The 72,089-nt window shown below is 37.6% G+C and overlaps 1 protein-coding gene and 1 non-coding gene across 2 annotated transcripts; one reads left to right on the top strand and one right to left on the bottom strand.

Moving 5' to 3' along the window:
- Positions 1-33,487: 33,487 nt before the first annotated feature.
- LOC131166753 (uncharacterized) lies at positions 33,488-41,221 on the bottom strand. The gene is made up of 4 exons (XM_058125324.1): positions 40,816-41,221; positions 34,744-34,976; positions 34,022-34,194; positions 33,488-33,659 (listed from the first exon to the last, which is right to left on the bottom strand). Exons 1-4 carry the CDS (start codon positions 41,219-41,221, stop codon positions 33,488-33,490), a joined length of 984 nt encoding a protein of 327 aa, XP_057981307.1.
- A 19,440-nt stretch (positions 41,222-60,661) lies between these two features.
- LOC131167222 (small nucleolar RNA R71) lies at positions 60,662-60,767 on the top strand. The gene has a single exon (XR_009140076.1). It is a non-coding gene; the product is annotated as a small nucleolar RNA R71 (small nucleolar RNA).
- The last annotated feature ends 11,322 nt before the right edge of the window (positions 60,768-72,089 follow it).

Here is a 72,089-nt window from a genome sequence, read left to right as displayed (position 1 = left end):
ATAGGACATACTTGACCTAGGATTTTTTAAATCTCCAATTCACCCCCTCTTGGGATTACACCAAAAATCACATTTGGTATCAGAACCTTATTGCATTAGACTTAACCGTTTTTGTAAAAGATCTCAATGGCTTATGTTGGTGTAACCCTTTTGGTGAGGGACAATTGTACACACATCCTCCTATTTTTTGTGGCGTTAACTACACCTTCTGGAAACAAAGGATGCACATTTTTCTTCAAAATCTTGATTGGAAGGTGTGGAGGGTTGTCTCCAAAGGAGATTATATCCCTATGAAAATTGTAGGAGAAAAAAAAGTCCCTAAGACTAAAGATGAATTTACTGATGATGATACGAAAGGAGTTCAAGTAAATGTTACTGCCATGAATGCCTTATATTGTGCATTAGATGTAAATGAATTCAATAAAGTCGTGACATGTCAAATAGCTAAGGAAATATGGGAAAAACTAGAGGTTACATATGAGGGTGCTAGAGATGTGAAAGTAGTAGGATAAACCTACTTACTAGTGAATATGAGGCATTTAGAATGACCTCTATGAATCCATACAGACCATGTACACTAGGTTCAAGAAAGTCCTTAGGGGTCTTCCTCCAATGTGGGAACCCAAAGTTACTGTCATAGTTAAAGGCAGGACCTTAAAGGTAATGACATTGGATGATCTTATCAGATCGCTCATCATGTATGAAATGACAATAAATGAGAGGATGAGCGAGTAGATCAAAGCAAAGAAAGTAACAGCTTTAAAAGCATCTACTATTAGCTCCAGTGAAGATAGTGACCTAGAGTCAGAAGAGGACATAGCCATGCTGACCAAGAAGTTTAGCAAATTCTTCAAGAAGAATGAAAGGTCATCTAGAAAGTTTCGGAGCTCGAAATCAGAAAAGGGAGAGTCAAGCAGGAGAAAAAAAAATCAAATCCTCCCAAATGTTACAATTGTAATGAAGTCGACCATATCAAACCAGAATGCCCACTATTGAATAAAGATTTGAAAAAGAAGAAGAAGACGATGAAAGCCACTTCTTGGGATAGACACAATACCAGTGGTTCAGACACAGACTCCAGCAACAATGAAGTCGCGAATCTATGCCTGATGGCATACAGTGACCATAAGGTATATTCGTCATGCTCTTTATCGTCTTATTATTCTAATGATGATTCTGATATTGATAGCATGCCTAGATATAAAGAATTGCAGATTGAGTATATTCGTGTTCATAAACTGCTCGATAAAATGACTTAGAAAAATGATGATTTAAAGATCAAATATAATGATTTTTCAAAAGTTTTTGAAAAAGAAAAGGATGCTCATTCTTCCTTATTGAAAGAAAAAGAATTGAAGATTGCTACTCTTGAAAGAAAATTGCAGGATAACTCCAAAATTATTTATAAATTCAAAAAGGGCCAAAATAATTTTGAAAAACTCTTTGGGGCCCAAAGAAACTCTCTTGATAAAGAAGGCCTTGGTTTTAATGGAAAAGATAATAGGAGGCAAAAATATCTTTATATGGAATATTTCGTAAAAGAATCAAAATCATTTATTCCATCTAAAGACTCCTATAGGCACACTTCATGTTTTAAATGCAAGAAGATAGGCCATAAAAAATTTGACTATCCTTTTAAGAATAAGGATGTTAAGATTAAGAAGGTCTGGAAAATCACAGGAGCTTCAGGTACTAACCCCTATGGACCCAAGAGAATTTGGGTTTCAAAAGTAGTCACTTGAATATTTTTGCAGGTGTGTTTAAGGTCGTCCTCCTCTAAGGATAAATGATACATGGACAACGGCTACTCAAGGCACATGACGGGCGATAAGGCCAAGTTCGTGTCCATCACATCAAAGCATGGAGGATTCATGACCTTTGGGGACAATACAAAAGGCAAAATTATCGAGGTAGGTAAGGTTGGCAAAAAACCTTCTTTTGTCATAGATAATGCTTTACTTGTAGATGGTTTAAAGCATATCTGTTGAGTATAAGTCAGTTGTGTGATAAAGGTTATAGGGTATCCTTTGAACATGATAAATTCTTAGTAAAGAATATATCTGAGAACGAAATCCTCTTTTCTACTGAACGAAATTAAAATGTCTATACTACTAGTTTTGATAACTTAGCCTCTCAACATGTGAAATGTAGTTTTTCTATAAATGAGGCTAGTTGGCTTTGGAATAGGAGATTAGGACATGCCAGCATGGATTTATTGTCTAAGCTAGCTAAAAGTGAATTAGTTAAAGGTTTACCTAAGACTCAATTTGTGAAAGATAAAATATGTGATGCATGTCAACTAGGTAAACAAACTAAATCCAGTTTTAAAAAGAAGAAAGTCATATCCACTACTAGGCCACTTCAAATGTTGCACCTAGAATTATCTAGTCCTAATCAAGTTCAGTGTCTAGAAGGAAAATCATATGCCTTTGTAATTGTTGATGATTATTCTAGATTTACATGAGTTTTATTGCTTGCACATAAAGATGGAGCATGTGAAAAATTTTATAAACTATGTAGAAAAATTCAAAATGAAAAAGGCTATACGATCACACACATCCGAAGTGATAGGGGTAGAGAATTTAAAAAAAAAGGATATGGAAAAATTCTGTGACTTGCATGGTATAGGTCACAATTTTTCTGCACCTAGGATCCCATAGTAAAATGGAGTAGTTGAGAGAAAGAATAGGTCTTTATAGGAAATGGATAGAACAATGCTTAATGAACATAACTTACCTAAATATTTCTATGCTGAAGCAGTGAGCACTGCTTGCTATGTAATGAACAGAGTTTTAATTAGGCCCACTCTCAACAAAACTCCCTACGAATTGTTGAATTCCTAATTCTGTCTTTGGCTGTAAATGTTTTGTGCTTAGGGATAAAGATAACCTAGGAAAGTTCGACGCCAAATCTGATGAGGGTATCTTTCTAGGTTATGCCATAGATAGTAAAGTCTACATGGTGTTCAATAAGAAAACTTTGAATGTTATAGAGTCCATCCATGTAGTATTTGATGAGTCAAATCCCTTCTCTAAAAAAATTGATGATGATGATCTTGAAATAAGAAAGGGATTAGAAAAATTATCCATTGAAAATAATGAAGATAAGAGCATAGATATTAAAGAATCTGACGGGAATGGTGTATTCTCAAGAGGGGGGGGGGGGTGAATTGGGTATTAAAAAATCTTCCTAGGTTAAGTGTGTTTAATTTTAAAACCAACCAGTATTACACAACCTAGGGTCTTTCTATGCAAACACCAATACCACAAATATTTAAAGCATGTATGTAAAACAATCAAGACAATAAATAATTAAACATACATGTGCAAAAAATAAAGTGCAAAAATTAAATAGATAAGTGAGAGAAAGAGCAGGAACAATATTTGTTATTGAGGTTCGGCCAATCCTTCCTACATCCCCGCCTCAAGCCAACTAGCTTGAGGATTCCACTACCCTGCTCACTTAAATGGCTGGAGCAAAAGCCTTTACAACTCCTTATAGGGCGGAGTCTCCCTAGCTCACTTATCGAGTGGATTCAAATTGTTTCTCCTTATAGGGGGGAGTCTCCCTAGCTCACTTAACCGGGAAGAGCCAAACCGGTTCTCTTTATAAGGCAGAGTCTCCTTAGCTTACTTAACTAAGCGAAGCCAAACCAATTCAAGGATATGAAAATTAATTTTTCGTACAAACAGAGAACTTCTTCAATAAGTAAAGATGTACAAATTCAAATCCTATAAGCACTCTCAAATGATGTGAAATCAAGCTCAATAGAGTATGGGAAATTTTCTTAATAAAAATTTTTCAAATTTTGAATATGATATATATGAAAAATCCTTCAAAGATTTAACCCCAAAAAATATTTCTCCAAAATTAGTTTTCAAAAGAGATGTAGGAGAACCTAGGGTTTTGCTCTCAAAGAGATTTTCGCAAAGATAAATATTTATGATCTTTGAAGAAAAATGAGTGCACAATAAAAGCCTCTTCAAAAATCTAAAAACAACAAAGGCTTTCTCCAACAATGATTTTCAAACTGAAAGAATGGGAGAAGCTAAAGTTTTACTCTTAACAATATATTCAATTAAATGAGTATATGAGAGTAAAGACTTCTTTGATTTTTGGAAGTATGTGCAAATGTGCTTCAAAATTTTAAGCCCAATAAAAAATTTCTCCTAAGAATATTTTCAATATAGGAGTAGGAGAAACTAGAGTATGTGCTCTTCAAAAATATTTTTGCAAAATGAAAGAGTAGAAGAGCTTTGATCTTTTAAAATAAATGTCCAATATAAATATTCCTCTCAACAACCCTCAAATGCAATATATTTGCAAGTGAAGGGAGTGAGTATCAAATAAATTTTTCAAATGAATAACGGAAATAGAGTATAATAAAGCACAAAATATTTTAAGAGGATTTGCAAAATAAAAAAAATGTTAAGAAATGAGTTATGAATGGGCTATTTATAGACTCTCTCATAATATGACTATTAAGGGACACATTGGGCATTTTAAAAATGTTTAATTAAAAATTAATGACCATTTTGCACTGAAAATTTGTCAAACCCAAGAGGTTTGGTCAACTGGGGAGAGCTCCGGTCAGCTGGCATTAGGTGATTTTCCAAAACCACGAGAAATGGTCTGCCGGCCGGGCTTTGAGGTCTAGTCAACTGAGCATTTTTAAGGGTAAATGGTCGGTTGGCTGGGCTTATCAGATTTGCCAAAAGACTTGGTCCGATCGACTGGGGATTTCAAGAGTAAAGATGATCGATTGGCTGGGGCTACTTAATACAAGTTAAAAGATGGTCTGGTCGATTGGGCAATTTAATCCTACAAGGGGTTGTTCGGCTGGGCTTTAGAAACTTGGTCGAAAGGCACTGGCCGGTCGACTAGGGCTTGCTAGGCTTACAAGGGTCGATTGACTGGGCATTAACAAAAATTGAGCTTTTTGCCCTGATTTTTTTTTTCAAAACTTTGTATAAGTTTTCCCTTTTATGCAAAAGATGTTTCGATGAAAGGTTAAGTCCCCTAAGGTTTGTCTATGGTCATGACTGAGCTTAGCATCATATCATATAAGACATGCATTATTACAATCCAAAACAAAATGCAATTACAATTCAAATAATATATGTCTTCTTCTTTTTTTGCTCTTCTGATTCTTCATGGAATATGCCAAATTGTATGTTCTTTAAGTCCCTTAGGCTTCCATTTTTCTTTACCCTTGTGTGCCTGCCGATTTATAAACTTGCTCAAGCACTAAAAACACACATGAAATACAAGTGCTTTGTCAGCATCAAAATAGGGATCGAACTAAAAAAGTCAACAGAATCATCTGCAGAGGATAATCAAGTAGAGAGTGAGGTACATGAACTACCAAGAGAGTTAAAATTTGTGAAGAGTCACCCCAAAGATCAAATCATAGGTAAACCATATCAAGGTGTAGCTACCCGATCATCCCTTAGAAACTTGTGTAGCCACTTTGCATTCTTGTCTCAGGTGGAGCCTAAGAATGTCAATGAGGCCATTGAGGATGAATCATGGGTAATGTCCATGCAGGAAGAGCTTAATCAATTTGAGAGGAAGAAAGTCTCAACCTTGGTTCCTAGACCAAATGATCATATTATTTTTGGAACTAAATGGGTACATAGGAACATGAAAGATGCAAATGGGATAGTAATTAGAAACAAAGTTAGACTAGTAGCCTAAGGATATAATCATGAGGAAGGTATAGATTTTGAAGAAACCTATGCTCCTGTAGCTAGGATGGAATCCATTCGAATGTTATTAGCATGTGCTACCTTTAAGAACTTCAAATTATATCAAATGGATGTTAAAAGCGCATTTCTAAATAGCTACATCAATAAGGAGGTATATGTGGAATAACCTCTAGGATTCGAAAACCACAAATTCCCTAATCATGTGTATAGACTGTCTAAAGCCTTGTATGGATTGAAGCAAGCTCCTAGAGCTTGGTATGAAAGACTAAGTGGTTTTCTAGCTAGAAAATGGGTTTACTAGAGGGAAGATAGACACAATACTTTTCATAAAGTCTAAAAATGATAACATGCTCCTAGTGCAAATATATGTAGATGACATCATATTTGGAGCAACAAACGAAGAATTGTGTAATGAGTTTGCCAAATGCATGCAAAATGAATTTGAGATGAGCATGATGGGTGGACTTACATTCTTCCTAGGACTTCATATTAAACAGGATAAGCATAAGACTTTTGTATGCCAATCAAAATATGTTAGAGACTTGCTCAATAAATTTAATATAGAAGGCTCCAAAATTTTGGGAACACCTAAGAGCACTTCCACCAAATTAGATAAAGATGAGTAAGGCATATCGATAGATGTTAAGCTCTACCGAGGCATGATTGGTAGCGTATTATACCTGACTGTGAGCAGGCCTGATATTATGTTTAGTGTGTGTGTGTGTGTGTACTAGATTACAGACTGCACCTAAAGAATCTCATTTATTAGCAGTCAAGAGGATACTTAGATACCTTATTAGGACTATTGAATTAGGATTATGGTATCTTAAGCATTCCTCATTTGAGATTGTCAGCTATTCTGATGCAAACTTTGTAGGTAGCAAAGTAGATCAGAAGAGCATGAGCGGAACATGCCATTATCTAGGACAATCTTTGGTTTCTTGGTTTTCCCAAAAACATAACTCAATTGCACTATCCATTACCGAGGCTGAATACATATTGGCCAGGAGTTGTTGTGTTCAAATGCTTTATATGAAACAACAACTCATGGACTATGGATTGCACTATGACATAGTTTCCATAAGATGTGATAATACTAGTGCAATAAATATCTCAAAGAACCCTAGATCACACTCACAAACTAAGCACATAAAAATTAGACATCATTTTATTCGTGACCATGTACAAAGGGGGACGTAAACTAGAGTTTGTGTGCACTGATGAACAATGGGCCGATATATTCACGAAACCTCTCCAGGATGATAGATTTATATAGATTTGACGTGAATTAGGCTTACTGCACACTAGGGAAGTTGCCTAGATATACTTGAGTGATCATTTTACAAATTAGGGCAATCACTAAATAATGAATGAAGTGCATAACTAAGGGGGAACATTTAGGCTTAGAAATTACTACAACTCTAAAATTGCATTTCTATCCGTTCTTACTGCTTAATTCTATTTAAAAAAATTGATTATTGTTTGGTATTTTGAACTCTCATTGACTATATTGATTGGAAATATTGGATTGCATGCTAGTATGGAATGCCATCTGCAAGGTTGCTACAGAATTTGTGTATGCATGCTGATAGATGACTAGGAATCGCACGTTGATTGTCATACTGTTTTGTGTACAATATTGCCACATCTTTCAAAATAGTCATTTGTAAAAGCTTCTCAAAGCTAAGGGATTTATTTTAAATGCTTTTTTTTTTCATTAGCCCTTTTGGCTGATGCCAAAAGGGGGAGAAGTAGGGGAAATTTGGGAATTAAAGTGAGAAAACTTAGGGGAAAATTAACTGAGCAAAATTCTTGATATTGTATTCTCCAGTGTATCTATTTTCTTTACAATTGGTGTCTGAGCTATACTACCAAAACTAAATGTATGATTGATTGTTTATGTCTTCCTTCCACATATGCTTGGATTACAATGTCAATTTTTGAATTTATGCATATTCTTAGGAGGATCCTTTTTAGGTTAAATGGGGAAGATTATTGACTTTATAAGTCTGATCCCGTTTTGATAATGACAAATAACATAGTATCTTACTTGTGCTTTGAGTGATTGAACAAGATTATAATCTAGCACACACGAATGGTAAGGAGTCAATGGAGGCCATAAGGAACTCAAATCTCACACCACATAATGGCTATATGAAGAGCAAAAAGAATGAAGACTTAAATTCTCAATTGTAATAGTATTTAGTTTTTTTATATGTATATCTTGCATGATAGGATTGAATGCTTAATACTGGACCACAGATTGACCCTAAGAAACAACAAATTTCATGGAAAACCCTCTACTCAAAATTCCAAACTGATACACATAGGGTTGAAAAGGTTTAAGGTCAAAAATAGGGCTAAAACAATGTTTTTAACTAAGCCCAGTCGACCGACCTCTTCATATTTTATAAGGCCCAATCGATCGACCATGCCCTTCAGCCAAAAATCATTTTTTAATTAAGCCAAGTCGACCGACCACTTAACATTTTATAAGCCCTAGTCGACCGGCATACTCTTTTGGCCTAATTCATAAAGCCCCAGCCGACCAACCCATATTATAATTGAAAAGGCCAGTCGGCTAGCCTCTTGATCTGGTAGACTGGATCTTGAGCCCAGCTGACTGAACTATCGAAGGGTTTAAAACCGCCTAAGGCTAGTCAACCGGTGCTGTGCCCAGTCGACTGGACCCCTCAAGGCTTTTGAAAAAGCACATAAAGCCAATCGATCGGCGCTATTCCCAGTCGACTGGATCTCTCGAGTTGGCCAATTTTTAAGCGCAAAACAGTCATTAATTTTTAAGTAAACAAATTTAATAATGACCATTGTGTCCCTTAACGGTTATTTTTTGAAGAAGTCTATATATAGCCCTCAATTAACACTTTTGATTAGCTTGAAAATTCTCTCAAAATATTTTGTGCTTTATTTCTCATACTCTCATGTATACTAGCAAGCATCACTCTCTTTCACACATTCTTTTGTAAAATCATCCTTGAAAGAGAGCTTTGATTCACTCTCTTCATTTGCAAATTTATTGCACTTGAAGATTTTTGAAGTTTCGTTCTTGTGGGCATTTATCATCACATCTAAAAGCATTGACTCTCACTCATTCATTTATTTTGAAAATCATTTTTGAGAGTAAGCTTTGAGTTTCTCCCATATTATTTTTTTGATTAATATATTTGAGAAACTCCTTATAGCTTGTGAATCTTTGTGCATATCCATTGCAAGATTCAAAAGCTCACTTGTCTTTATTGCAAAAATATTTTTAAGCAAAAACCCTACCTTCCTTTGAACTAAATTTTTTGAATATCACTTTTGGGAAATCTTTTGGGGGTTTAAGATCTTTGAAAAATATACATTCCATATTTCATTTTTGAAATCAAAGATCATATACTTACATATTCTCTCATATTATTTCATATATATATATATATATATATATTCTTGAGAGAAAAAAATAAAAAACGTACAAACTCATTTGAGCATAAATCCTATCATATAAGAGTGCATTGATTTTATATTGTACACACTAGCTTATTTGAGAAGCACCTTGTTGTACACAAACATTTACTTCATATCATTTGTATCCCTAAGGTTCGGGTAGTGAACCGTGTTCCAAGTGTGGGGTATCACCTGAAGAGGAGGGCACCATCCTGTAAGGTGTGTAATGGTTGGGCTCCACCCGATTAAGGGAGCTAAGAGGACTCCCCCCCTCTAAAGAGAAGTTGTAAACAGCATTGCTCTGCCTGGTTAAGTGAGCAAGTATAGTGAATCCTCAAACGGGTTGGCTTGAGGTGAGGACATAGGCACGATTTGTCGAACCTTGTAAAAACCCTATGTCATTCTTTCCTTATACTCTTTACATTCTTGTATTTGCATGTTTATATTTACTTGTTGAGATTATTGCATTTGTGTTTAAATGTTGATTTGTGATTGTTTGAGAAATACTGAATCCGTCATACTTGCTTAAATTTAATTGAACATTCATATATCTGCTGGACTTGTGATTAATTAGAAAGACCCTAGGTTGTGTAATATTGGCTGTGATTTTAAAATAGGACATACTTGACCTAGGATTTTTAAAATCTCCAATTCATCCCCTCCCCCCCTTGGGATTACACCAAAAATCACAGAAATTATCATAAAACTATATATATCATATAACCTAAAACTCATCATGGAGCATTAATGCTTAATCAAATTCATAAGCTCATGCCCTAGCTAGAAATCTTTTAGTTAAATTTAATCTAAGAGAGCCAAATGAAAATAATTGAACATATAGGATCTTTGGCTAAGGGGTTAAGTGAAAAAGAGGTGAGACACAGGCTTAAAATTCAAAATTTTTGGAGCCCAGTCAACCGAATCGTATTGCCCAGTCGACTGAACCCCTTTAGGCCAGCTCAATTTAGAGCCCCAGTCGACCCATACATCTGCATTATTCAAACCGAAATTCTTTGTTTGCCCAGGTAAGCACACCTTGTTGCTCCCCAGCTGACCGGACCATAAACCGGAGCTTTTTGTATGCGCCCCAGTCGACCAGACCTATGTTCCTAGTCGACCAAGCTTTGTAAAATGGTCTGATAAACCCAAAATTTCAAAGCCACAGTTAATTTGTTGAATATTCATAGCCTTGGCTTAATAATTGAAGCATAAGAAGATGAAAATTAAGAGCATAAGATCATAATGATTAGGCTGCATAATTGAGGGGGAGTGACATTGTAAAATTCATCCAATAAATACTTTATTGTATTATGCTTATTTCAGAAATATCTTATTGTTTGTGTTTATATTGGATGATTTTTGTGAGCTGAATGCTACTACCCATAAATTGCTATATGATTAAATTCATCTGATGGATAGTTTATATTGAGTTAAAATGGATTGCATGCTAATTTGAATTGACCGCTTACTGTCCATTCTTCGCTTAAATGTTAATTTCATTTTATGGACAATATAATTTGTTTTTATATTAATTGGCTATACTAAACTGCATGCTTGAATTGAATGTCATTTGCATTGTTGATGCGGATCTTGTGAAATGCATGTTGGTAGTTAACTAGGACTTTACATGTTGATTTTGAATGATCACATATAGACTCACATGCTAGCTTAGCTTGGTTGGATTTTAGAAATATCTTAAATAGCATGCTAATTAATGGAATAGGTTGGTGCATGTTGAATCCTAAATGCAATATGCTAAATTGAAAAACGTGCACAATCATTAGATTTCTCTGAATGTTCCTAGAATGCTCTAAATTAGGAAAATTCTCTTATCCTAAGAAATTCTAGTTCATGGACACCATTTGGTCCAATCTTTGGATTCTGAACTTCACTCAGGACTCAAATGGTTAATCGTCATATTCTAAAATTTCACATCACATGTTACGATGATGGTCCATAAACTAGGACAAATGCATGACATTAAGGAAATTTTTATTTGTCACACACTCATTGAGTCCTTTGAGTTGTGTTATCTTCTTGAACCCCAACTGCACAGTTATTGCATAATATTTGTGTATAGCCTTGATTGGCTATTAAATGTGTCACAACATTCCCAGATGCGAACTTGGGACAATTAAAAGTGAAATGAAGTGTGTGTGGATTTTGAAAATGTGATTTTCGTGGAAAACAATGTGTGATGGAGTCGCCACTAATCTTTTAAAGTTGGTTAGAACACTTGATTACTACCCAATTAAGGGTAGAATCGGTCTGTGTCACCAGAGTCGGATCCGAAAGTTCGATTACGTGAGGGGAAGCTATTAGCACCTCCTACACACCCGTTCTTACGAACAGTACCTAATTAATCAAAAATCATCTCAAAATAAATTCAATAAGCCTCAGAAAATTACTCTCTTTCAAAAATCAAAGAAAATGAACGAAATAAATACAGTATAAGTATTCCCTCAGAACCAGGGCATACCGTACTCCAAAGAGCTCATGCCTCCCTTTTAAATCATCAGGATCAAAAATCGAGAAAATAGAATACAAATTACACTCTCGAGGTTTTTGAAATTTGTATGGTTTTTGTAAGTATGAAAATAATATTCTGAGAGGTTTTTGATTTACTTGAGGATGGAGAATTTTTAAATATGAGTTTCCTCACTCAAAGATATTTTTTTAATACTTTTTTGTGATTTTTTTTGAATTTTTATGAAAAAATTTTATATTTATCCCCAAATTTTGAGATAACAAAAAGAGAATTAAAGAAAGAAGATCAAGCCAAGAGCATTTTTTTTTTTGAATTATGATTTTTTAGATTTTTTTGACGTTTTATGATATTTTCAAATAAAAAAACAATTTCCTAATGTTTTTGGAATTTTTATGATTTTTAGGATTTTTCTAGCACAAAAATATTTTTATTATTTTTCTTAATTTTTCTTAATTTTTTTTTGTAACTTCTGTGATTTTTATGGGAATTTTATTATTTTTTTGAATTTATATGAATTATTTAAATGCGTAAATAATAATAAAGTAAATAAAGCACCTAAACCGATTTCATACTAGTTCAGGGGACCCTAACTCTTTGGAAGCGAACCGGTTCAGAGGGGGGTCAACTGGTTTTTAGGTCCTAGTCAAGACTCATCTATGCCATTTGTCACACGATGAGTGGGGGACGCTTGCAGCTGAGGATTGACTATGTGGCATGATCCTTATCATTCCTTGAAGGCGAGAATCCAACGGTTGGCAACGAGCCATGCCAAGCATTAATGGCAAGGGGAATAGTGCTACCACGTGGCGACGGGCGAGCAGGTGCAATGATTGACCTCTGATGCAGATGATCTCCACCATTGATGAGGATCAGAGATCCAACGGTGTGGGGTGAAGCAAACACAGGCCACTGTCATGGCTTGATTTCGTATGTCCACCGAAGTCAAGATCCAACGGTTCGCAGTGAGTGATCTCTAACATTAAAAGCATGGGGGACAATCTAGCCACGTGTCGCAAAGCGTGCAGGAAGGGCGCGGGATTCGAAGAGTCACTGTCTCCAGGGCAATCTGGGCTGGTCTTGGAGAAATAGATCAACCGGTGGGGACTAAGGGGTGCAAGGATCCGTGACGTGTCCTTAATCTTGTGCATTGGCCAAAAGCACACATCACACGATTCCCAGGAGGCCACATAGTCTCTTGATCTAATGATTGGAGAAAGGCCACGTGTCATGATCCCGTGGCTTCTGAGCAAAACATATAAAAACTAAATTTTTTTTCTCTTCTCTCATTTTTTCACTTCCACTCGCAGCCCCCTTTCTTTCCTCTCTCCGCCTCTCCTTCTTCTCCTTCTCTGTTCCTTAAGTCCTCCAAAAACCCTAGGGTTTCTGAGACTCTCCTTCTCTGTAATAGAAACCCCCTAAAACGCTAATCTCCTATGGCCTATTTGTCTGCTCTCCTTCTCTTTCTCTCCTTTCTTCTTCTTCTTCTATGTTTTTCTTCTTCTCTCTATCTCCTCAATTCTACCCTTTTCAGAACCTCCTCAGAAACCTTTTCTGAGGCCCCTTCCCGCTCTCTCTTTTGTTCACCTTGCTTGTCTTCAAGCAAGTCCCCAAACTGAAACCCAAATCTTTATCCCTCTCAGATTTCTTTTTCAAGCAAACTTTTTGGAAAATCCTTAGCTTCTCAACCCTCTTAATGTCCTCCATTCTTTGTTCTTCGCAAAGCGAAGCTGAAGGCTTTAACCACCTGATTCTCTGGTTTTTGAAGGATATAACATTTCAAAGATGAAGATCTGCTTGGCCTTTAAAGACAAATAGATAAGTATCCCTTTCTGCCTCTTTTTTATTGTTTTATTTTTTTTTTTCATTTGTATGACTTGCATATGCAAGATTACTAGTCTATGATGATCTGAATGATGGTCGTGTGTTGGTGTTGGGAACACTGTTGTGCTTGTATGTTGAGTTGCAGGTTTAGGGTTAGGTTTCAGGATTAGGGGTGAAGACGAGTCAACTCATCTTTAGCCCAGTGGATTACACCCGGGTTGACTCGCATGAGTCAACCTATGGGGTCGAGTGAACTTCGTTAAGCCTGAGTCAGGCTTGGTTGTCATGTGCAGAGGGTTTTGTGCACATGTTGGGCTTAAGTGGGAGTGTCTTGATGAGCCTAGGTTTGATGGGCTTGGTTAAAAAAAATTTAGATTGGGATTCTAGAATTAAAAAGGCTTGGCTAAGTTTGTAAAAATGGACTTGGGGTACATTTTTGAACAAGGGCTTGGGTGTTGGGCTTGGTTTAAAAACCTGAGTAAGGCGAGGGTTTTAAAAACAAGGCCTGTGTTATTTTTTGAAAACAGGTCGGCCTAGTTGGGTTTTAAAACAAGACTTGGATTATGATTTGAAAACGGGTCAGCCCAGCTTTATTTTAAAATAAGGCTTGGTTATTTTTGAAACGGGACTTGGGCTAGTTTAATCTTAAAACAGGCCCGGGTACGTCCTTTTTAAAATGGGCTTTGATGAGTTTTAAAACAAGGAGCTAGCTCGGTTAGATTTTAAAAGTGGGCTGGTTCGTGGGTAACTCGGATACAGTAGCCCGAACCCAAGCTTGGGCTCGGGTTTGAGAAGGTAAACGGGTCAGGGGTTCAGGTCTAAGAGGTCAGGGAGTGATTTGATCCTGAACCCGAGTTTGGGTTCGGATTGGTTGTTCAGGTCTGGGCTTTGGTTCAACACCTAAGATAATGAGGAGCACCTGCATTCATCCATACACACATAGTACATAGGAATTGGGAAATTTGTGAAATGGAATTCTGAATTCTTATCCAAATTCTTTACTCCTCCTATCTTCTCCTCCTTTCCCTGAATCTGTCTAATTGCTCCGGTCTAGTTCTTTGCTCCTCTCCTTTCCTCTCATGTTCTCAGGCCCTCTGCCTTTGCAATTTTGGCAGAAACTCTTTTTTCTTAATTGCTCCCTCTCAAAAACTTCCTTCTCTAACTCACTCTTCTCTCAATTTGGGCAGTGTGTGCTGCTTTTTTTTTTTTTTTTTTTTTTGCGGCTACAATGCTAGAATTCCTTATTTATAAGGAGTTGGGGTGACCTTCTTGGCGTCAAAACTTATTCCCCCCAACAAAATTCCCACACTGGCAAGGGAATGATTCCTCCTAACCAATTTCCCTTTTCTGCACATGTGATTTCATTTTTGATTTATTTTATTTTTTGAATTTCTATTAACTAACTATGCAATTCCCCTCTTATGCACTGGTAAAATCGAAGGAAACTCCCATTTTGGCCAGGTGGCAATGCAGGAGTGGAGGGCTAGACATCTTCACTATTGTTTTTTTTGTTTTTATTATTTTTTTCTTGTAATGTATGTACCCCCGGGTTGTTTCCCCCTACAACTATCCTTTGTACAGACTTGCGTAGTCTTATTTTTCATGCATGTATATATGGATGTACCCCCAGGGTTTTTGTACTGCGACTGTTATTTATACCATTCTCATGTATCCTCTTGAAAGTATGTATGCCATTTTACTCTTATGCCCTTTTGTTGTAGCACTCTTGCGTGTACATCCACTGCACTTGCCCCCCCTATATTTCAAGTTTGACTTCAGAGTTGACCTATTTCCTGATTTCACAAAAATTGACCTCCTGAACACAATACCTAATTTCAAAATAAAGACCTAATCACAATTTAAAACTTACAACTTAATGTTTTGACAAAAAAAAATTAAAAATTAAAGAATTCAACTGCGCCTAATAAAGGAGACAAATTTTAAATTAACTAAAAGTTAATGAACCCTAGTCTAACAGGGACCAATTACTGACTCAATTTTGGAAATGCGGGACTCAGTCCTAATTTTGACATTAACTAAGTTGAAGAAACTCAGTTCAATAGGACTCAAATTTTTATTTTTATTTTTTGTGATTTTAAGACTCGAACCCTAATACTCAACCTAAGGGGAATTGGGTTTTCAACCAATAACAATAAAAAATTCCTAACCACTTGTTTTAAAACCTAAGACTTGGATTAAATGTTTACAGGACTCAATTCTTGAACCAAATTATTGACATTTTAGGGGTTTGACTACCTGAAATGAAAGGGACTTGATTGGGGAATTAGCGTAACGCCCCGATCCCTTAATCCCGGGTCCAGTGCGTTATACCTGATAAAATCCCTGATCAACATATACGCATCGGAAAACATAAATATAATCTCCACAAATATCATAATACCAGAGTTTACTAATTCTAACCACTAATCATAATAAATTAATCATCCACCTGTATTCAAATATATACATGTCTCCAAAACATTATCCACTAATACCAGTATGTTTTACAACCATTCATATCTTATAAAACTTAAACATAAATTATATAAAACATAAAATATACATATCAGAATTAACATAAAAATATACCCTTTTTTTCTTATATCTTCCAAAAATATTATAAAATCTCGAGCTCTCAAAGCTCGATCCTAAGAAATCCTAAAAAAAAAAACGAATTCATATTCGGGTGAGACACATCTCAGTAAGGGAAGAAACCATATATTAAAGCAGTGTGTGGCCAACATGAGTTTATAAATGACATAATATTTAACATTTGAAAATCCTTAACATAATTTTCGAAATCATTCCCTGATCCTAATCAAACACATGCAAATATTTAACCCACGAGATTTCCCGAGGATAGGGGTGATTACTTGCCCATACAAGTAGCACCCCTCTGCTCTGATCCTTAGGCAACCCAAAGGTCACAATTTAAGCATACCAGGGCACTCACCTTACTCAGTAAGCCCTCAAGTGTTAAATTGATCTCGTACTCACACAGTTCATACAAAAGTTTACCGGCAAAGGCCCTAAGGATAGGGAAATCTACCCGCCCATACAAGTAGGTTCCCTCTGCCCTAGTACGTTATGCGGTTACTACCACATCTGTAGCTACTAGTACACTCGCCTTACTTAGCAAACCCTTAGGCAAAAGGTACGCCTCACCCAATCGTAACATGTTCTATGTACATACATACTTTTAATATCATAATACATCATTCTTTCTATCATTATTTAATTATACACATCTCTTCATATTCATGGCTTAACATTGCATTATATTTCACTTTAAGTGACTCTTTCCCATTTTACATTGTTCACATTTTACATTTCATTTCCATTTCATTCATTTCCCTTTTCATTTCATATCTAGCATCTTTCAGCTATTTTATCCAGCATGTTTCAGCTGTTTTACCCAGCATCTTTCAGCTATTTTACATTTACCCAGCCACTTTCAGCTGTGACACATTTACCTAGCCACTTTCAGTTGCGACACATTTACCTAGTCACTTTTAGCTGTGACACATTTACCCAGCCACTTTTAGCTGTGACACATTTACCCAGCCACTTGTAGCTGTTTTACCCAGCATCTTTCAGCTGTTTACCCAATATTTTTCAACTCTTTACATGATTGCATTAACACACACACGCAACATTGTCCATATCATATTTTATTTTTATGATTTTACTTACTTAGCCTGCATCTCATACATTTAACATATATTTGCACAGATTCTCATGCCACACAATTTAACAGTAAAATTCATACACTGCCTGTAAAATAAGCCAACCAATATTTAATGTTTATATATTAAAAATACCTTTCATTTCTTACTTAATTATCCTAAAAATATTTGCCACTTTCATCAGTTCATTTTCGCATATACATATCTAATAAACATTCCTAAATTTTAAAAAAATATAATTTAAACAGTTGGCATTTTACCCATACTGAAACATATACACGTACATATAACACAATTTATTTTTTCATTAAATTCATAAAAAATCTGATTTAATATATATTTTTCCTCTTACCTCATTTCTTGAACAACGCCAACAGGGACTCTGAAAAATACCTGCGGCGCTCACCCGGACCCTGAAATTAAATTCCTATTTTCAATAAATTAGTCATGAATAAAATATTATTTAAATATTTCCTAGGGCCATAATTTCTAAATAAATAATATACCCTTAAATTTAGCCAAATTGCCAAATTTCTCAAATCCCACTCTGCTTTGGAGTAGGGCCTAGAAAACCCCAATTAAAAAATTACCTACGTCAAAATGACGACAACGATGATTAGGACCCTATGGTGGTGCCTAATCGTCGATTCAACAAGAGATTTAATCATAAATTAAGAAATTAGGGAAAATATACCTTTCTCCAGGAATAGGGTCTAAGTCGTTCCCACGACAAATCTGCCCCAGTAGAAATGTCAGTGGTGGAGTTAGGAACCCAACGACACCTTCCGTTTCCCGATCAGTCAAATATTTATCGAGAAATGAGGGGAGAGAGAGAGACAGAGACGGAGAGGCGACGAAGGAATTCTGGGGAAGTTGCAGAGAGAGATTCAGAGAGAGAGAGAGAGAGACGTTCAGCTTTCATCTTCTTCTTCTTTCTTTTTTTTTTTTTTTTAACTTACTCACTTACATAACTTAACATACATACATACATATATATATATATATATATATATATATATATTACTTTTACTTTTACTTTATATATATATAACTTATACTTTAACTTATATATATATATATATATATATATATCTTTATTCCATTTTTTTTTTACTATTTCTGTTTATTTATTTATTTATTTATTTCAATAATTTTTAATTAATTAATTAGTCTTAACAATTTTTTTTTTCGTACTATTTCTTTTTACTTGCTTATTTAATACATTAATTTAATAATGTTTAACCACTTAATTAATTAATAATTTTAATTAATTATTTTTAAAATTTTTTTTTCAGGTTATTACAATTAGGATCCTAATTTTTTTTAAAAAAAGACTATTCAAGCCTCGAGGTCAACTCTTGTTCAACTAGGTTTCCTAGGGGTGGCTTGGTTAAAATTGGGGTGTCTACAATTGCCCCTCTTTGAAGGTTTTGTTACTTCAATGTAAAAGTAAGAGTTCTGCTACGTTACTTGTAGCAACAAAGCTACAAATATAAAAACACCTATTTTAACTAGACCGCACAACTGCATAATGGCTTTTGAATCAGTCAGGTCTGCTTGCTTATCAGGGAGGAACAAGGTGGAATGAAAATGCTACACAAGTTTTTTTTTTTTTTTTTCAAGGAAGTTAGTAGTTAATAGTTAGTGGTTACCAGTAATTATGAGATCACAAGGTATGGAGTGAATTGCTTCAGACGTAAAAATTCGAGCTAACACATCGGAGAGAATGTCATGCATTGGATATGGAAATCCAAGCTAGCACATCGAAGAGAATGTCGTGCATCGGATATGAAAATCCAAGCTAGCGTATCGGAGAGGATGTCGTGCCTTAGATATAGAATCCGAGCTAGCCCATCAGAGGATGTCATGCATTGGATATAGAATCCAAGCTAGCGCATTAGAGGATGTCGTGCATCAAATATAAAATATGAGCTAGCGCATCAGAGGGATGTTGTACATCAGATATAAAATCTGACCTAGGGCATCAAGGGATGTCATGCATCAGATATAAAATCCGAGCTAGCGCAATAGGGGATGTCGTGCATCAGATATAAAATCCAAGCTAGCATATCAGAGGATGTCATGCATCGGATATAAAATCTAAGCTAGTGCATCGGGGAGGATGTTGTGCATCGGATATAAAATCCGAGCTAGTGCATCAGAGGGGATGTCATGCATCGGATATAAAATTTGAGCTAGAGCATCAAATAGGATGTCGTATATCAGATATAAAATCCAAGCTAGCGCATCAAAGGATATCGTGCATTGGATATAGAATCCGAGCTAGTGCATCAGAGGGTATCGTGCATCAGATATAGAATCTGAGCTAGTGCATAAGAGGATGTTGTGTATCGGATATAAAATCTGAGCTAGCGCATCAGAAAGGATGTTGTGTAAAACCCTGTGAGATAGAATGTAAAGCCCCGAACCCTTAATCCCGGGTCCGATGCGTTATACCTGATAAAATCCTGATAATCTATAAATTCTATATAATTCATCCATCACCTACATTTCCATAAATCTACATAACTCCCAAAAATTTTCAATATTTTCACGACCATTCCTTACTCAACATCCTTAAAACATAATGACATAAAACATAAAACATATACTTAATACAATCCCACAGTACATCAAAAATATACCCTTTCTCTTTTACAATCCTCAAAAGTGATATAACAGCTCGAGCTCTCTAAGCTCGATCTCGTGGAGGTCTTGAAAAAGATTAGTTCGTATTCGGGTGAGACACATCTCAGTAAGGGAAGAAATATACATATTAAAACAGTGTGTGGCTAACATGAGGTATATGGATATCATTTTAAATATATTTGCAAATCATTAACATAACACTAAAAACATTATCTGAACATAATCAATCACAAGCAAATATTTAACCCACAAGATTACCCAAGGATAGGGGTGATTACCCACATACAAGTATCACCCCTCTGCTCTTATACATAAGCAACCCAAAGGTCACTACTAAAGCATACCAGAGTACTCACCTTACTCAGTAAGCCCTCAAGTATTAGATTGATCTCGTACACACACAATTCAACAATGGTTTACTAGCAAAGGCCTTAAGGATAGGGAAATCTACCGACCCATACAAGTAGGTTCCCTCTGCCCTAGTACATTATGCAGCTACTGTCACATCTGAAGTTACTAGTGCACTCGCCTTACTCAGCAAGCCCTCAGGCGAATAGTACGCCTTGCCCAATCATAACATGTTCTACATACATAGATATTTTTAATATCATAATACATTATTCTTTCTATCGTTATTCAATCATTCATATCTATTCATGTTCATAGCTTAAACATAACATTACATTTCACTTTAAGTGATTCTTTCCATTCATATCATTCACGTTTCACGTTTCATCCCTTTATCATTTCATTGCCATTATATTACATTTTCCTTTCTTTCCTTCATACTACAGCTTGTCTTTAACCATCATCAATTAGTCTACAGCTCCTTTTAGCTGTCATCAGTTAGTCTACATAGAAATGTGCTAAATCTGCTAACACGGCTCTCTTTCAGTTGTCTTATATTTACATGGTTGCATTTAATATACACAAGCATCATAGTTCATAACATATTTTATTCTTAATGCTTTACTTACCTAGCCTGCGTCTCATACATTTATCATATATCAGCACAGAATTTACATTTACTCATGTCACACAATTTAGCAGTAAAATTCATACATATTCCTGTAAAATTGGTCAACCCACATTTAACATTTATATTGCTGCAAATACATTTCATTTCTTACATAATTCCACAGAAATTACTTTTCACTTTCATTCGTTTACTTTCACATATACATAGCTATATAAGCATACCTAGGCTCAAAAAACATAATTTTACATGGTTGGCATTTTATAATTCACACCAAAACACACATATAATATAACATAATTTATTACCTTTAATTTCATAAAATCTAATTTAATATATAATTTTCCCTTACCTGACTTCCGAACTACGTTGGTAGGATCCCCGAACTGATACCCACAGCTAGGGGTGAGCATAATTCGGGGAAAACCGAATTAACCAAATTAACCAACCGAAATTGGTCGGTTCGGTTTGGTTAAAAAAATCGATTCGGTCGGTTCGGTTATGCCTTCCAACACTTCGGTGAATCGGGTTTCAGTTCGGTTAATAAAAAATATTAATTCAGTTAACCGAGTAACCGATTTAATAATTAATTAAATTTAAAATATAAATTAGTTTCATTAAAGGCGTAGGCGGGAGCGGGATAGGGAAAAAAGGCGGAGCTACTAGCTAGTGGACCAAATCGCTCTGCCTCTGGAGTCTGGGCGTTCTTCTGCGTCAGAACGCCATCACCGCGGCATCGCCCCAGCAACAAGCAGAATTTCATCCCCATGATGAAACAGAATGTTGCCTCCGCGCCGTTGATGACTTGATGTTGCTCCCTGTGGTATTTACCTCTAAGTGACTGCAATACCAACTGGGAAGCAGGCCAGAGCCGTCCAACGTCAGGCGCATCTTGCAAGCCAGTCTAGCGAGGCAATCCCCTCTCCCGCTGAAGATGTCGAGGTTGCTGCGCTCGAAGCCTCAAAGTAGTCTTGGTTTTGGGCCTTTTGGCCCATTAGCCCGCCCTATGCCTCCAAATCTGACATCTCCACCGTCGTGTCGTTGCCGTAGAAGAGCACCAAGCTGATTTTGGCGTTCGTTCTGGCCCCCCTGCCACCTCTTGGTCTACATGGTTAATTTCGGTTAAATTCAGTTAACCGAATTACTCGAAAAGAAATTCAGTCGGGTTCGGTTCGGTGAGGCCCAACAATTCAGTCGGTTTGGTTAATAATATTATTTAACCAAAAATTTCTGTTAATTCGGTTAATTAACCGAAATTGGCCGAACCGACCGTTTGCTCACCCCTACCCACAGCGTTCACTTGGACCCTGAACCGAAAATCCTAATTTAATTAAAATAAAGTCCAACTAACTCAAATCTTAAGAAAAACACTTATTTACTACTTCCTAAGCTCCAAATAACATTATTCATTAAGGAAATCTCAAAATAATTCACTTATCCTAATTTTGGGATGTTTCCCAAACCCCTCAAACCAACGATCAGCTCCTACAACCTTGCAAAGAACGATTCTACGAACCTCGTGGTGGTTCCGAATCGTCAAACTGACTCAAATCTGGCCCGAAATCGAAGAAAGAAGGTTGGGAGATCGTTTCTTAGAGAGAGAAGGAGAAGGTTCCCGAGTTTTCTCGCTAAAATGAAGAAAATTTCTATTTATAGGCAGGGTTTCGTGGACGAGACACATGGGTTCATCGACGAGCCACTATAGATACTTTATCGACGAGAGGATACTTTCGTCGACGAAATTCAGAGTTTCAAATATACTCTCTCGGGATTCCTTCATCGACAAGGAACTAGAGTTCTTCGACGATCTCTAGAAGGACATTCGTCGACGAAGAAAGGACATTCGTCAATTAGGCCTGTTATTTCTTCTAAAAATCCTTCTTTTTTCCCTTATCACCCATTAATCCATTTCATTTATTGTATTTCCTAATTATTTTAATTTGCGGGTCATTACATTCTCCCCTCCTTAAGAAATTTTCTCCTTGAAATTTTACTAACTAATCATCCTTTTACATTACTCAAATTCATTTACTATACCATTATAGGAACTCAATATACATATCATCATATAAATCATGCAATCATTCTCCATTAAATTAAATCTAATAATAATCCAAAACCTCCATATAAGGACCAGTCTCACAATTCAGAAACAAAAACATCTAACGTTTACCGTGGCTTTTCTGAGGCCGTCGACTGCTTCACAAAAATCACAAAAAATTGTCGGCGTAATTTCGCCTCTAAATCGCAAAACGAAAGCCTATACTTCCCTACACCAAACTTATTTCTCAATACCTAACCTATTCATCTCCTATTTTCATCCTAACTCATTCCTATACTCTGGTATAAATCATTTCCTAATCTCTCAAAATCTCAAAATCATTGCTCTGATACCATAATGTAATGCCCCGAACCCTTAATCCCAGGTATGGTGCGTTATACCTGATAAAATTCTAATAATCCATAATCCATAATATAAGCAGCAGAAAATATAAACATCATCTCCATAAAACATAATACTATAATACCAGAGTTTCCTAGTTCTAACCATAAACCATCATTTCCATAAATCTACATAACTCCCAAAACATTTCAGTATTTTCACAAGCATTCCTTACTCAACATCCTTAAAACATAACGACATAAAACATAAAACATATACTTAATACAATCCCACAGTACATAAAAAATATACCCTTTCTCTTTTATAATCCTCAAAAGTGATATAACAGCTCAAGCTCTCTAAGCTCGATCTCATGGAGGTTCTGAAAAAGATTAGTTCGTATTCGGATGAGACACATCTCAGTAAGGGAAGAAATATACATATTAAAACAGTGTGTGACTAACATGAGGTATATGGATATCATTATAAATACATTTGCAAATCATTAACGTAACACTGAAAACATTATCTGAACATAATCAATCACAAGCAAAGATTTAACCCACAAGATTACCCAAAGATAGGGGTGATTACCCGCCCATACAAGCAACACCCCTCTGCTTTGATACATAAGCAACCCATCATTAGTTAGTCTATAGCTCCTTTTAGCTGTCATTAGTTAGTTTACATAGAAATGTGCTAGATCTGCTAACATGGGTCTCTTTTAGCTGTCTTACATTTACATGGTTGCATTTAACATACACAAGTGGCGTAGTTCATAACATATTTTATTCTTAATGCTTTACTTACCTAGCCTGCGTCTCATACATTTATCATATATCTGCACAGAATTTACATTTACTCATGCCACACAATTTAGTAGTAAAATTCATACATATTCCTATAAAATAGGCAAACCCACATTTAACATTCATATTGCTGCAAATACATTTCATTTCTTAAATAATTCCTCAGAAATTACTTTTCACTTTCATTCATTTACTTTCACATATACATAGCTATATAAGCAGTCATAGGCTCAAAAACATAATTTTACATGGTTGGCATTTTATAATTCACACCAAAACATACATATAATATAACATATTTTATTACCTTTTATTTCATAAAATCTGATTTAATATATAATTTCCCCTTACCTGACTTCCGAACTACGCAGGTAGGATCCCCGAACTGGTACCCACAGCTTTCACTTGGACCTTGAACCAAAAATCCTAATTTAATTAAAATAAATTTCAACTAACTCAAATCTTAAGCAAAACACTTATTTACTACTTCCTAAGCTCCAAATAACATTATTCATTAAGGAAATCCCAAAATAATTCACTTATCCTGAGTTTGGGATGTTTCCCAAACCCCTCAAACCAACGATCAGCTCTTACAGCCTTATAGAGAATGATTGTACGAACCTCGTGGTGGTTTCGGATCGTCAAACTGGGTCAAATCCGGCCTAAAATCGAAGAAAGAAGGTTAGGAGATCGTTTCTTAAAGAGAGAAAGAGAAGGTTCCCAAGTTTTCTCGCTGAAATGAAGAAAATTTCTATTTATAGGCGGGGCTTTGTCGACGAGACACGTGGGTTCGTCGACCAGCCACTATTGATACTTTGTTGATGAGAAGATACTTTCGTCAACGAAATTTAGATTTTCAAATATACTCTCTCGGGATTCCTTCATCGACGAGGAACTGGAGTTCGTCGACGATCTCTAGAAAGACACTCGTCGACGAAGACAGGACATTCGTCGACGAGGCCTGTTATTTCTTCTAAAAATCCTTCCTTTTTCCCTTATCACCCATTAATCCATTTCATTTATTGTATTTCTTAATTATTTTAATTTTAGGGTCATTACATAGAAGGTTACTCAAGTGCAGGATTCCGAGCTTTTGAGGACTGGTTACTCTAAGATTCTTTGGAAAATGAGTTTTTTGGTTTGACACATAGTTGGCCCACTGAGGCTGATCAATTAGGTATGAGATCCTGAGATCTTTTGGAAAATGAGTATTTTTGAAAATTGGTTGTTCCGTTGGCGATGATTAGTCGGGTACAGATCCCGAGATCTTTTGGAAAATAAGTATTTTTGAAAAATGGTTTATCTGTTGGGGATGATCAATCGGGTACGAGATCCCGAGAATATTTTGGAAAATGTCCTTCGGCGTAGGGCTCAAAGTCCCTGAAAAAGTTACTCCCCTGGGGAGGATTCATCGAGTGTAGGATCCCAAGATTTTCTGACTGCCCGTAGATGACCCGATTTGAACTTAAAGGCCTATGCCCCAATCAAGAAGTGAATCAATCATTTCTTGAGCCCGTTTTCCCTTGGTTCTGGACATTAAGGAAACAAAGGTTACTTATTGACAAGGGATGCAAGAGTTTGTACAACACAACCGGTGTGAGTGAGTATAGCTACATAATGTGTTGACTTTTTGAGTCTGATCTCTGTTTTGATTATGCAAACCACAGTATCTCATATGTGTGCTAAGTGTTTGAATAGGTTTATTTTTCCAAGCATGGATGAAAAATGAGCAATGGAAGCCAAAAAGCACTTAAATGCGCACACCATTCAACCAAATCCATAAATTTGCAAAGGAGCTAAGCATGAAGTTTTTTGTTTGTTTCAAGTTGTATTGTAGTGCATTATATTTTTATTTTGGGTCTATAATAATCAAAGGTCTATAATAATTAATCCACTGCATGCATGGTAGGACTATAAGCTCAAATGACCATTGGAAAATCAATGACCATAGAAAGAAAGTCTACTGACGCTAGGTTTTTTAGGCTAAATTAAAAAGCCTAGACCTTATAACGACCCTAGGTCCCTGTACGTCACTTGAAAAATTCCCTCTATCTTACAAATCATAACTATGCAAACAGGGGTAAACTATACTCAAAATCAGGACCTAAAATAATAACTGAAAGTCACTCAGTCGACTGAACCCAGCTGGTTATATTTAGCTCAGTCGACCGAACCATTCAAGGGTTAATAGTTTGACCAAGGCTTAGTTGACCGAACGTTTTTGAACATATCTTCCATAGTTGATCAAACTGGCACATGTCTAACCCCCAATAATTTAGTCGACCGAACTTCTTATTCATTTGTGATTGAGTCGACCAAACTATATGAATAGCAGGCTAAATTTCAGATATAGTCGACCGAATCTCGAATGTTTTCAAAATCTCTTTAATTCAGTTGACTATATCTGTAGTTCAAAAGTGCCTCAGTCGACCATACTTATCAATATAGTCGACCGAACTTAAAACACAATTGACCGAAACTCTCTCATTGTCATATTTTTTAATTGCGGTAACTGTGGTTAATTAAAGGTAAATTGGATTAAAGGCTTGTTAGACAATTTTAATAATTTCCTTTATATCCTAATGGTCATATTTTTATTGAAGGCTATATATATACCTTCATTTGGAAAAACCAAGAGGAGATTAGTGCTGTAATTAACAAAACTTCTCTCTGAATCTTCTTGAGCTTTTCATTCCCAAATAAGCCTATATACTCCACCCATTCCTATTCCTTCGCTAAAATAAATTTGGTGAGAGTGATTTGAGAGATCCTACATTATTTCCCCTAGCTTATACTCTCATATTGATTGTTGATTTTAGAGAGAGTTAAGCCCAAAGTTTTCCCCTAGTGATTTAATCAATATATCTTTTTGGGGAAGACTTTTTAAGCTTGTGAGTCTTTGCATTTTTATTGCAATATCTCTTGTGCTTGAGTTTCCGAAAATTATTTTGAGATATTTGATTATACACTTGAAATCTTTGAAATATTATTTGTGGTTGATATATTTATAAAGATTGTTTCAAAGAAACTTTGCTAACACACTCTCATACTTTGATTGCATATTGGAACAATATTAAGAGTAGATTCACATATCTTCACTGAGCTTATATTTCTTATCCTATTGAAGTGCATTGGTTATTGCTTGTGCGTATCGGTACAAATCTGCTTGTGTTAAAAGCATCTTTATTTGTACGCATATTTTTTATTCATTGTTGTATTCCAGGCGTGGCCTGAGGGGGTGTTGATCTAGCCCGTAAGGATCAGGTTGTAAAGGTTGGGGTCAGCCCTGTTAATGTGACCTTGGGTCTTTTCCGCCCCGTAAGGAGAGTTTGTAAAGGTTGAGGCCAGCCCTGGTAATTTGACCTGGCATTGTATACGGTGCCGCTCCACCCATTAAGTGAGCATTAGTGGAATCCTCGAGCTTGTGAGCTGAGGCGGGGCCGTAGGCAATATTGGCCGAACCCCAATAACATATCGTGTGTGCACTTTATATTTCATAATTTATTTACTGCACATGTATGATTATTTTCAATAGACTGTGAATTTTGCGCATGATTTAATTTCTGCACAAAATATTTATCGGCGCATTTGGGATTACATAGACAGACCTTAGGTTGTGTTATACTATTGATTTAGTTGAACCTAGGAGATAAATTTTTAATACCAATTCATCCCCCCCCCCCTCTTGGGAATACACCAATTCCAACATGATGCATGCTACTACTTATGGTGTCAAAATGTGAGAACAAACATGCATGCATTTTCCCACTGAAATGCATGATGGTGCATGGGTCCTTTTTTTCCCTGTGTGCTTGCATTTGCTGACCCCACCTCTGATCTTTGGCTATGCTTTTAACACGAAAACTACCCCAGTTTTACTGGTCTTGGTCAATGCTTTCAACTTGCAACATGTGCTTGAAATATGCCCCAGTGTTTACTTGTCACTAATCCTGACTATGTTTTCAACAAAAGAACTACCCCAGTTTTACCAGTTCTGGCCATACTTTCAATTTGTGAAGATGCTTGAACTTGTTTCAAGAGAATTCGAAGACTGCCCCAATTTCGGTCTTCGGCCACTAATATGGGCCATATTGCCCATTCCTTTTCCTTGGTGAATGTGATTGGTGCTTATAGCCCTCTTGACTATCTCTCCTTCCTCAGAGCAAAAGGTTTTGGAAATGGTCATGCATTCATGTCATTACTTTGTTAAATCAAGAGGTCAATATGTGCAAAGAATATTTTACCATTTGCGAGAAGTATTTTCACCAATATCACCGAGTTAATTAAGGTTGACATTAATTTATCAAACTAAACCCTAGAACAATTTACCTTCCCTTTTTCACAAACTGCCCCAATTTCACTCGAGCGATCCTCTTGTACCATAAAAACCAAACAAAACTCTCTTTTGTCTAAGTGCTTGTCCATGGTCTTTACTCATGTTTTGATTCAAAGATGGTCTTTTAAACTTGGGACAAAATGTAGGCCTCGGTATACGGGTTTTAGGAAAAATAAGGAAACCAAGGCTCAAAATTCCCTTCCCCAAATGATATTTTCTGCCCCAGTTTGCGGAGGAGCATTTTCAAAGCATTGACCAAACTTGCCACTTGGACAAGTTGCCTACGTACCTTTCGAAGATCAGGTCAATACATAGTTCAGACTCAATCATTGAGTCTGAAAAATCATCTAAGACAACAAAGTATGTCAATCTGGTCGGGACTTTTAATTGGATCGTAATGTAGACCGGGGCATTGGTTAAAGAAGAAAAGGGCACATTAAGGCTCAAGTTTTGTTGAATTATAAAAGGTAATCAATGGTCAAAGATCACATTTGAAGCATGTCCCTTTCTTTTGTCAATTTTTTTTTCTTCTTTTGCTGTGCATTTTGTTTTTTCCTTTTTATGGAGGACTTTTAGCATCTCTTCAAGACTAATTTTGGGACTAATTCTTTTAATACTGCCCCAGTGTGGGGTTTGATCCTTTTACAGTTCAATCATGAATTTGAATTTTTCAGGCTCAATCCGGCAAGCAATGGGTTTCTCTTTTCTTAAACTTTCTAGGTAGCAAAAAAATGGTCTGCCGTCATTTTAGGTAACTAATTGTTGTCTCATATGATTCGTCAGGCCCTAGAAATCCCAAACCCAGTTTAATTTCTAAAAATGACTTTAGAATAAAATGTTTTGACATTTAGGCACAACTTGGTTAAAAAATGATATATCATTGTTTGGTTTTTTATAGGAAGCTAGTCAGCCAAAAATGGCCATCAATCATTGAATCAAAACATGAGATGACCGTAGATCCATAGAGAACATCATAGACATTTTATTGAATTCTTTTTGAGAGTTTACAAAAGCCCTTAATAGAAATATTTTTTTTACAACATCTAAATTAATGGGGTGCAAGAGGTTGGTTCTGTCCATATCTGCTAATAACAAGGCACCACCTGAAAATGCCTTCTTTACCACGTAAAATCCTTCATAATTGGATGTCCACTTGCCGCGCGGGTCTATATGAATCAGTAGAATATTTTTTAATACCAAGTCCCCCTCCTGAAACTATCGAGGTCGCACCTTTTTGTTGAATGCTCTCATCAATCTCCTTTGGTATAACTACCCGTGAGCTATGGCAGTCATTCTTTTCTCTTCAATCAAGTTCAACTGATCATATCTGGATTGTACCCATTCGGCATTGGTCAATTCTATTTCCTTCAGGACTCTTAGAGAGGGAATCTCAACTTTTATTGGGATTATGGCCTCCATTCCATACACCAAAGAGAAAAAGGAGCTTTGAAGCTGCCTCATACACCCTTTTCTCAACTCCCTTTCACTTTGAAAGTCTCTGTCATCTTCTCCAAAATGTTTTTGATGTTGTTATTGGCTGCTTCAACTACCTCATTCATTTGCGACCTATAGGGAGTTGAGTTATGATGCCTCACCTTGAACTGACTGCACAACCTTGTCATTACTTCGTTATTTAGGTTCTCGACATTATCTGAGATTATTCTTTCCAGGATCCTGTACCTGCAGATTAATACCCTTTTTATGAAATGACTGATGATGTTATAAGTGACACTGGCGTATGAAGCAGCTTCAACCCACTTGGTGAAATAGTCAATCGCCACGAAAATGAATCGATGCTCGTTGCTAGCCTTTGGGGTTATTGGCCCGATTACATCCATACCCCATACCCCATGTTGAAAAGGGCCAAGGTGCAGACAGGACTTGGAGCGAGGCTAGAAGAACTTGAATTCAGTCTCCATAAATCTAACACTTGTGGCACATCCAAGCATATTTCATACAATCTCTTTCCATGGTCATCCAGTAGTACCTGCTTTTGAGGATTTTCTGAGCCAATGAGTGGCCTCCGGCATGGGCGCCGCAAACACCATCCTTGACCTCCTTCATAATTTTCCTCGCTTCTCGTGCCCCTACGATGGTAAGAGGTCATATCATGGTTCCTCTTGTAGAGCACTTATTCATCCATAAAGAATTCCATTGCTAGTCTCCTTATCGTCTTTCGATCATTGTGAGAGGCCCCTTCGAGATATTCCTGCTTTTGGAGGTATGTTTTGATGTCATAGAACCACGATTTTCCATCGAATTCATCAGTCAATGAGCAGTAGGCCAGTTTAACTGCATCCTTATACAAATCGACTCAATTTCTATTCCCGGTTCCACTTTGATCAATGCTGCTAGCATGGCCAAGGCATCATGACTCAAATTGTTTTGCCTCGGTTAGTGAGAAAAACTAATTTAGTCAAACTCCTGGATATACTCCTGATATGGTAATAGCTTTGAATCCCGAGTTTCCCACTCCCTGGTTAATTGATGAATCACCAAAGTTGAACCCCCTTCAATGGTCAACTCTTTAATGCCCCTGTCTATGGCGGCCTATAAACCCAATGTCCATGCCTCATATTCGGCAATGTTGTTGGTACAAGGAAAAGTAAGTTTCGCTTATACCAGGTACTATTTACCTTCTTGGGAAATGAGCACTACTTCTATTCTATGTTCCCATATGTTGGCTGCCCCATCAAATAGCATAGTCCGTCCTGCATGCTCTTCCTCTGCCTAGTTTACTGAATTAATGTCTTTATCTGGGAAGTCGAACTCCATGGGTTGGTAGTCATCCACTACCCTTTCCGCTAAATACTCTGTAGAATCTCGACCCGCCACGTGGGCTCAGAGTGCAAGAAAAATAAATAAACATTCTCTAATACCATATATACATAGATATACAAGATTACAACCCACCCTAACCAGGGAATCCCGGGTGCACCTGCCAATACTGGAAATAAAACCATATAGCGGAAGACTACTAAAACATCAACATTCTTAACTAGAGTTTTAATTATTCCCCAAATATATACATACCACTATCCGTCTACATATTATAATCCTCAAAATAATAAAATAGGATAACTGGTATCTCACCAGCACTGATAACTTCTCCAAAAAATTTAATTCCCGCCCCAAGGCAAGCTAGGAACGGTTCCATGAAGGACCTAAAAAATCATTTGTATAATGGGGTGAGACACTTCTTAGTAAGACGGATAATATTAACATCAGAGTGTGACTAGCATGGGTTCTCGTGTGAAATAAAATTCCATCATTTAAATACATACATACATACATATATATATATATATTTATGAAAATGGCATTTTAAAGAAAATTGTACTATACTATTTATTAGAAGATACATACTTTACCAGTAATAATGGTCGGCTCAATATAGCCCATTTATAGTAAATCTGCCCATATACGCATAGAAGATGCAACCTAGACTGCCAAAGTAGCGTCGTCACGCTATCACATACTCATACGACATGCTTCCCCCTATGACGGGTTGTGCGGCTTGAAGGTCGGACTCAACTCACAGCCGGCAGTTCCGCAGCAAAGTTAAACTATCATCACAAGTACAATTGTGCCTACCTATGGTCAGCCGGTATACCATGAATGGGGCCCCCCGATAGAAACCTCGAAGTAGTACTGCGGCTTAAGTCTCCAATCGACTTATCACACCTCCATGCCAGTGTGATTGCACTTACTACCATATATAGTTATGGTACCATGCTCAAAATATCACATATCGCAAATCCACAGGGTTCTAGAATCATATATGACAATTTACATAATAAAAATTGTATTATAACTCATTTCATATATAAAAACTATAATTCAATAAAACACAGCCCCCGGCCGTCATATCAAACTCGGCCCCTGACCGTTATATCAAAACTCAACCCCCGACTGTTATATAGAAACTCAGCCCCCGACTGTTATATCATACACAGTGTAAAAACCAATTAAAACACTTTGTTCACATATGTCATTTAAAAAAGTTCCCATGCTACACAATTTTCATTTGCTAACCATAAATAAAATAACCTAACTAGGAAAAACATAAATTACTGAAAACAGGGTCTGAACATCTCCAGAGTTTTATTTAACTCAAAATACATATTTAATAGAAAATAGGAGATGATCAACCAACCACAATAATTTTCCCCAAAAACATATACTGCATTTTAATTAGTCCATATTTCACAAAAAAGCTAACATAATATAATCCTCTTACCTGGCATACAAGAAAGCCCACTGAAAATCCAAAAATCCACGCTATACGGTGTTTGCAGCTCAAAATCCTAAAACTACATTTCCCCTAGATAAATCAACACAAACCCCAAAATATTTCTCATTTACAATTTCTTAGGCCCCCTATATTCCAAAACAACTATAAAGCCTTAAAATATCCTACTTACCCTAATTTTGGATTAATGCCTCAAAAACTCAAATCAAAAATCCGCTCTGCTAGACTTGTAGAGAATTCTTCCTAAATCCTCGTGGTAACTTTTGATCGTCGAATCTGATAACGAACGGCGAGAAATTATAGAGAGAGAGTGTGAGGGTGTGGGTTAGAGAGAGAGAGAGAGAGAGAGAGAGAGAGAGAGAGAATTTCAGTTTCTTAATCACTAAGCAACCAAAAAATCAATTTATAACCCTTTGACTTGGTCACCTTCGTCGACGAAATAACATCTTCGTCGACAAATTACTGAAGGACGATCATTGATGAAAGAAGGAGCTTCGTCGACAAACCTTAAGTCTGAACTTCCAGTCGTTCGGGATCTCTTCGTTGATGACACTCTGAACACCGTCGACAAATCATAAAAGGGCATTTATTGAAAAAGACAGGGGATTCATCACGAAATTGCTAATTAATACCAATCACATCCTTATCTCATAATCCATCTCGACCAAAGAGTTAGTACCCACCCACATAGTGGCTCCGTCCCAAAATTATTAAATACCCCCACTTATGGTGGAGGAATACTGTGGTCACATATACTGTCTCGACAGATTACAGTATCCATACCAAATTCTCCCAAAGACCAACCATGAACAAACTGTAACCAGTAGATAAAACTAAACAACCAACCCTAAGAAACCTATATACAAAATTAATACTTACCAACCGTTCTACTTTCCTGATTAGTGTTGAGCCTCTCCGAATAATCGTGGATACTTCTAACGTATTTCTACTTCTAATTCCCATGATGCCTCCTCTACTGCATGATTATGCCAAAGTACCTTTACAAAGGAAATCCTCTTAGTACACAGCTCCTGTTCCTTATAGTCTTGAATTTGAACTGGTATCTCCTCATATGCCAATGTGTCATCAAGCTCCAAAGACTTGTAACTGATCACATGCGAAGGATCCAGAATGTACTTCCTCAACATGGACATGTGGAACACTTCGTGAATCCTAGACAGTGCTCAGGGTAATGCTATTCTGTACGCCACTGGATGGCCCAATGTATCTAGGGCTTAGTTTCCCCTTTTTTCCAAAACCCTTTTCATCGAAGCAATCCTAAAAAATATGGCATCACCTATCTCGAACTCCAGCTCCCGTCAGCGAATATCCGCATAACTCTTCTGCCAACTCTGTGTTGTCTTTATTCTTCCCTAATAAATTGGACCTTCTCAGAGGTATGTTAAACAAGCTCTGGCCCTAAAATCTGTCGCTCACCAACCTCGTCCCAAAACAACAGAAATCAGCACCTGCGACCATACAGTGCCTCATACTGTGCTATCTCGATACTGGCTTGATAACTATTATTGTATGCAAACTCAACTAACGGCAGGTATTTAATCCAATTACCCCGGAAGTCCAGTACAAACGCCCACAGCATATCCTCTAAGATATGAATAGTCCTCTTTAACTGACCATCAGTCTGTAGGTGAAAAGCAGTACTAAAAATGAGTTGAGATCCCAAAGCTTTCTATAGACTCTTCCAAAACTAGGAAGTAAACCATGGGTCCCTATCTAAAATGATAGACACAGACACTCCGTGCAGTCTAACTATCTCCTGCACATAAAGCTCTTCCAACTTATTCATTGAATACTAACTTTAACCGGAATGAAATGAGCAGTCTTCATCAGTCTATCAACAACTACCCATATAGCATTCTGTCCCTAAAGCGCCGATGGCAGTCTAGTGAAAAAATCCATGCAAATGTGCTCACACTTCCACTTAGGAATGAGAAGTGGTTGCAATGGTCCTGCCGGCCTCTGGTGCTTAGCATTCACCTACTGACATACCAGACACTGCTCAACAAAACAGGCGATCTCTCTTTTCATATTAGACCACCAGAAAGATTCCCGCAAATCCCTGTACATCTTTGTGCTCCCTGGATGAACTGTATATATGTGCCTCTTCTAGGATGGTTCATTCAATCTCATCATCATTCTACATGCATATTCTGGTGTGAAATCTCAACACCCCGTCGTCTGAGACATTGAAATCTACATTCAACCCATCCTGTATTCCACTCACAATCTCTGCTAGCTCTGCATCTTTCGTCAAAGTTATCCTAATCCTTTCCCATAAGGTCGGTTGCACTACCAAGCTAGTTATAAATGCCTGGCGATTTCCTTCCACTAATTCCATACCCAGCCTTTCCAGGTCCATAATGATCTGATGCTGAACCCCAACTGGTGAAACTGACGCCAACACTGACTTCCGACTCAAAGCATCAACTACCACATTAGTTTTTTCTAGGTGGTAACTAATGGTCCAATCTAGTCCTTTATTACTCTTCTGGTCAGTAAAGATCTCGCACCTTTCACCACATAGGTAGTGCCTCCAGATCTTTAATGCATGAACTACTGCTACCAATTCCATGTCATGCATCGGATAATTCTTTTTGTACTCCTTGAGTTGGCGAGAAGTATACGCAATAATTTTCCCTGTTGCATTAAGACACACCCGAGTCCTTTCTTAGATGCATCACTAAAGATCACAAATCCACCTTCCCCTGATGGAATAGTCAACACTAAGGCAGTAACTAAATGCTGCTTTAGTTCTTGAAAGCTCTGCTCGCACTCATCAAACCACTCAAACTTCATATTCTTTTCCGTGAGTCATGTCAGCGAACTTGATAGTTGAGAAAAACCCGCCACGAACCGGTAGTAATATCTTGTCAGACCCAAGAAACTTCTAACCTCATGCACATTCTTCAGTCTTACCTAATCAACTACCACTTCTATTTTACCTTGGTCCATAGAAACTCCTTCCCTGGACACCACATGTCCTAGAAATGCCACTTGCTCTAACCAGAATTCGCATTTTTTTAACTTCGCAAACAATTTCTTCTCTCTGAGTACCTGGAGTACTAATCCCAAGTGATTTGTATGCTCCTCAGGACTCCTCGAATAAACCAAGATGTCATAGATGAATACTACCATGAATCGATCTAGGTACTCATGAAATACCCTGTTCATTAGGTCCATGAATGCCGCAAGAGCATTAGTCAACCCAAACGACATAACTAGAAACTCGTAGTGGCCATACCTGGTGCGAAAAGTCGTCTTTGGTATATCCTCTAATTTAACTCTCAACCAATAATACCCGGATAGCAGATCAATCTTGGAGAAGACATATATTCCTTGTAACTAGTCGAACAAATCATCAATTCAGGGTAATGGGTACTTGTTCTTTACTGTCACCTTATTAATCTCCCTATAGTCGATGCATATCCTCATTGTCCCATCCTTCTTTATAAACAACACCGGTGCACCTCAGGGTGATACACTCGTTCTGATAAACCCCTTATTTAGAAGTTCCTGTAGCTTCCCCTTTAACTCCTTTAGTTCAGCTGGAGCCATTCTATATGGAGCTTTAGAAATAGACATTGTCCCTAGAGTCAACTCGATGGCAAACTCCACCTCGCGATTAGGAGGCAATCCCGGTAAGTCCTCTAGAAAAACATCTGAAAACTTCCTTACCATGGGGATATCCTCCAGTTTAAGTTCCTTTCTCGATGCCTCTTTCACAAATGCTAGGTACCCCTGGCATCCCTCTAGAAGTAACCTCTTCGTCTGCATAGTTGAAAGGATCTGTGTTGCATACCGCACACACGACCCGATAAATATAAACTTCGGCTCCTCAAGAGGTCTGAACACTACCTCCTTCTTGTGGCAGTCAATACTTGCATAGCTAGCTACTAACCAATCCATTCCCAGAATAAGATCAAAACCATGCATATCAAATATAATCAAATAGCAGGTATCATCCTCCCCTGAATTTCCACTAGGCATTCTCAGATTACTTTACTACACACTACCACTGCCTCTGTCGGTGTGACCACCTCTGACTCAACATCTAATGATTGTGTTTCTACCCTACACAATTTGATGAACTCTTGAGAAATGGAGGAATATGTCACACCTTAATCAAACAATACAATGACACTATTTGAAAAAAATGGAAATAGTACATGTCACCACGTCACCGGCGTTCCCAGCATCGCCAGGAGTCAAGGAATACACCCTCGCTCGAGTCATACCCCTCTGGTAGTTTCCACGTGGTGCTTGGCTACCTCCCCGATACTACTGCTGTGGAGGTGGAAAATTCAACGTCTCGCGACATTCTCGTGCCATATGTTCGAGCTTACCACACTGGTAACAGTCACCTAGTCTGCCCCTACATTCACTGGAATGCCACCTGCCACACTTAGGGCAAATAGGGTGTGATGAGGTACCCTGATATGCCCTAGCACCCATATCATGTCGGTGGCCTCTTCCTTGACCATATCTCCTCCAAGGACCCTGCCCCGCACCTGAATACGAACTAGAAGGCTTCGATCTCTTCTTCGGGTTTCGTACCTCCACATCACCTTATAGACTCGTCTCTGCTATAGTGGTCTTATCCACTAGTGTAGCGAACTCCTGCACTTGCAGTATAGCCACCTGCTTTTTAATCTCCTGCTTCAAGCCCATCTCGAACTTCCAAGCCTTCGTAGACTCATCTGGTACCATGTAGGGAGCAAATCGTGACAACTCCACAAATCGGGCAGCATATTACTGAAATGCCAGTTGTCCTTGAGTCAGGTTCAGGAACTCCTCTGCCTTCGCTTTCCTGATAGAGGATGGAAAATACTGACCAAAGAATACTTCTTTGAAACGGCTCCCCGTCATCGCCACCGGTACCAGTCTCTGCTCCTCTAGCAGCTTTACTACTTCCCACTATCTTGCGGCCTCTCCGGTCAACTTAAATGCAGCATGTAGCACCTTCTGCTCATCGGTGCATCGTAGTATAGCCAATATCTTCTCGATCTCCCAAATCCAAATCTCTAAGATGATTGGGTTGGTACTTCCCGTGAAGGTAGGAGGCTTCATGTGGGGGAACTTCTCAATAGAATCTCCCAGCTCAGCAATGGAACGATCCTACCCCCGAGAACTCCACGTAATTTCGGCCATAAACTGCTAGGAAAAATCCCTAAATGCCACTATAAAATCACTGCCACCCTCATGGGCAACTCCCCCGCTGCTACTTCCTTCGACGACAGCATTACTATCCCTAGGGTCCATCTTGAAGAAAGAACCAAACGAGTTAGAATTCTCATATCCTAACATGTTTGGTGCATTTATAACAAAAAATACTCTATTAAATAAATTCCACAACCAGCCTAAATCCTTTCCCCCTAATTAACAACAAACTTTGCCAATCTCATATTTCCATTCAAATTTTCAAGTTCCCGCCCCTCCGCTTGGAAACAAAACCATCAATGGATTGTCGTAGTTTTTTGAACCCGTTGACTGATCCAAAAAAAACACAAAAGTCTGTTAAGGAATTTCTGTCTCTAGGCCTACGAAGCAAAACTTGAAATTCCTATTCTACCGATTCATATCCCCGTCCTACTTAAGCCTATACTCTGGTAAAATCATCCAACCTACTCTACAGAACCTAGCAACTTAGGGGCTCAAATACCACCTGTAGCACCCCGACCCACCACGTGGGCCGGCAGTGCTAGAAAAATAAATAAACATTCTCTTATACCACACATACACAAATATACAGGAATACAACCCGCCCTAACTAAGGAATCCCGGGTGCACCTGCCAATAATGGAAATAAAACCATACAGAGGAAGACTGCTGAAACATCAACATTCTTTACCATAGTTCTAATTATTCCCCAAATATTGCATACCACTATCCGTCTACATATTACAATCCTCAAAATAATAAAATAGGATAACTGGTATCTCACCAGCACTAATAACTTCTCCCAAAAATCTAATTCCAACACCAAAGCAAGATAAGAACGGTTCCCTGAAGGACCTAAATGGGGTGAGACACTTCTCAATAAGATGGATTATATTAACATCGGTGTGTGACTAGCATGGGTTCTCGTGTGAAATAAAATTCAATCATTTAAATATATATATATATATATATATATATATATATATATATATATATGAAAATGGCATTTTAAAAGAAAACTGTACTATACTGTTTATCAAAAGATACATAATTTGCCAGTAATAACGGTCGACTCAATATAGCTTATTTATAGTAAATCTTCCCATATACGCATAAAAGATGCAACCTGGACTGCCAAAGTAGCGTCGTCACACTATCACATACTCATACAACATGCTTCCCCCCATGACGGGTTATGTGGCCCAAAGGCTGGACTCAACTCGCAGCCGGCGGTTCCGAAACTAAGTCAAACTATCATCACAAGTACGATTGTGCCTACCTATGGTCACCTGGTATACCACGGATGGGGCCCCCTGGCAAAAACCTCAGAGTAGTACTGCGGCCTAGGTCTCCAATCAACTTATCACACCTCCATGCCCGTGTGATTGCACTCACTACCACATATAGTTACAGTACAGTGCTCACAATATCACATATCGCAAGTCCACAAGGTTATAGAATCATATGTAGAAATTTACATAATAAAAACTGTATTATAACTCATTTCATATATAAAAAATATCATTTAATAAAACCTGGCCCCTAGCCGTCATATCAAACTCAGCCCCCAACCGTTATATCAAAACTCGGCCCCGACCGTTATATCATATATAGTATAAAAACCAATTAAAACACTCTGTTCACATGTGTCATTTAAAACCGTTCTCATGCCACACAATTTTCATTTGTTAACCATAAATAAAATAACCTAACTGGGAAAAAAATAAATTGATGAAAATAGGGTCTAAACATCTCGAGCGCTTTATTTAACTTAAAATACATATTTAATAAAAAATAGGAGATGATCAACCAACCACAATAATTTTTCCCAAAAACATATACTACGTTTTAATCAGTCCATATTTCACAAAAAAGGCTGACATAATATAATCCCTTACCTGGCTTACAAGAAAGCCCACTAAAAACCCCAAAATCCACGCCCTACGGCGTTTGCAGCTCAAAATCCTGAAACCACATTTCCCCTAGATAAATCAACACAAACCCCAGAATATTCCTCATTTAGCATTTCCTAGGCCCCTTATACTCCAAAACAACTATAAAGCCTTAAAATATCCTACTTACCTTGATTTTGGAGTAATGCCTCAAAAGCTCAGATCAAAAATCCGCTCCACTAGACCTGTAGAGAATCTTCCCTAGATCCTCATGGTAACTTCCGATCATCGAATCTGGAGAGAGAGAGAGAGAGAGAGAGAGAGAGAGAGAGAGAGTTTCAGTTTCTTAATCACTTAGAAACCAAAAAATCAATTTATAACCCTTTGACCCAGTCACCTTCATCGACGAAATGACGTCTTCGTTGACGAATTACTAAAGGACGTTCGTCGACGGTAGAAGGAGCTTTGTCAACAAACCCTAAGCCTGAACTTCCAGTCGATTGGGATCTCTTTGTCGACGATGCCCTGAACTCTGTCAACGAATCACAGAAGGGCATTAGTCGACAAAAATAGAGGATTCGTTGACGAAGCCTACTGTTATTCCCTTACTTATTTTCTTATTTATTTCTTTATTTTTTGGGTTTAGGTTTCTATATACTCTTCTATGGCACTTCCTTTAATGGCCTTCCTCATCACATAGGTTATGTCGTACTCGGTCAACAACATTTTCCAACGGGCTACCTAGCTTGTTACTGCTGGTTTTTCAAAGACATACTTAATCAGGTCCATTTTGGAGATTAGCCATGTTGTGTAGTACAACATGTATTGTCTCAACCTACTCACCACCTATACCAAAGCACAACATGTTTTCTCCAGTTCTGAGTACTTGAACTCACACTCCGTGAACTTCTTGCTTAGGTAATAGATGGCCCGCTCTTTTGTTCCAAACTCATCGTGTTGCCCTAGTACACAACCCATGGAGTTTTCATATACTACCAAGTAGAGGATGAGTGGCCTCCCCAGTACCGGAGGGACCAAAACCGGTGGATTCAAGAGATAGTCCTTTATCTTTTCGAAGGCTTCCTAGCATTCTTCATTCCATTTCTCCGAGTTATTCTTTCTTAATAGCTTGAAAATGGGTTCGCGAGTAGTGGTTAATTAGGATATGAACCGAGCTATGTAATTGAGCCTACCCAGGAAACTCTGCACCTCTTTTTCGGTCTTGGGGGTAGGCATCTCTTGAATTGCCTTAATCTTGTCCAGGTCTACCTCGATCCCCTTCTCGCTCACGATGAATCCCAACAACATTCCCGATGTAGCACCAAAGGTACATTTTTTTGGATTCAATTTCAGCTGACATTTTAGTAGCCTTCTAAGCAACTTTTCTAGATTTTCCATGTTGTTTCCTTCGCCCCGCGACTTGACAATCATATCATCCATATACCCTTCTATCTCTTTATGCATCAAGTCATGGAATAGGGTTACAATGGCTCTTTGGTAAGTGGCCCCCGCGTTCTTGAGGCCAAATGGCATGACCTTATAACATAAGGTTCCCCATAAGGTGATGAACATCATCTTTTCTTTATCTTCCAGGGCCATCTTAATCTAGTTGTAACCTGAGAAGCCATCCATGAATGAGAACAAGGCATGCTCTGCTGTATTATCTACCAACACATCAATGTGTGGGAGTGGGAAATTATCTTTAGGGCTAGCCTTATTCAGGTCCCGATAGTCAACACATACTCGCACTTTCCCATTCTTCTTCATTATCGGGACCACATTGGCCATCCACTCAGGATACTCGGCTACTTCCAAGAATCCAGCCTCAAATTTCTATTGATTTTCCTCCTTTATCTTTAACAGCATATTAGGCTGCAACCTCCTCAGCCTTTGTTTTATGGATTTGCATTTGGGGTATGTGGGTATCTTATGGGTTACCAGGTTAGTGTCTAAGTCTGGCATGTCTTGGTACAACCATGCAAAAACATTCCGATATTCTTTCAAGAGGTCCACTATTTTATCTTTCTCTTCACCCCTCAATAGCGCCCTACTTTTACTTGTTTTCGCTCTTCCTCAGTTCCCAAGTTTATGGTAATTGTAGGGTTGCTACAGGTCACAATGGGTTTTTCATCAGATTTTAACATTTTTTCCATTTCAAGGGATAGATTAGGCTCTTCTTCTTCTAATTCTTCTTCTATTTCGGCTTCTTGGATTATGCTTTCAAAACTAGCATCAACCCCTAACTTCGGTGTATTGGTGTTTTCATCTTCACTATCCCTACACAAAATTAAAGCAAACATACTTTTGACAATGGAACTCAAGAAGCAAAGGATGACAAGCAACATATAAACCATTTCATTAAAATGAGAAAAACTACCCAGGACTATATTGCCCTCGGGTTACAAATTTAAAAAGATTTGAAACAAGAAAAGAAAAAAACTTTTACATGAGGAAGATGGGATAGTCAAGAACGTCCCAGTTTTTCAGCTCTGTCTCAGGAGGTAACAGGTGGATCCATTGGTTCTCATCATCTGCAGAATCATCTGAATCAATCACTGTTATGCTCAACTGCTTCATTTCTACCTCAAGGTTACACTCATTGCTTTTCACGAAAGTCTGGTCAATAGGCGGAACATCCGATCCCCACAGAGCACTTACTTCACCGATGAGCCTTTCCATCCTTTGCACCTTTTTTTCTGCTGCCTTCTTTCTTCGGTCCGTGGCAATGGGCACGTAACCAAGGCCATATCGATCCTTTGCTTATTTGAGTATTAGAGGTCTATGGATCCCCTGCAGGTGTTTTCCTAATCCCTTTCCGGGATAGTACCCCTGTTTGATCATTTCGGTGTCCATCATGCATGCCGCGAAGGAAACCCGGGGTTGAGGAATGAGAGATTCTTCCATCATTGTTGTGGCATTAATAATTTCGAAAGCCCTGAATGAATCTTCTAGTGCTTCCTCTGCAGCTTCCACGTAAGGAGTGGAAGTGGGCTTGGTGATCATCACATTTGTCTCGCCATAAACACAGATTAGCTTGTTTTCTACCACAAACTTTACCCTCTGATGCAATGAAGATGAACCCAAACAAGCAACTATATGATGGAGTGATGTCCATGACCTGGAACGTAACATCAAAAATTACTAGCCCGACTTGTAATAATCTAAAAAAAATTAATAAATTAAAATTATTAATCAATTAATTAATTAAACGTTATTAAATTAATGTATTAAATAAACAAGTAAAAAGAAATAATATGAATAAAAAACAATGAAAAAAAATTAAGACTAATTATTAATTAATTAATTATTATTGAACTAATTAATTAAATAAACAAATAAAATGAATAGTGTGGAAAAAAATTAAAATAAAAATATGTATATTAAATTGTATATGTATATATATATATATATATATATATATATATGTATAATATTAATATAATAATAAGTAGATATGTAAGATTGCATTGCAATCTGAAGATCAAATTTCAAAATTGAAATCTGATCTTTCTGGACTCAGTTCTCTCTCAACCTTTGCGTGCCTTCGTCTAGCCTCTCCATCTCCGCCTCTCTCTCTTTCCTCAATTTCGTTGGTCTAATGAGTGCCAATCGGGAAACGGAAGGTGTCATTAGATTCTTAACTCCGCCACCGATATTTCTATTGGAGTGGATTTGTCATGGAAGCGGCATAGGCACCATTCTTGGGGTAAGACAACTTTGCCCTAATTTCTCAATTTCTCGTTAAATTTGTTGTTGAATTAACGATCAAGCACCAACATGGGGTCCTAGTCTTGATCGTCGTCATTTTGACATGAGTAAATTTCCAATTGGGGTTTTTTAGGCCCCACTCCAAAGCGAGAGTGGGATTTGGGAAATTTAGTAATTTGACTATATTTAAGGGTATGTTTATTTATTTAGAATTTATGAGTTTAGGAAATATTAAAATAATATTTTATTCAGGATTAATTACATGGAACTAGGATTTTTTATTCAGGATTTGGGTGAACACCGCAGGCATCTTTTTGGGGTCCCTGTTGGCGTATTTCAAGAAACCATGTAAGGGGAAAAATATATATTAATTCAGAATTTTTATGAATTTAATGAAAAATAAATTGTGTTATATATACGTGTATATGTTTCGGTATGGGTTTAAAATGCCAACTATTTAAATTATATTTTTTCGAGTTTAGGGTTGTTTATTAGATATGTATATGCGAAAATAAACTAATGAAAGTGGAAAATATTTTTAGGATAATTATGTAAGAAATGAAATGTTTTTTCAGTACATAAACATTAAATGTTGGTTGACTTATTTTACAGGCAATGTATGAATTTTATTGCTAAACTGTGTGACAAGAGATTTTGTGCAAATATAAGTTAAATGTATGAGATGCAGGTTAAGTAAGTAATGCATTGTGAATAAAACATTATATGGACTATGCTGCTTGTGTGTGTTAATGCAACCATGTAAACAGCTGAAAAATGTTGGGTAAACAGCTAAAAAATGCTGGGTAAAACAGCTGAAAAATGCTGGGTAAATGTGTAATAGCTGAAAAATGTTGGGTAAAACAGCTAAAAGATGTTGGGTAAATGTATGACAGCTAAAAAATGTTGGGTAAAATAATTGAAAGATGCTGGGTAAAACAGCTGAAAGATGTTGGGTATGAAATGAAAAGGTAAATGAATGGAACGGAAATGAAATGTGAAAGGTGAACAATGTAAAATGGGAAAGAGTCACTTAAAGTGAATTGAAATGCAATGTTTAAGCTATGAACATGAACGGATGTGTATAATTGAATAATGACAGAAAAGAATAATGTATTATGATATTAAAAGTATTTGTGTATATAGAACATGTTACGTTTGGGCGGGGCACACTCTTCGCCTGAGGGCTTGCTGAGAAAGGCGAGTGCACTAGTAGCTTCAGATGTGGTAGTAGCTGCATAACGTACTAGGGCAGAGGGAACCTACTTGTATGGGTGGGTAGATTTCCCTATTCTTGGGAGCCTTTGCCGGTAAACTTTTGTATGAATAGTGTGAGTATGAGATCAATCTATCACTTAAGGGCTTATTGAGTAAGGTAAGTGTCCTGGTATGCTTTATTAGTGACCTTAGGGTTGTCTAAATATCATATCAGAGGGGTGCTAATTGTATGGGCGGGTAATCACCCCTATCCTCAGGTAATTTCGTGGGTTAAATCTTTTGCATGTGTTTGATTAGGATCAGAGAATGATTTCAAAAATTGTGTTAACGATTTTTAAATGTTAAATATTATGTTGTTATATACCTCATGTTAGTCACACGATGTGTTTAATATATGGTTTCTTCGCTTACTGAGATGTGTCTCACCCGAATATAAATGTATTATCTTTTTTAGGATTTCCTCGAGATCGAGCTTAGAGTGCTCGAGGTTTTTATTGCATTATTGGGAAATAGAAAAAGAAAATGGTATATATTTCTATGTTAATTTTAGGATGTATAAAATTTATGTTTTGTACCTTTATGTTTTAAGGTTGTTGAGTAAGAAATGATTGTGAAAATACTGAAATGTTTTTAGAGTTATGTAGATTTATGGAAATGCAGGTGATGGATGATTTATTATGGATTATAGTTAGAATTAGTAAACTCTGGTATTATGTTATATGGAGATTATGTTTATATTTTCTGCTGTGTATATTATGGATTATGGATTATTAGGATTTTATCAGGTATAACACGCTGAACCCAGGTTAAGAGTTCGGGGTGTTACACGACTTGCATGGGGATCTCGATAGCCCCCACCGACTCCCAACTAGTTCCATCGAAGGCTCTCACCACCAGGTTATTCTGTCTAACATATGAGAAGTCCACAGGCAATTTCTGCAACGTGATCATGGGCATGAAATTGAGCGAGGACCCGTTGTCGATTAAAAACTGCGCTATCATATTATCTTTGCATCTGGAAGATATATGCAGCGTCCTGTTATACCCTCTCCCCTCTGGCAAAATTTCCTCATTAGCGAAAATTATGGAATTGGTTGCAGCTAGACTCCAACCTACGAGGTTGAAGTTGTCCAAAATGATATCCTAAGGGATGTATGCCTGGTTGAGTATCTTCAGTAGGGCTTCTCAGTGGACTTCTAAATTCAACAGTAAGAACAAAATGGAGATATATGCTGGCATCTGGTTTAGCTGATCAACTATATTGTACTCACTATGTTTTATTAGCTTCAGGAACTCTTCTACCTCTTGTGGTGGAACGGGCTTCTTGAGGCTTTTGTTTTATTCTCTCGTCTTTTCTAAGTTCAGTTTCTCCAATCGTTTGGGCACGTACACTCTCCCACTGCGTGTTACCCCCTTCACTCCCACTACATTGTTTGTACCTCCTTCAACATGAGCCTCACAATCATACTTCCACGGTACTGCTTTGTCACTTTGGTATAGGAATGGTCGGTGAAAAAAAATTACCAGGCGAGCCGGCACTTCAAGGGTATAGAGGGTCCTTCCTGCAACGGGTATGAAGGGCCAGCGTGTGTATTAGGGATGCTCCATAGCTGATACTTCTCTGCTTTTCTGAATAAATCCAACCTTCACACACTTACTATCAAGCAATTTACACAAAAAAGCTCGGAAAGTTTTACACTATTAGGCTGCCATCGCTTGATAGTGCAATCATAAATGGGTTTACGAACATCGAGTCTTGTCAAACTTCTCAAAGTTTGGTACCTTGAACTTTGGTGGTAATACTACCTCGGGTACCAGGCAAAGGTCTGCAGGATCAAAGGAACCGAATACATTGGTCCCCTCGATGGCCTTTAAGCATTCTTCGAGCATATTGCAGCGGTGCTCGGTCACAAACTTGCTTGCTTTTGCCTCTGTTATCACCATTGGGGGTGCTTCGCCCATTAAAAATCCTGGTGTTGGGATGAATAGGGCCACATTGGGCAGTGGGCCCTCTACGACAACCGACAGTGGCCCAGATGCTTGCCCATGGACTGGGGTAAAACCTAGAGCATGGACAGGATCCACATTGGTCTCATCATCCTGTTCCAATACATTCTTTCCTTTTCTTATCCACAGATCCAGTATTTTACTTATCTTCTCATTTACCTCCTCTTGTCCCTGCTTTAGGCCCACAATTCTGTTTTCCACTTACTCGGCTATAACCCTTGCCTTTCTTCGGGTATTGTAGGGATGAGTGGGTGCCTCAATTATCGCAGACTGGTATTACTCTATACAAAAAACCTTCCCTTTAGAATAGTGAACGTATGGTTATGTTATGCACATGCATGTGCGATGTATGGATAGAATGAATCAATATATACAAACACATCATGATCATGTATGCAACCTATTTTACTTTAGCCAAGGTTTGAAGAAAAGATCATCATCATTTTCATTAAAAAGGGCTTTTTGTACAACATTTCGGAGATAGAAAGATACTGAATCACCTAGACTGATCTCGGATTTGGAATCCCAAGCCTGACCCTCACCGAACTGCTTGTGCCCTCCTGAGCTGCCTTTGGCCTTGGAGATATTGTGTTGGCTATCTTTCGCCACAAAGCTCAGTATTTGGCTTCCCAGTAGCTTGCCTTTGTCATGCACAGCTCCAATTTCTCCAACACCTAGTTATATTGTCTCACTGTTTCCCACTGTTTGTCCCACTGATTCTCCAGCTCCTAAATGTAAAGTGATTTTTCTTCGACCTCAGCTCTAGCACCTTCTATGATCCAGGATTTCCTGTTGAGGGCTGCTTGAAGTACTCGTCTTTCTTTCCTCAGAGCTACTATCTCTGCCTCTGATTGCAAATACTGATTTCTTTGCCACTTAATTTCACTGCGGTAAAAAGTAACTAGACCCTCCTTCCTTTGTTTTATCGGTTGATCTTCTATCACAATTTCTAAGGATTTCTCCTTTGTCAGGTGCGTACTTTCTTTTGACTGTGAATTTGCTACTAGAGTTGCGATGACTTTTGGTACTCACCTGACCCGTGGATTTACTCTGCTGGCCCACCATAGCTCATAGTCCCCTTGGACACCGGATGGATTCTACTAAGTGCACATGTTTCCATGACGTTGTATATTCTCAGACTTGTTGTTGACCATCACTTGCATCATATGCGAATCAAGCATTTGCCAATACATGTGTCATCGGTATAAACTACACGACCCTCGCTTACCTTATGAACATGAGGGGTGCATAAGTTGTTCCTCCCCACGGGCTTAGCAACTGTACCCATGGGAAATTTTCGCACCTGTATATCACATTGGGCCAATCCATCCAGGGCGCTTGCCAAACGAACCCCATGCTAACTAGATGACGCAACCTTTCCTTCCACTCAAACTTGCTGGCATGTTTTCCAACTGAATTGTCCTAAACTCAGCCAAAGGGATTCTGACTGTTGAGAATGTAGGGCGAAAGGACCCCTGACTGTATGGCACGTGGCTCATTATCCAGACGTATAAAAGTTGCACACAGAACTTTAACCTGGCATGTCTCCTAGTTTGACACTTACGGAGAGATCAGAAGGTTTCTGGCAGAATTCCATGAATCAGACTGATTCCCTATTTCACCTGTGCTATGAAAGAAATGGTCGTGTGGTCAATGGTCCCCCAGCTCCTTCGAAAATACCACCAGGCCATAAATGGCAAGGGCTAGCATATGCAGCTGAGCCTCTTCCCCGTCTTCCTTTTCCATCAACTCCTTTAGGTAATGCCAAGTGATTTTTGTATCTTCTGTCTTCGGTATTTTAACCCCGATGATGTCATGCAATACTTTCGCAAGGGATGCTCTGGAGTCATGCATATATACTTTGTATGGTGTTGGCATCTTGGCTAGGTGCAGCAACGAAGCATATTCCTTGATGGTGGGAGTCAGATCCACCCCATCCATGGTAAAGCAACAGTATGTCAAATTCCTTAATTCTGCCAGTACCTTGATCACATGGGGATTTATCGATATGTGCAGCATGAAGCTGATATGCCCATATTGCTGAGAGAACTCTAAACAGCACTGAGGCGTCCACCCTTTCCAGATGCTCTTTAGTTCCTCAGTGGGATTGGACCGAGTATTTATGCTGACCCGGCCTAATACCTCAATCATAGATTCTTTTCCCATATTGTCACCCCACTGCTTTAGTTAACTTTCGGAATATAGCTGGACTGCCGATTCTATCTCTCGGTAGACTGCAATGCCCTCCATGGGTGATTCAGATTTTTTTCAAAACCTTGGCAAAGTATGTAGAATGCCTACATGGATGCAATATGTCAATAATAATATCACACAATTCAAAGCAATATATACAAACATGACACCATGCAGAGAAGGATGGAGCTTCTGTCCCAATCCCAAGGTAGGTATATATACAGGGTTTTCTGCGGCTCTATCCTAAGCAAAGGATTTTGGATAAACAATGCGTCGTTAGGCTATAATCCTTATTGATAAAAGGTTCCTAGGTTGAACTTCAATCCTTCCCCATAGGGGTCCGGACAAAGGTCACACTGAGCGGAGTGGTTTGCGGGTCCCCATAAGCCTTGCCACAAGGGGACAAACGCTATTACACTCCTATCTATTCCTAAAAGAGAAAGCCCAGGTATAGAGCTGTGAAAGTGTGTGAATCTTTGAACTTAATCTCTCTATCCCACATTCATCCAAACATTTTTTTCAAGCAACATATTCACAAGGCTAAAATTATGTATAGTTAATCACATGCTTTCACAAATAATTGCATGCTTAAAAGTATGTACAACTAACCACATGCTTGTCAGATTATTCACAATCATTCACATGCTTGATGAGGCATTCACAACCAATCATATGCTTAAGATGGAAAATATTCACCAGTATCCACACCCCTTTTCAAAGTAAACCAATTATTTACAGTTAACATATGTGAGTATGAAAGGGGGTACTTAGAAGGCTTATTGAATTTGAATTCAAGGATAATCTTCGATTAATCATCGGCTCGACTCCCAAATTCCCCAGCGGAGCCACCAAGCTGTCGTGATGTTCTCGGACGCGAACTTGGGATGACTGAAAGGGAAATGAAGTGTGTTTGTATTTTGAAAATGTGATTTTCATGGAAAATAATGTGTGATGGAATCGCCACTAACCTTTTGAAGTGTGGTTAGAACACTTTATTACTACCCAATTAAGGGTAGAATCGGTTTGGGTCACAAGTGTCGGGTCTGAAAGTTCGGTTATGTGAGGGGAAGGTATTAGCACCCCCTACACGCCCGTTCTTATGAACTGTACCTAATTGATCGAAAATCATCCCAAAATAAATTTAATAAGCCTTAAAAAATTACTTTTTCAAAAATAAAAGAAAATGCATGAAATAAATATAGTATAAGTATTCCCTTAGAACTGGGCATACCGTAATCCAAAGAGTACATGCCTCTTTTTTAAATCATCGAGATCGAAAAATCGAGAAAATAGAATACAAAATACACTCTTGGGGTTTTTGAAATTTGTAGGGTTTTTATAAGTATGAAAATAATATTCCGAGAGGTTTTTGATTTACTTGAGGATGGAGAATTTGTAAAGATGAGTTTCCTCACTCAAAGATATTTTTTTTATACTTTTTGTGATTTTTATTTTAATTTTTATGACAAAATTTTGAATTTATCCCCAAATTTTGAAATAACAAAAAGAGAATTAAAGAAAGAAGATCAAGCCAAGAGCATTTTTTTTAATTTTCCTGAGTTTTCTAAATTTTTATGATTTTTTAGAATTTTTGTGACATTTTATGATATTTCCAAATACAAAAAAAAAAAATTCCTTATATTTTTGAAATTTTTATGATTTTTAGGATTTTTTCTGACACAAAAATATTTTTCTAATTTTTTCTAATTTTTCTTAATTTTTCTATAATTTTTGTGATTTTTATGGGTTTTTTAAAAAATTTTATGAATTATTTAAATGTGTAAATAATAATAAAGTAAATAAAGCACCTAAACCAGTTTCATACCAATTCAAGGGACCCCACCTCTTTGGAAGTGAACCGGTTCATAGGGGGGTTAATTGGTTTTTAGGTCCTGGTTAAGACCCATCTATGCCACCTGTCACACGACGAGTGGGGGACGCTTGTGGGTGAGGATTGACTACATGGCACAATCCTGAGCATTCGTTGAAAGCGGGAATCCAACGGCTGGCAACAAGTCATGCCAAGCATTAATGGCGAAAGGAACAATGCTACGACGTGGCGACAGGCGAGCAGGTGCAACGATTGACCTCTAACGCAGATGATCTCCGCTATTAATGAGGATCAGAGATCCAACGGTGTGGGGTGAAGCAAACACAGGCCGCTGTCGTGGCTTGATCTGCTGCGTACACCGGAGTTAAGATCCAAGGGTTCGCAATGAGTGATCTCCAGCATTAATAGGGCGGGGGACAATCTGGCTACGTGTTGCAAAGCGTGCAGGAAGGGCACAGGATTCGAAGTCACTGTCTCCAGGGAAATCTGAGTCATTCTTGGAGAAATAGATCCAATGGTGGGGGGCTAATGGGTGCAAGGATCTGTGACGTGTCCTTAATCTGGTGCATTGGCTAAAAGCACACATCCAACGATTCCCAGGAGGCCACATGGTCTCTTGATATAATGATCGGAGAAAGGCCATGTGTTATGATCCTATGGCTTCTGAGCAAAACATATAAAAACTAAATTTTTTTCTCCTTTCTCATTTTTTCACTTCTACTCGCAGCCCCCTCTCTTTCCTCTCTCTGCCTCTTTTTTTTGTCCTTCTATTCCTCAAGTCATCTAAAAACCCTAGGGTTTCTGAGACTCTCCTTCTCTGCAACAAAAACCCCCTAAAACCCTAATCTCCTAAGACCTCTTTCTCTACTCTCCTTCTCTTTCTCTCCTTCCTTCTCCTTCTCAAACCCTAAGGTTTATGAGGCCTCTTCCCCCTCTCTCTTTTGTTTCCTTGATTGTCTTTGAGCAAGTCCCCAAACTGAAACCCAAATCTCTATCCCTCTCAACTTTTTGTTCAAGCAAACTCCTTGGAAAATCCTTAGCTCCTCAACCCTCTTAATGTCCTCCATTCTTTGTTCTTCATAAAGCGAAGTTGAAGGCTTTGACCACCTGATTCTCTTATTTTCGAAGGATTTGACATTTCAAAGATGAAGATCTGCTTGGCCTTTAAATACAAATAGATAAGTATCCATTCCTGCCTCTTTTTTATTTTTATTTTTATTTTTTTTTTATTTTTTTTTTTATTTTTTTTTTATTTTTCGTTTGTATGATTTGCATATGCGAGATTACTGGTCTGTGATGATCTGAATGATGGTCGTGTGTTGGTGTTGGGGACACTATTTTTCTTGTATGTTGAGTTGCAAGTTTAGGGTTAGGTTTCAGGGTTAAGGGTGAAGACAAGTTGAATCATCTTCAACCCAGTGGATTACACCCGAGTTCACTCGCACGAATCAACTTGTGGGGTCGAGTGAACTCAGTAAAGCTTGAGTCAAACTTGGGTGTCACATGCAGAGGGTTTTGTGCACGTGTTGGGCTTAAGTGGGAGTGTCTTGATGGGCCCAGGTTAGATGGGCTTGGTTAAAAAAAAAAAATTTAGATTGGGATTCTGGATTTAAAAAGGCTTGGCTAAGTTTGTAAAAATGGACTTGGGGTAAATTTTTTAACGGGGGCTTGGATGTTGGGCCTGATTTAAAAACCTGAGTGGGCCGGGGGTTTTAAAAACAAGGCCTGTGTTATTATTTGAAAATGGGCCCGCCCAGCTTTATTTTAAAACAGGGCCTAGTTATTTTCGAAACTGGAATTGGGCTGGTTTAATCTTAAAACAGGCTCGGGTACCTCTCTTTTTAAAATGGGCTTTGATGAGTTTTAAAATAACGAGCTGGCCCGATTAGATTTTAAAAGTGGGTTGGTTTGTGGGTAACCCGGATACAATAGACCGAACCTAATCTTGGGTTCAAATCATAAAGGTCCAAGTCCAGGTTTGAGAAGGTAGACGAGTCAGAGGATTCGTGTCTGAGAGGTCAAGGAGTAATCTGATCCCAAACCCGAGTTCAAGTTCGGATTAGGTGTTCGGGTCTAGGCTTTGGTTTAACACCTAAGATAATGAGGAGCACCTGCATTCATCCATACACACATAGTACGTAGGAATTGGGAAATTTGCGAAATGGAATTATGAATTCTTACCCAAATTCTTTACTCCTCATGTCTTCTCCTTCTTTCTCTGAATCTATCTAAGTCCTCTAGTCTGGTTCTTTGCTCCTCTCCTCTCCTTTCCTGTTCTCAGCCCCTCTGCCTCTACAATTTTGGCAGAAACTCTCTTTTCTTAATTGCTTTCTCTCATAAACTTCCTTCTCTAACTCACACTTCTCTAAATTTGGATAGGGTGCTACTGCTCTTTTTTTTTTTTTTTTTTTTTTTCGTGCGGCTACAGTGCGAGAATTCCCTATCTATAGGGAGTTGGGGTGACCTTCTTAGCGCCAAAACTTATTCCCCCCAACAAAATTCCCACGCTGGCATGGAAATGATTCCTCCTAACCAATTTCCCTTTTTAGCACATGTGATTTCATTTATGATTTATTTTATTTTTTGAATTTCTATTAACTAACTATGCCATTCCTCTCTTGTGCACAGGTGAATTCGAGGCAAACTCCCATTTTCGCCAGGTGGCAATGCAGGAGTGGAGGGCTAGGCATCTTCATTATTGTATTTTTTGTTTTTATTATTTTTTTTCTTCTAATGTATGTACCCCCGGGTTGTTTCCCCTGCAACTATCCTTTGTACAGACTTGCGTGGTCTTATATTCCATGTATGTATGTATGGATGTACCCCCAGGCTTTTTGTACTGCGACTATTATTTGTATCATTCTCATGTATCTTCTTGAAAGTATGTATGCCATTTTACTCTTATGCCCTTTTGTTGTAGCACTCCTGCGTGTACATCTACTGCACGTGCCCCCTTGTATTTCAATTTTGACTTCAGAGTTAACCTACTTCCTAATTTCATGAAAATTGACCTCCTGAACATAGTACCTGATTTCAAAACAAAGACCTAATCACAATTTAAAACTTACAACTTTATGTTTTGACAAACAAAAATTTGAAAATTAAAGAATTCAACAGCGCCTAATAAAGGAGACAAATTTTAAATTAACTAAAAGTTAATGAACCCTAGTCTAACAAGGACCAATTACTGACTAAATTTTGGAAATGCGAGACTCTATCCTAATTTTGACATTAACTAAGTTGAAGAAACTCAGTTCAGCAGGACTTAATTTTTTTTGGGGGATTTTAAGACTCGAACCCTAATACTCAACCTAAGGGGAATTAGGTTTTTAACCAATAACAATAAAACCTAATACTTGGATTAAATGTTTATAGGACTCAATTCTTGAACCAAATTTTTGACATTTTAGGTGCTTGACTACCTGAAATGAAAGGGACTTGATTGGGGAATTAGGATCGTAATTTTTGAAAAAAAAAATGACTATTTAGGCCTCGAGGTCAACTCTTGTTCTGCTGGGTTTCCTTGGGGTGGTTGGTTAAAATTGGGGTGTTTACAAAGTGTATTAAATTGAAATGCAATATGTCATGCTTATGTGTTGAATGATTAATATTTGTTGATGCTGAAAATTTTGTAGGATGAATGTATGATGAATACATGGGCTGATAAATGAATTTCATCCGCATTCATGTGTGCATGCAAATATACAAGGGAGCTTAAGCCCCATCCTTAAGGAAAATGGATTAAAAATCACCTGCCCTATGGACTCTTACGCATCTTTTGATCATTGTTTTTGTTTTTGAGGCCTAAAGCTCTTCCAAGATCCATGAACATCATATGCTGCTTTTGTAAGTCTATATTTTGATGTGGATTGTTCTTGGAGCATATGAACACTGCACATGACTTAATTTCAGTTTTCTGGTCTATGTATGTTCTAGAAATAGCTTACTGGTTGAACACAAATGATTTAACAAATGTCCAGTAAAAATAAGTTGAAAGATTTAAATTGTTGCTTATACTGTTGTAGTGATTTTTTCATAATTGGTGCCAGTATAAGTAGTTTATTGCATCTAAACTAGAATTCAAATCAAAAGGGGGAGTTTTCAAACTTAAAATTATATTTTTACGCTCACCCATCCTTTAGCTTAGACTTCTTTTAAAAGCTTTCAGAAGTGGCATGTTCAAGAATCCCTTCAACCAATCCTCACTTTTTAAAACCCATCCTTCCTGCAGGTTCCCACCAAGATTTTTACTCTTTCTATTTATACATATGTTTAAAACATATTTTTTTTTACCATAGTAATATTAGGTGGAACCATTGCTTGCATTTTTTCCATATGATCTTGCATTAAATTTTTCAAATTCTTTTGACATATGGTTGATTTTTCTAGTTAAAATATGATTTGAAATGTGCTTAAATGTTCACCAAAAAAATGTAGGCTTACCTGACCCTTTATGTTAAAGTTTCTTTTTAGCAAGCTTTGGTATCAATCCCTTGCAATTAATAATAATATTCAAAAGGGAGATTTTTTTTTTTTAACTCATGACATATGCTATTTGTAATTTTCTAAAAACAATTTTTGTCATGAAATTCAAAAACTTAAGGGTTTTGATTATTTAAATGATCTTATACAAGGAGAAATTTTTTAGCCCTTTTGCTGATGACAAAAAGGGGAGAAGTTTTAAAGCAAAATTTTTATTTTATCTTTGGTATCCTCCTACCCTTTTGTTATTTACAAAAATGGAAAATGATAGACATGATACTTACTGCATAATTACAATCTTTTATGTATCATGTAAACTTTGTGCTTAGTTGAATATTTATTAAAGAAAGCTTCAACATAAACTGCATATTGAACAAAACTGTACTTAAATGCTAAACTTGAAAATTCTGAAGTCTTCATGATTGAATATGAACTATATTGAATATCTTTTTAAATTATGCATATTGTAAAGGGGAGCCTTGTCAAGCGAACCCAATTTTGCTCATTTGTTTGTCATCATCAAAAAGGGAGAGATTGTTGACTTTTTGAGTCTGATCCCTATTTTGATTACGACAAATAACAGCATCTCATTTGTGCATTGAGTGTTTGAATAGGTTAAGTTTTAGGAAGCCCATATGATGATGCAATATGGAAGCCATGAATGCACTTCAACGATTATATTCCAAGGCGTATCTCATGGACAATCAGAGGAGCGAAACTTGAAGACTTAATTATTCTTTGAGTTGTAATAGTAATTTGGGTTCATTTGTGCATGCATGATCATTTGGTATAAAATTGAAGCTCATCTCAATGACGACCTTAGATTGACCTTAGGATCCTCCAAGTCTTCATAAAAACCTTTTATTTAAAATGTCTAACTTACAAAAGGTTTTGAAGTGGGTTTTGAACTTAAAAGAAAGCAAAAATGTAATTTTATTAAAGGCCCAGTCGATCGAAGTGTGCACATGGCCAGATTTGCAAAGGCCCAGTCAATCGGCATCTCAAAGCCTTAAAAGGCCCAGTTGACCGGAGCGTGCAAATGGACAAATTTATAAAGGCCCAACTGACCGGCCACGATAAAATGTATGAAGTCTAGTCGACTAGCCTTCAAGTCCGGTCCACTGGATCTTGAGCCTAGCAGACTGTTTCTCACGAATTTGGAAATCGCCTTAAGGCCAGTTGACCAAATGTTGTCCTAGTTGACCGAACCTCTCGGGATTTCAAATTTCTAGGCATATAATGGCTAGAAAATTCAAAATAAAATAATATTATATTGCCCAATGGTCACATAACGGTCAGAAATTGTTTTTGCCTATAAATATGAACTCGTATCACTTGGACAAGGTTGGGAAAAATATTGGGGGCATACTTGCATACATTTTGGAATCCCATTATTTTTCAAACCCTTTTTATGCATAAAATTCATACTTTCTCCTACTCTTCTTGAAAATCTTTTTGGAGAAAAATATTTTGGGGTTTTATTTGAAAAGGCCCAAGCTTATATCATAATTTATGTATATATTGCTTGAGGCCTTGATCTTTTTGTTCTCATGTTTCTCAAAGATCAAACTTCACCCATACTCTTTTATTTGGAAAATATTTTTGGGGGAAAATTTTTTAAGGGTTTCTTGGAAGGCTTGAGCATATATTTAATTCATATATATATTACTTGAAAGCTTCCTCATCCTTGTGAGAATTCAAAAATCAAATTCTTCTTTCTTTCATTTTGAAAATTATTTTTGGAGAAATTTTGTAAGAGAGCCTTGAGCATATATTCATTGATATATACTTGCTTGAAAGGCTTCTCATTTTTATTTCAAAGGTCAATCTTAAAGAAACATTTTTCTCCTAATCTTTATTTTGAAAAATCATTTGGAGAAAATATTTTAAATTTTACAAGGTAGCTTTGAGCATATTTTCATTAATAAATATTTTTCTTGAAAAGCTTCTTGAGAAAGGCTAGAGCATGTATCTACACTCATATACTTTGTTTGGAAGCCTTTTAGTAATTAACTTTAAAAGGTCAAATATTTTTTTTTAAAAATCATTTTTCATACTCTCATTGATTTACTTGAAAAATATTTTGAGAGTTTAAAATCATATGAGAGTGCATTTAGTTATTAAATGTGTACAAATCAACTTGTTAAGAAGCATTATAAATTGTATGAAATTATTTTTCGAAATAGCCCTTCGTGGTTCGGGGTGTGAACAGTGGGCCAAGTGAGGGTACGTCACTTGGAGAGGGTGGCTCTACCCTATTGAAGGAGTGGTTGTGATATGATCCACACTGAGCGAGGATACATCGCCTAGAGAGGTAGCTGTGCCTAGAAGCAGCGGACCAGGTGTGGGGTATCACCTGAAAAGGAGGGCTCCATCCTGTAAGGAGTGTGTATAGGGGGACTCCACCCTGTAAGGAGTGTAAACGGTTTGACTCCGCCTGGTTAAGGGAGCTGGTTAGTGAAATCCTTTGTGGGTGTGCCCAAGGTGAGGACATAGACAAGATTGGCCAAACCTCCCTCTCTCTCTCCCTTACACTTTATATTTCCGCACTTTAATTTCCGGAAGTGTATGTTTGCATTTATGGTTATGATTATTTTACATACACGCATTTTATTTGGTTGGGATATGTTTTGGTGAATCAGTTCAATTAATCAGCAAAAGTTTTTAAAAGCCCAATTGACCCCCTATTGGGAATACACCATTCCCCTCAATTATTAATCTACATACTATGACCAATAATCAATTGAATATTAATTGATTTGTCTCACATATACAATAAGGCATGAATGTATAGTAACCATTCTTGAACGGGTCTAAGCTTGAATGAACACATGCATATAATGAATGACTAAAGAGAACAATGAAATGACAGTAATTAATTTGGCATTTTACTTCATATAGGATTCAATTCTCGACTTTTCACTGGTGTTTTACACATTACTGTTCTGAAGGGGTTCCCATATCAAACGTTTAGAGAAATTGCAATGCAGCTTTTTATTTTCATTAGTTTCTAGTCTATTTTGGCATCTCCGTGGTTTTCGAAATAGGACTCGGTTTGGGTTTGCCTTTATTATCTCCGAAATCTACCCATCCAACTTCATTCAAATTTGCACCTTATATTTCAATGGCCAACAGTTCTCAATGGATTTTCCCGGCCCTCTGACATGATAGTCATAGGTACTATTAGGGTCATACCATTTCAGGTATGGCACCTTCACAACTATTGCGGAAATTAGGACTATTAGATGGCTTGCCACTAACTGCAGGAATAGCTCCATATATAACATTGGAATGGGTTGAATAATCTTCCTTTCTATTCTCTCTACAGTGCATTCCCTCATCTAGACAGCAATAAGTGGAGCAATGGTGATGATAGGTTGAAATGTAGTTTGTAGGGTCACGTTCCACACCAATTCTTTATCTTTCTAATTCCTTCTTCTAGACACTTGTCCTTTAGCAGCTTGAACTTCACCTTCTTTTTTTTCTACCTCCAATTTTCCTTTGACTTGGCTCACTCCCTTTATCCTCAATTATACCACTACAAATACCAACCTCAACACTTTCTCTAGCTTTCACCAAGTTTGCAAAGTTGGGTATGTATTACCCACTAAATTTTTATAGTAAACCATGGGTAGTGTGCCCATATAGTAGCAATGGATAAGGAGCTTGTCATTATTGGCATAAGTAGCTATCTTGCTGCAGAACATTATAATGTGGATACTAGGACACTTCATCTTGTTGTACTTCTCAAAATCTAGCATTATGAACTCTTGAGGTATTACCACGTCTAGTGCAAGGAAAATATTGAAGGCATCCATGGGAACAAAACTATTGGTCCCTTCTATAACTCGTAGCTTCTCTTCTGTCAATTCATACTTGCTTCTTATTTCTTCTTCCCCTTCTAACATCTTAACAGCCAAATCTACTGGCTATTTTCTTTCTACTAACCCAAAGACTCCTTTGGGGGTAAAATGCACAAGCTCCATCCTTGCCTATAAGGTTTTGAATAGACTTACCCAAAAACTTTTGAATAAACTATTCAACTGGATAATAAAACCTATCAAACTTTACTAGGACATCCTTGACAACACCCCGGAGCCTTTTTACAGATTGGTCGGTGAAACTCAAGGTGACCGGGGTAGGCTTAAGCTCTCCTAAACCTAATTTCTTGTAGACTGAGTAGGGAAGTAGGTCCATACTCGCTCCCAAATCTAAAAGTTCCATATCGATAGTGTAATCATTGATTACACATGAGATGGTTGCAATGCCGAGGTCCTTAAGTTTCAGGGGAATGTGACCTAAAAGAATGGAGCTCACACGCTCGGTCAGCCTGACTCTTTTGTTCATGTGCACCTAAGATTTACACTTTTGGGTGCACAAGCCCTTGAGGAATTTGGCATAAGCTGACACTTGCTTAATGGCATCTAATAAAGGAAGATTGACCCTTGCTTAAACGTGTCCATCATGGACTCTACATTTGCTTCCTTCTTACACCTAGAATGTGCTTGAAGAGTTGCAGGATACGGCACTGCAGGGATATAGTGGGGCAATGCTTCATCATCGGAGGAGGTGGGCATCACGGGATTATTCACTGGATTAGAGGAAAAAGGGATGCATGGTTTAACACTGGGCTCTACCCTCATATTCTCCTTACCATTACCTTGGTCTGATTTCTCTTCGACCTTGTTAGCTACCTCCCTGCCACTCCTAAGGGTGGTCACAGCTTGGGTTTGCTTATGATATGTCGAATGAATAGCAACCGGCTCACTCTCTACCCCATATTGGCCTTTTGGGTTAACAAGGGGCTGATTCGGCAACTTGCCTTCATCCCGCTTATTCAAAGATGTAGCTAGTTAGCCCATGGTGGCCTCTAGCTTTTCTATGGACTGAGAGTGGGAATGGAGTAATTGCCGATTAACCTGACGATCAGCCTTGATACCCTTAAGGGCTTTCAACAATGTCTCCTGAAAAGATCAATCATATTGAGGCTTAGGAGGTGAGGGTTGATAAGTTGGCTGGCGAGGGGTTGGCATGGGAGGATTCTGAGAATTTGAATTTTGAAATGGTCAAGGAGGTGAAGCTTTGGGTGATTGCTAAGGCCTTTGGGCTAGAAAACTCAGAGCTTGTGGCCTCCAAGAGAAGTTAGGATGTCTACTCTAGCTAGGATTGTACTTATTGGAGTATGGATCATTGGCCGATATGTCGTACCAATTATGGATGGCTTTAACTTACTCCTACACAAACTCAAGTGTGGGAGGCGCATAGGGGAAATTATAGCAAGTATGAGAGGCGTCAGAGCACACGCCACCGACTGAGGTGGATGTCCTAAGGACAAGAACTGATCAAGTTTCTTCACAATGGTGTGCAAAGTGGGTGCAAGGTCAGGACTGGAAAGTAACTCGTAGACTCCCTTAGAATGGGAAGAAGGAGGTTAGGAAGGTCAACGAGCAGCAACAATGTGTTGCTAAGAATTCTCGGTTAGGGTCTCAAAGAGAGTCCAAGCCTCATTCTCAAGGGAAGTACCTCCACATGATGCCTCGATCATGAATATATCATGCTCAGCTAACCCCTCATAAAATGTTTGAACTAATTGCCTTTGAGGAACTTGATGATGTGGGCATTTACGCAAAAGGTCCCTAAAATGCTCCCACGTCTCGAAAAATTGCTCACCATCTATTAGTGAGAAACTAGTGATGACCTTCCTAAACTGGTTAGTCTTCCTGACAGGAAAGTACTTTTTGAGAAATTCATATTACATGGTGGCCCAGGTGGTCACTGAGTTCGGCTCTAAATAATTCAACCAATACTTGGCTTTGTCCTTCAGAGAGAACGAAAATAACCTAAGGCGGAGGGCATCATCACCAAAGTTGGGTATGCGAATGGTGAAGCAAATTTCATGGAACTCATCCAAATGCTTATATGGATTTTCAGTTGAATTCCCATATAAGTTGGGAAGCATTGAGATGGTTGAGGTCTTAAATTCGAATTGCACCACCTCGACATCCAGGAACCGGATGCAAGATAGCGAGGTGTATTCTTTGGGTGTGAAATAATCCCGAAGGGCCTAAAAGGTTGCTCCTCCGCCACAGGTCAACGAAAAGCAAGAAATTATGGGTTTTGGTTTTGATTATGGAAAGTGGGAACACCGGTTAGCATTCGTCCATGGCTTTAGGCTTAGAGGACTCAGCAAACTCTGGACTAGAAGTAGATTTCCTAATCGACCTACGGAATCTCTCAATCTCAAGGTCTATAGACACTATTTCGGGATCCAAAGATCACAAACCCAACATATAACAATTTAGCACAAAATCAAGCCTTCAAATAGAAAACAAAAAATAAAAACAAAATAAAATAAAAAATCACGTAGTAAACTACACTAAAATTTGGCTCACTACCATAACTTAGTCCCTGGCAACAACGCCAAAATTTTGTAAGCTCGCCAAGGCTTGGGTCTTTAACTATTAATGGTAAAATTTATAAAACCTAACTAACCACAAGTTCAGTAGACAATGAGTAAGTCGAGTGTCGATCCTTAGGGACTCTAGTGCAGCGATTAACTAAATTAATCTAGTTTACTACGCTTGAATAATATGAATATGGTGAATTTTGGTTTTTCTACTAAAATACAAAAACAACTAAAATTAAATTAAAGTACTTATGGAAAAGTAATTCCCTAGTTATAAATCCACCCTATGCCTTTAATGAGCAATAACTAGGTCTGATCAATTATTCACACTAGTGTTTCAAAGATAAGTAATTCACTCGAGTAGCATAGGGTAGTCAGGTTCGCACCAATCGTCCGAAGCACAATCAGGAGAACGAGGTATACCCTATCTAGTGAACATGAGTTCCTTTTTAACGTAATCCACTCGAGTGGCATAGGGTAGTCGGGTTCGCATCAATTGTCCGGAGCACGATTGGGAGAACGGGGTATACCCTATCCAGTGAACACGGATTCCTTTTTAATAACCGTACCCTATTATGCACAATTAACAGAATCCTAGCTATGCTGTTCTAGCCTAAAGTTTCATGACAACTAGAGAATCAAACTAATTAGCCACTCATGGTGCATGAAATTGAAAGTAAAGACAAGGTATTGAAAGACACAATTGAAAGCATGACTTTTATTGAAATTCGGAATTGAAACAAAGTAGGAATTGAAATACAATTGAACTTGCAACTTGAAATTAAACAAAGCAATGTAAATTGTCAATTGAATTGAAATCTAATATAAATGGCACCCAACGGCACTCAAGGTATGTCACGAGACCAAAGAGGAACCAGAGGGGAATCCTAATCACCTATTCAAAGTTTAATTTTATATCCCGTAGGGTTTACACACGATTGAATTCAAATTAGGAAACTTTTTCCAAAAATCTCGTGTAGCAGATTTATAAACTCGATAGCAGTCAACTTGGTCACACACCATGTTCTCCTGGTCACACCCTAGTCGATACATTCTGGAAAATCTTCAATTTCTTTTTTGTTCAATTGATGGCATTATTGCTCAGGTCGCACGTCCAAGGTCTCTTGGTCATGCCTTAGTCGAAGCATTTGGTGAATCTACTTGTTAACCACACTTCGGAGTCTTCTAGCTGAAGCTGGTCGCCCCTTGTGATTGCTTGGTCACACCACATGGTCGATCAGAGTCATGTTGATTTAGCTGGATAAAAGCCTTGGAGACTTGGTCAAGCACTTGGTCGAGCCTTGTGCTTCCAAGTTGCTTCATTGGCTCCTTGCACTACTTAACTTCTCAATTTAAGCTCCAATTTCTTGAAACATGAAACAAACCACGTGTAACTCCGAACAATGATAAGAAAGGATAATTACAAAGTAAATGAAGACATCACATAGGTAAATGGGAGCCTAAAATAGCATATTTTAGGAACACATCATAATGCTTATGGCACAGCCGCAGCATCGACCAACCCTCCATCATCATCCAACAAATGGAGGATAACCTAAGAAGGAAAAATGGGTGCTTGCCGTTTGCTCGCCTGCTTTTGAGCATCTTCTTATGTTACCACGTGTTATGTGTAGGTACACTGGTAGAAAAGCCTAGGAATGAAAATTTCTATTCAAAGGTTACCCTTAAAAGGATGCACTTCGTTTAGGATGAGCACGCACTGATCTGGCTAAAACCGGATCCACCAACAGGGGCTCCAGTAGATGAGGTGGAAGAGGCCATAGCAGAGGAGGCCACAAGAGCAGAATAGCTTGGCATCCATGATGAAGATATGGGTGCACCTGAGGCTACTGGACCACCTCATGACTCCATTAGGCAGTATCTTGATGGGATTGACGCACACATCGCTTCTATGGAGCAAGGGATGCATACACGCTTCAGTTCACTAGAGCAGGGGTTTGATGCACGCATCAGTTCTATGAAACAGGGGATGGAGGCTCACATCAGTTAGATAGAGTAGGGGATGGAGGCACACATTAGTTCACTAGAGCAGGGATTTATCACTCGTTTTGATAGCACAAAATCCAGTCTAGATAGGATATTCGAGCTTGTTAGGCGAAATGACTAGATCTTCTCTTTTTAATAATGCTCAAAGGGGGAGAAGATTATTGGATGTTGCTGCTAGACTTTACTTTTGTTGATGTTGCTGTATAAATTTTGGTTATGTTGTTAGTTGTTGTTATTAGTTGTTAATACTTTCATTTGCATATGGTTGCTATGTATGAAAGACAAATATGTATTGTGCTACCTATTGTTATAAATGAAAAATCAAATTTGTTGCATATACTGTCTTCTAATGAAAGTTTAGAGATTTCTTGTTGTTCTATATTAAATGAACTTTCTAACAAATTGTATGTTTATGAAATACAGACTTCAATAGGTTTTATTTGTCTTATATGCATATAGTAAGAGGGAGTAAACTTTCATGTCATTCAACAGTATGCATAAATTAAGGAGATGTTTTAAAATTATATCATGTAAGAACACCAATGGTTTGTCATCATCAAAAAGGGGGAGATTGTTAGTCTTCATAGGTACATGATCCTAATTGTTATTTTTTGATGATAACAACCCATTAGTGGTTCTAGTTAACTAATCTTTGCATATCAATCTATGACTAGTACAAACTCAAATGCAAAGATCAAGTAAACTCTTAACAGGTTAGACATCATCAAAAAGGAGGAGATTGTTAGTTTTAGTGGCTACATAATCATATTCAATATGTTTTGATAATATTAACCTATTTGTAGTTCCAAGTGTAACCTATCTTTGTAGATCAAGTTAGTATAGGTACAAGTAACAAATACATAAAGGTATTAGATTAAATACAAAAATCGGATCGAGTGGACATTCGAGTAGGAAAGATCAAAGTGAACAATCACTCGAAAATACTCTAGCACATCTAACAAAGTTTCAGTGTATTAGGGAGTGTTTGAGGTAAGAACTACTGTAACTCTTGCAGTATTATTTCACGCTAGATCATTGAGCAAAATTTAAGCAAACACATTTCATATTTAGGTTATAAGTATATAGGATATCACTAAACTCTTATAACAAAACTTAATGAGTTTTCAAAGAATAAAAACAAAGAGTTTTGTACAAATATCGTATACTTGCCATGTTTTCATAAGCGACAAGTTTTAAACAATCCTAGTGTTGTAAATCTTTTATATACTTGATCCTTGTTGGGTTTAAACCATTTTTATGCACCTAAGTAAACAATAAAATCAAGTTTGTAAAGAAACAAGGCAAACCATCGACAATTTGGCCTAGGTGCATCGATGGTTTCAAGCAGAAAGCTAAAATGGATTTTTGCCTGAGGAAACCATCGACTGTTTGTGTCGAGGTTCCACCCAATGGTTATAAAAGGCTAGTTTTCAAAGTAAACAAATAATATATTAGCCCAAAGGCCATAAAACGACTAGTTGCTCGTTTTTCCTATAAATACAAGCCTAAAGCCTTGTTTAAAGATTGATTAACATAGTCATATATCATTTGTAAGCACACTTCAATTAGTTCATCATATTTGTGCTCACCTTCTCTCTTGCTCCTTAATCTTAGTGTGATACATTACTTTGAGAGAGTTGTGTGAGGATTTTATTGTATCAAATATCAGCTCATTCAAGGAGCATTTGTATTTGTAATCATTTTCTTTCATTTGGTGTAAAAGGGTTCTTGGTAAACCTAGGGTTCTTGGTGAATCAGATTTGCAAGGGTTCTTGTGAACCTTGCTGATAGGCTCTTGGTGAGCGAAAGGGATTTGTTCACGTGGTGTAAAGGCTTCTCTACCAGTGAATGAGGTTTGTTAGTGGATTGTGGAAACCTTGGGCGTGACTTAAGGCGTGGACGTAGGCAAGGGGTCAAACCATGTTATGATCAGTGTTGAGCTTTTCTTCCTTTCTCTTTAATTTATGTCTTGTGCCTGATCTATATTTTATTTATTGTGATATAATCATTTGCCTCTTGCCAAGATTTATATTTTGTAAAGAAAAGCAAAAATACACAAAAGATCCTATTCACCTCCCCCCCCCCCCTCTCTAGACTCGACTCTAAGGCCAGCATATATATATAGCGAGAAATGGGTCAATACATAGTCCAATGGAATTGTCACTAACCTAAGTCCAATGGAATTGTCACTAACCTAATTTTTTATTCTAGGTAATGTCAGAACACCTATTTAAAACTCTACTAGTTCGTTGGTCTCTAAGCTACTCTAGGTCTAAGGAGTCTAGTAGTTAAAAATTTGCGTCCCTGGATAGGGTTTGAGAGTAAAGTTATATAAAGGGAAGGTACTATCACCCCTTTGCACCCATTCGGTGGATGGTACCTGATTCGCCTAATTTCTCCTTCAGAATTAACCATTCAAGACTTTAATTCTTCCTATTTTATTCAATTTATCTCATTTTTAACGAATAGTGGTAAGAACACCAAAGAAGCAAAGCAAAACACTACAAAAAACATGGAAGCGTACATGTGAAGTAGGCTAAACACACAGAAACAAGCTACAAAAGCAAGATCGAATAAAATGCGTGCACCAAATTCAAAAAGTCTAATACAATCACCATTGAACGAACTCAAAATGACTCTACTAGACAATCTGCCCCGTAGGAGATAACTAAGGACTATATAATTCCATTTTATTGGGTTCCCCTCCCCCCCCAAATAGGGTTCGGTGAGTATAGTTGTGCAAGAGCGCACAAGCACACACATGCAGAAATCAATAGCTATGCAGTCAAACATTGTGAAACATGCATTCAAATGCCATCCTAGAGTCGTAACATGTCAATAAGTGTTCAAAAACATGCAAGGATGGTCCAAGAATTTTCTCTAAATTTTTATTTATTTTTTGGTAATATTCTGCAAGTTTTAATGAATTTTCAAAATTTTCTTCATTTCTTTATTTTTAATTTCTATTTTCTTTGTAATTTTTTTTACTTTTAAAACTCCTAAAACCATCCTAAAAGTTTCAAGAATTTTTTTATGATTTTTCGCAGTTTTTATTATTTTTAATGATTTATTGGAATTAAAAACATTTTTAAAAAGATAAAATGAAGGGACTAATTCAACTAGGCCAAGTCGGTTCAAATCAATCAAACTTGTTGAACCAATCAATGAATTAGGAGGACCACTTAGACCAATCAAGCTAAGTTAACATGGTCAAAGGAGAGAAGCGGGAAGTGATAGAGAGCCAACACATGGCAGGGGTAATGTTAGCATGATGTCACTTGGGCTCTAAATCTGGTGCCACGTGGCATCTCCTCCTTCGTACGTGGATTTGTTTGCGCAAGGATTGTTGATGTGGACAAAATCAACCTATCTATATGAAACACAAATATGATGATTTTCATTGTCATGTGCCACCATCAATAGGCGGTAGGTGGCCCACTTTGAATGACCAAAATTAATTAATTTATTTATTGAAAATCTAGGTGGTGACATGTGCTTGAATGACATCATATTAACATCACCTAAGCCACAAACCTAGTACCACCTAGTGCCATCTGATTGGCTCAATCCCTTAAACATGGATCATGACATATGGCAAGTGATCTAGCCATCCACAGTAAGCACATGATCCATGGTCCAAAATTGCACCACGTTTCACCACTGATGGATGACATGCCCACTACGAATGGATGAATTTTTTTAATTAATTAAAAAAATTTTAAAAACACAGGGATAACACATGTTCAAATGATGTTATGATGATATCATCCACTCTCTCTCTCTCTCTCTCTCTCTCTCTCTCTCTCTCTCTCTCTCTCTCTCTCTCACACACACACACAATATACTTACGAAGTTACTTTTGCCCCTTTGATCAGGCCTCACTGACGTTATTTTTCTTTTGTGGGATCTTGGTGACCTGATGACAGGGGAGTCGGCGACCGAAACTCCGGTGAACGGCAGCCATAACTATAACGATCCTAAGGTAGCAAAATTTCGTACCCCTGTAATAAGCACCTTAGAAGCGTCCCGAGCCAATGAGGGAGAAAGTCGACAGGTCCCCTGCATACTAGAAATATAGCCATCCCTACCCCCTCACGTTAATCCCACGAACCTCTTATCCATTCTCGTTCGATCACGGCAAGGGAGCAAGTCAAAATAGAAAGCCCTTCTATTTATCGATTCATAGGACGGCCAAAGGGAGGTCAACCACTTCTTTTCTTTTCTTTTCTATTCACTTTTCTCAAACCCCACTCATTCTTTTCTTGAGAAATCCTAACAAAGAACCCCCAAATTTCTTTATACTCCTGACCAGACACTACGTTGACTACCTAAAAGCCAATCGAACTCCCTCGTCATAGGTCATCAAGACCCACTGTGGACCACCCTCTTTTAGGTATGGTTCTCTCCCTCTAAACCCAAATCTCACTTGATCTTTCTTACTTCTGTTGTGCCAACCCCAAACAAGTACCCCCTTTGTTTTCTTTCCTTTTCTTTTCCTTTCCTTTCTTTTCTCGTCAAACAAATACAACCATGAGGAGGTCTAGTTCAATCTGACCATATTTCAGGTTAGGTAGGGTAATGCAGTGACCTAAGTGGAAATGGATCTAGATCATGGGTTAACCTAGTTGAAAGTTAGGTTCGAGTCTCAAGTTGGCCCGACATGTGTTCGGATCTTGGGTCTCAAGTTGACTTGACTAGAAAACCGAGTTTGAATGATGAGTTTGGCTAAATTGATTCAATTTGGATCCTAAAGTGAATTCGAATTCAAATGGATTTCAATTATTTACTTCAGCCCTCACATATAAAACTCAGCAAACTGAGTTCAAACTCTAGCAGTACTCAACCTGGTCCTTATTAGAATTGTAGAATCTTGAAATTAATCAACTTTGTGTGTTCAAAATATTGTAATCTCCATCTGAATTCACTCAAATGCATTCACTGTCATTCAACGTGCAATTAAATAATCAATCCTGAAATTAATCAACATAGGGTTCAAGATTTTTCAATACATATCACCGTTTCCTAAAATGTATTCAAGCATATGCATTTAATCACATGACATTGAAATCAATCAAGATGTATGCAGCCCATATTCATGCAATATACTTGGTTTGAAACATACTTTCGTGTGTTATAATATTCATCCAATAACACAACCAAATGTTTATTTATTACTTAATATAATCATTTCACCTCAACCCAATCCCAAATCTAACCACCCAAACTACATACTAAAAATCTAACACATGCCAGAGTAGATTCAGAATAGCAAAGGGGACTACACTACACTACACTACACTGCCTTAAGTAATGTTTCTTCTACCTCTGCAAGCTTTGTACAACCTCCCCTTTCTTTCTCTAGAATGATCTGCTCTCCAAACAATCTTCCCTCTCACTCTATGGATACCAACTGTTTCTCTACTACTCGAAGAGCCTCTCTCAATCTACAGTGTATAGTGCCCCTTTTCTTTCTCTATGCCTCGTTATTTTTAGGCTGAAAAAAGGCAATCCCCTTATTTCCTTGATTTCCCCTTATGATCCTTTTAATTTGAATCTTTTGGGTGTTTCTAGGCTGACATCTAGGTGTTGCCAAGCTGCTCTAGGTAGTCGGTGTAGCCAAGCAGCTGCAGAGGGTACAAGGGTAGTGGGGAGCAAAGTAGTGGAGTAGGGGTAGCAGAGCAGGTGTAGCTGTAAGGGTAATGGCAGTAGGGGGCAGTGGCTGCAAGGTCAATGGCTACCTTTGGGGAGTTATAGGGTGACTAGGGGGTGAGGTAGAGTTGGAACGGGTAGGTGATAGCTTGGTATGGGTGGGTTGGGGCTTATACGTTTGCTTAGGCTAGAACTAACTTGAATTAGGCTTTTTTGTGCAGGTGAAAGTGAAAGGACTTTGAAAGGCTAGCCTAGAGATCTTGAAACGGACCAACAATAACAAATCAAGCCTTAAGTCAACCATCCTTTTTCCGCTAATTTTATGCGATTATAAATAATTTTCTTTAACAACTTTAAGACTATTAAAATTTTACTTCTTATCTCATTTAAAGTTATTTTAGATCTACCTCTACACCTTCTGCTATCCCTCACAATAATTAAATCACTTTTCTTCACTAGCAAATTATATAACCTACATTGCAAATACCCAAACCATTCAAAGGTTTCACTCCCTTATCTATAGGAGTTGTCTTTTATATTTCTTTTTTCTTGATTTTTATTTTCTTTTTCGTTGGTTAATTTTATGTATTTAAGTGTACTACATATGATATTTGTGATGTGATGTGAAAAAGATGCAAAATGCAATTTAATTTCAGCAGTGCAAGGATATGAGAGTGAGAATGTTAGCAAGAACTGCGATGTAGAGAAAGGCTTTAAAGGGCACCCCCATTCAATCCTAGATTTACCTAATTTTAAAAATAAAAAAAGAAATTTCCATCCGTTAAAATTTGGTGAATTTTGAAAAACTTCTCAAAATTCTTTTAAAACTTAAATTTTAAATACCTCATTTTGTTAAATTAAATGTCTACACTTATTTATGACCATTTTTATGGATCGCAAATAATATAAAACTACTTGTATGAAGTAAAGCATCTCAAATATTTAACCAGTTTCTAAACCTTTTTTGTATTTTATTATAATATAAAATATAAACCTATAACAATTTTTAGATATCCTTAGTCCTTATCAAACTGAATTCATTTAAAAATCCATCTAGAATCATTTAAATAATATTGAACATATATTAACCATTAAAAAATAAAAATATAATAAAATTTAAGTTCAAGATGTTTGAATCCAGAAAAAAAAAATTACATTAGTGAATAAATATGCAATCATAATAATGTAAAATAAAGTTGTTCAATAGAGGCATAAAATAAACAAAAAATATTTGACACCATCCTTATGCACATCCTTCAATCATTATAAATCTAAACAAAAGATTAATAATTGATATTACGTTAATATAAAGAAAAAACTTTAAATATTGTTAAAAGATGGTAAAGTAGCATTCTTAAACGCGACTATTTTTTCAATCATACATGCTCAAGCATGACTATTTTTCAGTCAAATGAATTAAAAAAAAAAAACCTAATTTGCTATTTAAGTGTTTACTTATTTTAATGTCAAACTTTCCGCATAGGACCCATTTTTGAGTCGTGTCTTTCCAACGTTCCCTCCTAGAGGGTGGTGTCCATTGAATTACAAATTAAATAGACCACGTCTAGTTATGTTGGGTTTTTCGAACGACAAAAAATGTAAATATTTTTTCAAAAATAGTTTTAGTTTAAACATATTTTTGTGCGTAACTTCTCAATGGTGACTCATTTTTTTTAGTTTTATGTTTGGTGACATGCCTCCATGCCTCCTCCACTGGGTTAAATTTCACAAGAGTGTCATTGCGAATTTGAAGAGAAACATATGGGCAGCACTATTGTTATTTTTTCCTCGAGAAAAGCTGTCTGCGTTAAGTTTATTCATAGTTCCCTATTGAGGATCAGAGGATGTGAGACCACCCTACAGAAAATCTCCATAGACTAAATCAATGCCAAGAACACTGCGGATACTTTTAGAAAGCTTCCAACAAAATGTCACCTCTGCTGATGCTTGGCAGAGCTAATGCAATTCAGGCTTGTGGTAGAACCTCTGCCAATGCTTGGCAGTGAATTTGAGGCGCTCGGTTTCAAGTGGATAAAGATTATGGAAGCCATTGCTCCGATCAAAATGCAATGCCAAGGGCCTCTTTCGATTCTCAGCGCCACTGATTTAATACCCCAATTTACGAGAAGCGGACGACCAAAACTCTGAAAGGGTTGCACCTGAATTTAGCGCAAGGTTGCTACAAGAAAGACGGTTCGAGGAGCTGGGGGTGTTATTGAGAAGCTGTTTGGGCAGGGGAAGGTTTAGCCCCTAGAAACAACCATATGGCTGGCTAAGAGGTTCAAGGAGAATACAGCTAAACAGGAAGAGCAAATACTAACAAATGGCTGACACATATTGTGTTGCTTCTAACAATTCCTAGAGTGGTGGTTTCCGTTGTGTGAAGGCGCTACATGGAGGGCTGGGTTGTAAATAGATCTTCATGCCTGCAAGAGTCTCTCTCTCTCTCTCTCTCTCTCTCTCTCTCTCTCTCTCTCTCTCTCTAAGTAAACATTTTTTCTCCTGTTGTATCAATTTTTATCGGTTTTCATCTCACATGGATTTTGTTTTTTATTCAAAAAGTTCAGAAAATGAGCTGGAAAAGTGCAAATTTTGCATGAATTTTAGGTGCAAAGTGGACTACGGCCGTCTATATTTACTAGAAATAGGCCATCCATTGGATAAAATTTATGATTCTTACATATTCCCTTCTAAATTTGAACTACACACGTTATAAGTTGCCAACTTGACCTATCACCATGTTTTGGTAGTAGATTTAGTTGTTATGCTTCAGCTGATTACCAAAAGGAGCATAATAAATCCTCCTCCTAAAGGATGAAGACAGGGGGAAAAGCTAAACTAAAAACACGAACACGGCCGGCCAAGCATTCTATAAATCTGTAAATTGAAAAATAAAAATAGAATACTTCGAAAATTTTGTCTTAATGTTAAGCTAATTGTGGTGAAGGATAGTGGGGTTGTGCACTCAA

This window comes from Malania oleifera, chromosome 10 (assembly GCF_029873635.1).
Source record: "Malania oleifera isolate guangnan ecotype guangnan chromosome 10, ASM2987363v1, whole genome shotgun sequence".
Classification (NCBI taxonomy): Eukaryota; Viridiplantae; Streptophyta; class Magnoliopsida; order Santalales; family Ximeniaceae; genus Malania; species Malania oleifera.
Note: the sequence above shows the minus strand (reverse complement) of the source record. Positions and strands in the feature narration are given on the sequence as shown.

What these genes read in the sequence shown, in the direction of transcription:
- LOC131166753 (XM_058125324.1), bottom strand. Translation starts at nt 41,221, where the DNA reads ATGGCCCTGGAAGATAAAGAAAAGATGATGTTCATCACCTTATGGGGA. An exon ending in TCAATGTCTCAGACGACGGG is followed by an intron (nt 34,195 to 34,743) that starts GTGTTGAGATTT and finishes TTTCACCTACAG; the next exon opens with ACTGATGGTCAGTTAAAGAG. An exon ending in GAGGCACTGTATGGTCGCAG is followed by an intron (nt 33,660 to 34,021) that starts GTGCTGATTTCT and finishes GCATGTGATCAG; the next exon opens with TTACAAGTCTTTGGAGCTTG.